The following is a 58,933-nucleotide window of genomic DNA, read 5'->3' on the forward strand; positions in this document are numbered from 1 at the left end:
ACTGTGGGATTCTGAGTCAGTGGCAATGTAGACAGAGCGTGCAGAGGTCTTCTTCACCCACAGCTTGACAGCTCTGCGTATCTCTGCCAGGTCAGGAAGGCACATGTTCATGGTGAGAGGCAAAGCTGTCTGGCGGTTGTAGCCAACACACTGAGGAGAAGCCATAAAGTGAGGCCCTGCGTCGCCACTCTTCAGCATTTTGCAGGCATTTTGCTGTAAGGGTGGATTAAAAAACAGATTTAGATGTGACCAGATGATGAAGGGGATAAGAAGCAACCTAGTACTGACTGTAAAGGTGCAAATGTCACCCAAACTCTACCATGGCTCTGAATTGTGATTAAAGGATACATTTTCTTATTGTCAACAAATATATACTATTCATCTGAACCATAGAGCTCCATTGTTTTCCAGAAACTAAAAACACATCAGCGAGCCACACTGTTGCACTGGGTGACATGTTCCCTCATCACCACTGTAGTTTTTTCTGACTCAGTCACACACATACACCACATACACTGCTTCCCCAAATACTCAACAAACAAATGCACTAATTCCTCCTGCTTGATTAACGATTCATAAAAACAAACTAGTGGTCATCTGTTTTAGGAAATTTCTGAGCCTTTTTAAAAATAGAAACAATATATTTGTGATGTGTTTTTAAATGAGTCTGGAGCTGAGAGACACATACAGGAAGTCCGAACGTATAGGGAAATGGACTGTTGCTTTAGATTTAGATGTAAAAAACCGTGGTGCTTGGTAAAATGCTGGTATACAGGCGTGAACTGAGCGGACTTCATTCGCTGGTAGAAACCGAAATGTGACTGTCCATGATATCTATGTGTGAACAAACATGTCTGTACGTGAGCACACGAGTGAAGGAGACAATGAAAAACACAAAGAGAGAGAAGACAACCCATGTTTGTCCAAACCCTCGTTCATACGTTGTGAAGCACCTCACCCAGTCAATGCCAATCCTCAGGTGAATGCTAACGTATGGCCTGGTCAGCAGGGTAGCAATGTGCTCTTCTCCCTCCTTTACCATCTTGTCTGACCACACCATGTAGCGCTGCAGGCCCACATGCTCTTCTATCACTGGGAACTGGGCAGGAGCCCCAGGCAGTGCCAGCACAGGGTGCTCTGAGGGAGGGAACCTATTCCAACAGGGGAAGCATGAGGAGAATCTGCCTGTTATCAGCTTCAGAGGAGGTACTACCTGTGCCATTAAAAATCTATGGCAAATGGAAACCTCATTAGTTATTCATAATGTTTAAGGCTAACAATGTTCCTTCTGAGGACACGGTAGTTTTTATGTCATCTTTGTTCATCCTAAATGTGTCTACGGCACAGTGAGGCTGGTCTAACATGTACCCACTTCTTCATCCACTGAGGTTGGTGGTAGGCACTGAAAGAAATGCCACCAAACAAGACAGACTTGTCGAATTCCACACCGACATTATCCCAAAATGGACCAAACGGGTTTCCATCCTGAAAGTAAATCAGAACCAGCCGTCAGTGTCAGAACAATGAAACAGTAACAGCAGCGTTATAATTCTGAGATTGTAGCTCATATTTGGAAGTTTATGGGGCGCCAGAGGGCAGCATTTCACCTTCACCCTTTCCACTCGCAGTCAACGTCATTTATTGCCGAGGTGGTCGAGCAATGTAGAGTGCTTAAACACATTTAATGCTTCTTTACTTTCACCATTACTTACTATTTCCACCGTTCCAGGAAAGAGCAATGATACATTAGTGGACTATCTGCGAGCAGCAACCAATCTAATCAGATAATCATACTTTGTTGTAGCTAGCTGACACTCATTAGTCAAATAATCTACTCCACTGGACTGCCACCTTCATAGGACAGGATTTCTTGTCTGCACTCCGCTGTGCAGCAGTCTCGAAGCAGTATGCTTTCCTCTGTCCTGAGGGCCAGTATTTGGGAGCCAGCTCCTCCATGAAGTCCTCCAAACTGACCACACGGTGATAAGCAGACAAGGCCTCCAGCTGGAAGAACTCACTGTAGGGTACATGAACCTGAAAAGAATAGAAAACCATTGAATCAAACAGCACTTCCAGGACTTTTTTCTTTCAGGATTAAAAGGGAAAGAAGGCGATTTTTATATTTTTGTTATTGTCAACAGATCTCATGAAAACACCAGTCTTATGTCTTAGACAGTCTCGATACCTTCCGACTTCTTAACCCAGTTGTTAAAGGCTTAAAATAAGTTTAAGGGTACGGAGGAGTGGCCGACAACCTCAGAAGCCTTGACACAGTCCTACATATGGCACTCATACAGGCTTATTCACAGGATTGGCTCACTGATGTTATTATTTACACCAGTGCCAGAATCAGTATATACATGGAGCCATCACTTTGTTCAAAGAGCCCCCTCTATGTGAAGACAGGGGGCTCCTATGGTCACCTGAACTTATATATACACATTATTACATTCATTCATAACATTATATTTAAATTTTTCCAATACTGTCTGTTTTGCTTTTGAACTTTTCACCCCCCCAAGAGAACCATCTGTGTGTATATATATATATATAGACTAGATACATCATTCATACATTACCAGTGTTTCCAGTGCAGTTAATTCTGTTTAATATCATCCACGAACAATCCTGAACCTCACTATACAGCTTTAGAAATTGATGTGCATGTGTTTAGATTTTGTTGTCTCAGTAGTCTGTGCAATGACAGTAAAGATGAATCTAACCTAATCTAATGGACAGTATCATTGTACTGTGTAAACTTGATACATATTTGCAGTAATATGATATTTTCATTTCATATTTTAGTTATTATTTATTTTGTAGTTTGTTTCTTACCGACCTTATTTTGTTTTAGTGACTTATGTGACTTGGCTGCAGTAACAAGTGCTCACTCTATCTTAGGAACAGTGACATTTGTGATCGCAGTCAGTCGCAGGTTGTCAGTGACAGTTGGTCACACCTCACTGACTGTACTTACATTGGTGTAAGGGGGGGTGTGGTGGCGATACACAATCCAGGGAGGGACTGCCAGGGTTCGGTTCAACATCTTTGCAAAGGCCAGAGATCCCAGGAAGTGGTCTGCCTGGTTTCCAAAACGGCCTGGGACAATAACATTGGGCACTTACACTCCCATTTTCAACAGTAACCTTTGTAATGCTGCTTGTGACAGGTAAATGGAAACTTGAATGACTGGAGGGAAATGTTGGGTACTTCCAAATATCATATATATCAAGCACTAACGTTATTATTTAATAAGTGACTTGCAAACACTAGTGAAGTAACTAGTTCGTATTCCACTACACTCAAGTTAGCTGCTAACTAGCTACTGTTTCATCTTCTCTGATGTTCTTGAGGTTGAAATGTTATTGACATAAAAGGTCATGAATTAAGAACAGTCTGTCGAACTGGTTCAACACAGGTGTGGGCTCCTATTCAGGCGACATGCGACTCTGTCGATATAAACTAAAGTTTAGGATTCGCTAGCTCTCTTCTTTTCATACAACATTATGCAAAAGCACGAGCTGCAAAGAGTGAGTTACCCATGCACGGGCAGTACAACACGTAGCCATTGTCATCCCACTTCAAATCCTCAGCAAAGGTCCGACAAGTGTGCAGCAGAAGTGATAAAAGTAAACATGTGACTGTGAGAGTATTGCATGCTCGTCGTTTCACCGCCATTGTGTTCCATTTCATATCCCAGAATGCACCGGCTTTTCCTCTGCTTCTTCTTCTTTGGGTTTATTGAAGCATCGAAAAGGTGTGCTTCCGCCTACTGTACCGGAGGTGGAAGAGTCAAGTGAGTGTGGCATGTGTTTAAGCATTAAAATGTTGTATCAAAAAACCCAGAGTACTAAAAAGTGCTTTAGCCTATTTGGTATTAATTATTCACCTTTTTTGTTCAGCTTTCTGCTCCTACTCCCTCTTACGGTAGCCTAACGTTAATGTATCTCCCTCTCCGTCTTCATTCCACAGTAGGCTATTTTTCAGGTTTTTCAGTACATAATAACGGCAGGAATAATTTCCTGAACACATGACCAGGCTTGTCTTTAAAGGCCCTGAAAACTTGTTTTCAAGCTTTATTTTCTCTCTCTACAATATTGAATATCAACCCCCAAAAAATTAGTTTCACTTTTTGTTTAACCTGACATTATGTTCATGTTATTAACTTGTTGTCAATCTCATTTTAGCTAACTATCCTGCGTACCACACTCTGATTGGTCAATTGTTTCTCGGTGGTCAGTGGGCACAGCACCAGATCTATACGAACTACTGAACAAATCAGAGATGTGGTCTGGAAGCAGGCTGATATAAGCAAACAACCCCACAACTGTCATAAATTTTTTTATTCAAATATAGCTAAATTCTGATTGTTGGAAAGAAATGTGTGACATCACCTTTTCCTTACTAAGCCAGATCCACTTTAAACAAGTGAGAGCACAGACAAAACACAAAGTGGAATATTTAAATTACCAAAACTGTTGGTCAACTCCGTTGTTCAGTGTATAAGCTTATTTAGGGTCTTAAAGCTGTCACTTAGATAAGTGAGATAGATAGTAAGATGTAGATAAGGTGTAGATAACCATAGTATGTAGATGTAGATAACCATGAACAAAACAACTGTAATAATCATACAATATAGAGACACTCTGCAAACACTGCAGCAACAGTCTGACATTTAGAGGTAATACTATGTAGGAAATAAAAAATACAAAACGTAAGGTAACTAGAAAGGCACTACTGATTAGTAAAGACAATCTAATAATAATCAAGTGTGAAAAGTTTGAATCCTAACTGAGACATTAACCGTTGAAAACTTGACACAGCTCTTGCAAAATGAGGATGTGAGAATACGCATACACAGGTTTTTTTTTCCTCCTGACATAAGGTGTTCATTTATTTTCTGCAACTGGACAGAAGAAAAACAGCGCTTTTAACCTTTCCAGTTATTAGCGTTCCTCACAATTGAGACATCTGAAAGCATTTAATTAAAGCGTTGAAAGCATTGTATATACATTAATACTCATTCAGCGGACTTGACAGCTCAAAGCCTAAAAAAATGCGCCAATGCCACCCAAACACTGGTTGAAACTAATAATTCAATCTGATGTTACAGGAACAACATTCACTTGAAATGTTAAACTAACTTTTTAAAAATGACTAATGACAGCACTTGTTGCCAGCATTTTTAAGGTTTGGAAGAAAATCACAACTTTACAGAAAGTAAAACACAATCACTGATTTAGCGAAATATCTTATTGTCTTCTTATTCTCTTCTGAACAATCACACTGCAAAAACAGAAAAAATTACATTATATCTTCCTGCTTTGCCTTGGATATTCCCTGGTGGAAATCAGACGGAGCCAATCAGTGCTATGTCCAATGATAAAGACTCAGATGAAGCAGCATTCCCAGATCTCTGTCGTTGGAGGTTTTTCATTAGATGTTCACATGTGTGCTCAACATGCCCAAACCCAGTGCATGGCAACATGTGGCCTGGGTGCGGTCTCAAACCTTTGTTACTGTCTTTTAAATCTGTGGACTCTCTGCCAACCTGCCTTGTTTGAATGAATTGACTGATAATTGCTTAAATATGTCACATTAAAGAGATCATTATCTTGCTGTTGAGAGGCTGAGTGATACAGCTGATATGATCTGCATATGGTTTGTTGTTCATTATTATGCTGAACTGAATGTATGCAATTCAAGGGGCGATGATAGATTATTATGATCTAACAAATAACACATGTGGCCAAAATACGCAAAAAGTAAATAGGGCGTTTTATAAAGGCTGTGGAAATTTTAATTTTTCTGTCTTTAAACCAAAATCCATGACTCTTTTTCTTCACAATGAGCAGTTTAAGATGTTTTCTATTCGGGCCTTTGCAGTAAAGGATACTTAATCCTTCCACATCGTCCAGTTCAGCCGGCCTAGTCGATCGTATTCTCTCTTTGTATTCAATCACTCTCGTTTTTCTTTTCTCTGATGCTCGACAGCTGGCTGTTCTTTCCCTCTTTTCCTGTGTCGTTCTCTGTGTCTGCTCCTCCCCCATCCCTTGAACACACACTGTTTTTCATTGTTAGAGATGACAGCAATGATAACAATGCGAAGAACCACAACTCACAGAGTATGAGAAAAAGACAGAGAAGGAGAGACTTCCTTCAGGTGAACAAATGTCATGGATCACAACAACCAAATGAAACATAAAGTGTACACCTTATTTTACTAAATACTTCCCATTCTTTTGGGTATTTATTGCATATACAGAGCAGGATCTAGTAATAGTAAATTATCATATAAATAAAGAACTGGTGCATTTATTTAATATATGGATTGTACATTGAGTTTGTACATTTTGTTATTTAACTATATATCTGACTCACTGTCCTGTGCTCTAACAATCTCATTTCCCGTTTTGAATATATAAGTTCCTCAGACACATTGCTTTGAGAAGCTGCAGAGGAAGAAGGTGGCGTTTGCATTTCATAATAACATACAAATGAATATATGTCCCCGCCCTCTCTAGCTTAACCTCTGCCTCTTTCTTACAGTCTGCCTGTGGCCTTTCAGAAGAGGGAAATAAGGTAGTCAACCTCAAACAACCCGCCTCCTGTTGACCTTTCTGTGTTGTTACTGACAACCTGGCTTTCAATTCAGCTGAAGGCTGTGACTGGTGTAATTTCCCAGATTCAGCATGCAGAGACCTATTTACAACTAAGTTAGTGTTAAATCCATCTAAACTTCAGTTTTTCCACCAATTAGTTCTTTAGAACAAAATAAAGATCAGTAAAGATTTTTTGTCCTGAAAGTACTAAAAACTCAATCAGACATGAAACTAACAAAAAAGTAACTTGTTTTGGTTTCAGTTTTTAAGTTTTTGTTTTCCTCTCAGCTAGGATCCCCTTTGGTTGACAGTGTGCCTTAGTGATGATACTGAATATAAAACAGAAACAGAAAAGTCACAAAACTAATTTTGGCTGAAAGTTTTTATTTAGATTTAGTGGTATAGGAAAGCTTACCAAAACTAAAAAGTTTTAGTTTTTCTAGGATCCCCCTCTGGCAGCATCATCCCTTAGTAACATGGATAAAAACTGCATTTAAAATTAAACTAACAAAACACAATTTGGCTGTGAAGATTATTTTAGATAACTCTGTTGACAAAATGTCTGTATCCTCTCAGCTCCGCCGTCTCATAGATAAAAACCTAATGTAACCTTTTGCATAACGTGTTCAAAAAAAGTAGGGGTGTTCAGAAAATAGCTGATTCTAATGCTTTTGTTATTTTTATTTTCCCTCCCAGCTAAGACCCACTGTTTGGCAGCTTTGTGCCTTAGTGAAGTGAATACAAACTAAATATGAAAAGTAACAAATAGATAACAAACTTTTAACTTTTTAATGGGGAGATTTATTTGGATTTAAACGTGTTGAGAAAACTAATCAGTACTAATAAAATTTTATTGAAAAAATCCCTATATTTAGGTTTTCTTCTCAGGTCCAATCTTTGGCAGTGACGTGCCTTAATTTGTGACATGGATAAAATTAGCAGAACAGTAAGAGTAATAACTATCGATTGTAAAGGTTGTGGCTCTGAAGATTTATTTAGTATTAGAGGTGTTTGGAAAAACAGCCAAGAGTAACAAAACTCTATTGACAGAATTCTTGTTTTTACTTTTACTTTTTCCACTCTGCTAGGATCCCCCTTTGGCAGCGACGTGCCTTCATGACGTGAACGTGTAGCTGGACAGGACACTCTGTGTTCCACCCGTCTACCTTATCAACCTGCTGCAGACTGCTGGTGCCGGCTGTCTGCGACCTGATACTCCACCTCCTCACAGAAAAGTCGGTCCCAGCTGAGATAGACTTCCCCACCTTTTTCTCCATGCTACCCAGAAATATTCACACACCAGATGCTCAGTGGTTTCATCACATGCACAGGATGTAATCGTAAGCTATCTTTCTCTGCAGCACCACTGTGCTCGACCTCATCTTGGCAGGTATTTGCATGTTGTGTAACATTTGTGTTTTGAGCAATAATCACATTGACTTTTAGGGTGTGAGAGGTGTATTTCAGTCACACCTCACATACTTGGATGTTAGCTGGATGTTAGCTGTTTCTCTGGACATTTATGGTTGAATTATGCTGGAATATGAACAAAAACCAAACTACAAAGAAGCTGGAAAATAATTACAGCCTGAGATTCTTAAACCTTTTCAGCCCATGAACCAAGGAGGATAAATTTAATCTCACCCTGAGACCCGGGGTCATTATAACATACTAGAATAACACAACTGTAATTGAAAAAATTCTGGCCAAAACAAAACTGAGTGAGAAAATAATGGATGTTCACAAAAGGCGTCAGTGCCATGTCTGTGCAGTGACGGCGGTGTCTCTCTCTTTGTGTCCCGGCGGTTTCCCCCATCCTTTCTAAGCTGTTTATCGCCCATCTCCGCTAATGTAAACCGCCCATCTGTTTTAAACAAAACACATAAAAAACACATAGTCATTTCCCACCACACCAGGACCCTGAAAGAAGTGATTGCTGGGTATTCTGGTGGCAAGGAAATACACTCCAGATGTGAACAAATTGTCCCCCTTACTAATTGCTGTTGTGTTCACTGATGCTGATTTTGGATTAGATTTTGGACTTAGGTTTGTGTGGATGGGGCTGAGAGTGCCCGCCAATAATTGATAAGTGCATGTGTGTGTATTTGTTTGGAAGCTTGCGTGTGTGTGATTATAACAAGAGCTGCGAAGTAAGGCATGTTAAAAGAAAAAGAGGTAAATTGGGATGACACCAGAGGAACAGTTGGAGATCTGACTACTGTTATACAGACGCTATAAACAGACACAGATGTTTCTGCTCATGAAGGTTTTATTTAAGGGAGCTTCTGTCATCATAACTTCTGAAAGGCTGGCTTCCTCGTCTCTTACAGTGCATCTAATCAGGACTGATTAGGTGTGTGGTAGCCAGAGACATGCAGGGGAGAGGCTGATCTGGAGGCTGCCCCTGCTTACAGGGCGGTTCTGCATGTGAGAGGTTTCCTAGACGGTCTGGAGAGATGAGAGAGACCAACAGAGAGGAATCAGAGGAAGCCAGTGCCACGGCATGATGTGGCGTTTCATAAGATAGTTAAAAATCACTCCACAGCTCTAAATAACAGACCACCACGCAACTGCAATCAACCTGACTGCGGTCGAACCAACCACACTGTAATCCAAATAAACAAACAATGGCATAATGAAAGAAGTCTCCCTCTTCATGCTGGGAAATCGCTTCACCTCATCCATCTTTAACCTTCTGTTTCTCTATCATCTATTCTTGTCCAGTTTTTGTTTGTTTTACAGCATCCTCACATGAAAAGCTGCAAGAGAAAAAAAAAACCCAAACTACTGCATCAGACAGCCAATCTAAAGAGGGAGGATTTCCTAGTAAAACATATTTTTTCCATTCTTAACATAACATTAAAACCATTCTGATCACCACAGATCATTTCAATGGCATTTGTATAACTCTGTTAATGACACTAATAATGCAATATCAGGCTGTAACAGACCAAAACTGAACAGAGTGGATTCTTTTTCAATTTTCTCATCAGGCCGATATAAAACCTTATGTACAACTTACTTCCTGTACCACATGGCCATATGGACAAAAACCAAACCTAACCAAAGTGTATCAGGTAACTGCCTTCATCTCCTTCTTTTGACATTCTCTAAATGTCTTCATTTAACACACAGTCTTTGGTTTTGTAAGATTTGGACACTTTAAAATTGTTCATTTCCTTTACAGCTAGTTTATAATGTCAGGCCTGTAAGAGTTTAAATATACTTAGTTTTCAGGGATTGTTGGATAATAAGAGAGACTTTACCAAGAATAACGTGTAATAAGTGTATAAAAGTTTAACCCTAATTCTACAACAAATGAAATGATTGCACTTGATCAAATATTTGAGTCTTTCCTGTTCTAGAGTGTGTTCATGTTTAAAGCCTTATATGGATGTAATTTATTAGAATGTGTAATGATTGATTCTTTTTTGAAAATAGCATCATACTGAAATTATTTTAACATTCTAACATGTGCCTATTATTTAATCTGAACTTTATTAGTTTAAATATTATATTCTTAACAATTATTTCATTGTCTTAATAATGCATGAATAATGAATGATTCACAACCTTAAGAATTTGCCTTTAATGTTTACTTTACATATACACATCTGATTTATTTGAATAAGCCACCATGTTTTATTAATAACATTTTTATAAAACAATGTTTATGAGAAAACATTTCATCCATTGTGGAGAAAACCCTGCCTAATTGCCTTTTTTTTAAAAACTTCTTTTAGTTAAATGTTCAGTTATTATTATTTTTTTGCGTGGGCTGCTTTAAAAAAAATAAATGCTTGCTTGAAGACAAAAACGTAATTGACTTTTTTAAGCCTAAAACTAAACAACATCGTGGTCTTAACGTGGACATGTTCTGAATTTATGTCGCTTAAATACCTACCTAAACATCTCCAGCACTCGACTAAATAAAGTTTGAAAGTAGTCCCGTTTTTCTCCCACTTATTTTGTATTTAACGGGACTTTGACTTCACAGTAGCCTACCCCTCAGATAAAAGTCCGACCTCTGGGAGATGTTGCTTCTCTTCGCGTTTTCATCTGCACTTTTGCAACATTTGAAAATAAAACCTCGTCTTCATTTCTACAAACTTTTTTTCACCACTGCAGCAACAGGTAAGCCCATTGTAGGTTTGTTTCCCCTGCACAACTGGCATTTTCTACCCCGCTCCTCTGTATTGACCATGCCAAAAGGCTTTTGATGCTTTCAAGTTCGGTCGGAAATGTCGGAATTGTCGGGGAGCGACTGATTGCCAAACAAAATATGAATAAATACAGCTGGAGTTCTCTATGATGCTGTAGTTTTTTATTTATTGATCATACAGCCGCTAAAGTAGCCATTTTTAATCATTTAATTAATTAAATTAATAATTTAATTAAAATATCGAGTAGCATACCGGCACTCCAACATAAAGCAGGCCTTCAGACATGTTTCAAATCATTTGTAAAATAAATCAACAAGCTTTTGTTAGTGTTCATTGAACTGTTATATTCAATTGAAGGCTACTTAAATACACAGACAAAAGTATTTTTCTATAAATACAATAAATGAGCAGACGGCCAGCACTTGAAAGCAGCATTATTGAAGACTCGAGCTCCCCCACCCCCCATACTCACTCTCTCTGCACAAACACATTTACCCTGCGGGCTTGGTGGGGCTGGTGGAAGCCCGTGGAGGGGCTGGGAGGAGGCGGTGGGGGGTTAGGGTGATGAGGAAACGAGTTGATGTGCCCTGGAAGTAATTCTTTCACCCTCCCAAAAAAACACAAGGTGGGAGAAACGGGACCACCACCAGTTCAACCGGTAGCCTTTAACACGTGGGGACCCGGGACAAACCCATTCCTGCTGATGGGCTTGTTTTCTTCCACCATGTTGTCACTTGTTGACTCTTTAACAGGAAAAAAAAAAGAAATATGAAATTGCAGAATGCCTGATTCAAGTATGTTCTATGTTGTGTGACCTGTTTTTTTTTTTTGTTTGTTTTTTTTTTTAAATAATTTAACGATTGACATTTAGTTTATTCCCCCTCCCCCCACTTCTTTTAGATTAATGGGCACAAGAGCAATGTTAACGTAGCCTAACCAAAATAAATTTAAGAAAACTTTTCACTTATAGTGATAAAAGATATGTAGCCTATTTTGTTGATATTATCACACTTTTCTGTTTTCTGTAAAGTCTGTAAAGTTGAGATGACTCGCAATCATTCATTGGAAAGCACTCATTCCTGATTTAAGTACACTTTACTTTTGTGCAGTTTCATTCAAAATGGGCGGTAAGAAGCTAAAAAAAATAATTAAAAAAAATAAACTTATATTGAAAAAAAAAGAAAATTCTTTGTTCATGTAGAAGCTAACATGAGATCATGTGATGACTGAAAATGATGCATAGCCTATTGGTTTCAGAGACAAGGGGTGCCAATACAAAGCCTAATAAAACAAATAAGTCCCAAATGATCAACTAAAGCAGTCCTTGGGTTTTTAAAACTTTTAGGAAATATTTAAGAACTGCACTAATCCTTAACAGTTATTTGTAACTTTTCAATATTTTTAAATAGTAGATGGTGTTAAACTTTAACTGTAGGCAACAATATGACATTCATCCAAATATTAGATGTTAATTAGTCATATGTCAAACCTGGGCTCCGTTACAGGAGATTATGAGTTTTTTTTAAATTATTTTTAAAAATATAAATGTTTTGTTATAACCCCAATATAGAGAATGTATAAGCTGCGCTGCTGTGTAATAACTGAATCAATTGCTGTTGACTGGGAGGACTGGCTGCAGGGCTGCTGAAAAACCAGTAAGCTGCCGCTGGTTGAAAAAAAAAAAAGTTTGTGAAAGTGGCCTGACGTCACACTCCCACAATGCTTACCGCCCCATAACTCCGCTGCAGCCTGAGGGGAGCCAGACGCACTCTCAGGCCCCGAATATAGAAAAATTATTGGAAAAAAATCGGAAAAAATATTAAAACAACACATCGAGGGGAGAAAGGAGCGGGGAGCGGCGGCGTGGGCTCTCCCACGGTGGTTTTCTGGTCCGGTCCGGGATGGAAGGTTACCGGGGCTCCGTGTGAAATTGACTAATGCGGTGCTGGAAACTTTTTGGTGAGTAAACTGCTCGTTTTTTCCCCCAGTAAGGCTTCATAATGTGGCTGCACGTCCTGATGTGTGCAAGTGTGCCTTTTAAACAACTTTACAGCTTTTATCAACTCACGCTGACAGACACATCGACGTGCGCGACACTTGATTTTTTTTTTAAATAAATGTGGTGTTACTTTCGCGTAATCGGACTTTTGCGTGATTTTGCTTATTTTTGCGGCAGCGTGGAAGGATCTGGGTATTTAATTTCTAATTACGCGATCGCCTGCTCTGCCTCTCGAGTCTTTCCTTTGGTCGATAAATATGTTGCAAATGCGAATCTGTGAAGTTGTTAAACGCGGTGCACTTTGTCCTGCGGCCCGTCGTTGTAGACGTTTGATGTTCTTTGCAAGTTTTCGGTGATCTGGTGAGTTTTAAGCAATTTCCGAATACTTATCAAGTGTGGCATGCCACTGCAGAGGAGAGCGAGACGCAGGGAACGTCCCGTGGTGTGTGTTAGTTTGCGAGAGGAGAAAAAAAGTTGCTGTAATGTGGAAGCTGTTTTCTGTGTGTGCATACTGTTACATTCTTTAAATCAGGAGTTTTCTACCTGGTATTCAGGCGTCCACTATAACCTTGAAGTCGTTGTTGGCCCCTTGATATACCCTAGTTATCTACTGTAGGCTACATGGCTTATGTCATGTTTGTCGCTGATCGGATGTTTTGTGTCTCCTGCCTGCATGTGTGTCAGTGTGAGAGAGTGTGTGCTTTTCCTTGGAAGCGGGTAAATAACAACCAAGACCCTACTAAAGGGGGGGTTGGGGTCAGAATGTGGGGGAACAGTTTATGCACTTGTTATTGATAGCTGACTTGGCTGCAGGCTGCTACTTTTGACACATTTATATGTCAACCAGGAGTGTTGAAATACACAAAAACTACTGTTCAAGTAACAAAAGGTTGGCCTAACTAATATTCTGTAGCTGTAGGGACTGATAATGAGTTTACAATCAGCTTATTGCATTGTGCTATTTGTGCATGCTTTCACTGTGAATCCTGGGATATTTATCATTGATTTGTTATTGTCACTGCGGTGAACGTCATGTATCACAAGATTGCTGTTGTTTCCTTTCCTTGTGAACATGTGAGCTCGCACCTAGAAAGCACGTCGTAATGTTAAGGTGTTCTCATTACATCAGCTATAAGCTCTAAGTCTATAAGTGGACATCCTGTGGTTGTAAAGGAGTTACACATGTACTGTATGTAGTTATCCACAGCCAAATACGGGAGATTTCACTAGGGCCGCAAGTGATGATGATTTCATTAACGATTAATCTGATGATTATTTTCTGGATTCGAATTGTCTGCGAAATGTCAAAGCTGTTTTCATTGCCTTAAGGCCAGGTTAATGTCTTCAAATAGCATGTTTTCTCCAATCAACAGAACAAAATAAGCTATAGATTCCACCTACTAGACTAATAGGTTTCTCATGGCACAAATATCCTCCTGCAAGAGGACATCCAACATTGACATGACTTTTTGTTCCATTAACAGTTTAACTGTGTTAACGTGAGACAGTAAGTGCAGAATATTAAAAAAAATGAAGTTCTTTGCCTAGTTTGAATGACATACATGCTCTATAAAGACACAATGATTTACTGTAATTATCTATCTTAAAAAGTGGCAATTTAGTGGTAAATAAAAAGGAGGTAAATTATAATGAGGCTGCAACATTAATGAAATGCATGAATACATACAGGGCTGAAAGCCTTAAAAGTATCTCGCTACCTCAAAAAGATTAATGTCAAAGTTGCAGATCAATAGTCTGGTGAAATAAGTTGAGGTGGGGGTTTCCCTCCACTTCAGCGCTGCAGCAGGTCTGAGACAAGCATGTTCCATCAAGGCCTCCAGCTACATAATAAGGAAATGGAAGCAAGTTTGTCACGAGACAATGCCTTTGTTGCTGCCAGTCGTCCTGCAAGTTGAGACCCATGTGTTGATGTCACTGTAACAAGCTTGTTGGCTATGGATCTGCTCCATGGGCTTTAGCAGAGACACAGCTACAACATTAAGTGAGGTGGTTGGTGTTCTGGTGCACCTGTTTTAGATGCTGTGACAGATGATTGTAGCCTGTGTAATTGGATTTATAATAGTTCTATCGAAGATCAGAGGTGAATTTGTGAACTGTCTGAACATAAATCCATATCCACATGTTTTCCTAAGTTTTGAAAAATACCATTAAAGAACATTTCAAACATTAAACAATAAATATATGAGCTAATTGAACAAAAATGTTGTAAGCAAGTGCTAAACAGTCCTGGAATCAGCTTGCAAACTTTTTTTTATCTGTTAGCGGCCCCTCCTACTTCAAAATATTTTTTTCAGAGCCATAAACTCCTGACAATTCCAGTTATTCTGGTGTTGAAGCATTCTAGCTGCTCTGCTCTCCACAATATTTTCTGCAGGGTCGATGGAGCCAGCTTCTTCTCATTAACTCCCATGCATTGCCTTACATTACTTCCATGCCCCTGTGGTTGGAGGCAGCACGTTTCATGTTTGCCTTTGTGACTGAGTGAATGTGTGAGAGCTCGCACACATGCCTGTTTTTGAGATGGTAGATGTGCTTGTGCATGTGTGTGTGTGTGTGTGTGCGCCTGAACTCAGGGTGTGAGCACAGAGAGAGAGAGAGAGAGAGAGAGAGAGAGAGAGAGAAGGAGTTGTTTTTGAGCTGGAGGGAGGTCTTCTCCTCTGAAAATCCCCCACAATTCCTTGCACCTCTGCGGGCAGCGGGCAGCAGTGGTAGTGGCAGCAGAGGCGGCGGCGGCAGCAGCAACAGCAGGCTGATTTCCATGAGAAAAGAGCATCAGTTGGGTTAATGGGAGGGACAGCCCTCTGAGGGGACAAATGGTAGTTAATAACCAGGGAAGAATCGGAAAAGCTCTGATCCCTTTCTTTGTACTTCTTCACCTTCTAGAGGCAAGGATGGGATGCGGTGGGAGGGTGGGGGTGCAAAGGAGATGGGTGAGGGAACAACGGACATTGGGTTCATGCTAGAATGGATGTTTTTTGCTGAAGGGCTGCAATAAGATTGTGATATTTGTTATTTTCTCAGGACAGCGGGAGAAAAAATAGGGCAAGCTGAGAGCCTGAGATATGGTGTTTGTGTGTGTGTGTGTGTGTGTGTGTGCGCGCTTATGTAGTCACATGTGCATGTGTTTACAAGCATGGTGTGTTCAGTGTCACTGGACAAGCAGGGAAAGATCTATTTATTTGTGATACATGAGGTTTCACACAGGAGCTGCTGGTCACTTTGAGAGAGGGCTGGCTGGAGAGGAGGAGAGAGATGCTGGATATACTGTATGTCGGGAATGAAAAGTTTTGAAGTGTCAGAGAAGTAAGCCAGAAGAAGAAGAAAGATATGAACAAAAAATATGGAGAGAGATAAAAAAAAAAAAACCCAGATCATGGTGCGAGTCAGATATCCATCCCTGCATATCTCGTGCTCAGCTGAGTGGTGAGGATGTTTCAGAATCTCACAAGCATTACCCAAGTGCAAAAATGAGCATTACCTTAGTGATTTGTCTTTCCCATTTACAGCAGGGCTATTGAACCACAATACGATTTCCATGAGTGAAGGTTCATTACTAGTTCTGTTGCTACAGTACTAGCTGTTTGACCTGCATCTCATGGTATTCATCAATGGGTGGATTTTGCTTAGCTGTCAGGTGAGGTTAAAGGCTCAATAAAAACATAGCATGAGGGTGGCGATTGTTTCTGTCAGTAATGACTCTCCTATACTTGTGCTACTGATACATTTTTAAATGAACTGCAACTCGTAATTACCACTTATGGCCACAGTGTTAAGCAAACATTCCTTGAAGTACTGAAACTGTACAGAGGGGAGATTAAAGGCAACAAAGTTTTTCTTTCCATCTTTTACATGATAGTTGGTCCCTGTACTTGATACATGAAGTGCACTTATTTTCATATCAGTCTTTCATATTAAAGTAACAGGGTTTTTATTTGTAATAAGTTCTACTGGGTGCAAAAACATGCAAAAAACCTCATACCGCTTTTACCTTATTTATAGTAAATACAGCCCAATACACATTTACTACGTTTAGTTGGCAGCCGTGACAGAGAGAAGAATGATGCTTTGCTGTGTAATAGACTGATTGGAAACAGACATTCGAATGTGCAGTGCAGCACACACACACACACACACACACACACACACACACACACACACACACACACACACACAGATATTTACAAGGCTAATTAAAGTAAAAAAAGAACCTTCACGTTTTCATTTTTATAATGCATAGGCTCAAAGTTAATAATACAAGCACACATGCGCTCATTCACTCACACTATCGCAGAGGCTTTCTGGACCAGCACACATTCTGACGGGTCCTGCAGTATGCCGGTCAGAAATAGTAAGAGGATGCTAGATGCTTGAACCGCATACTGCCACTTTTCCTTGTGGATCTTTTTCTAGGAAGAGCGGGGCAGCTGTGGCTTTTCAGAACCTAGATCCATCCATCAACCAGCACCCATGGTTTACACCACACAACACACACACACACACACACACACACACCCTTTACCCTCCCTCCCCGCCTCCCTACGCAGTCTTTACCCTCCCTCCCTCCTTTCTCCATTTCCATGTATCTTAATTTCTTTCCTTCCTCTCTTTTCTTCTCTCCTTCGTCATCTCCTTTGCTCTCTCGCACTCTGTCCATCCATCCCTTTCTGTTTTACCCTTCATCCATCCTTCTGTCCCAGACTAAGTTTACAGCCCTCAGGCTACTTCCGCCAGGCTGTCTGCAACAGATTTATTAATAGGCTTTTCTCTCTCTGCAGTAAACACAGCGTTGGTTTAGGGGGTCGTCTCTCAGACACTGATAGACTTGTACTTAACCTTAGGCTCTGGCTGACTTGGGAATAGAGGAAAGCCTGTTGGTTTCAAAGATGATCCACTGCAGGTTAAGTCACACAGGGACTGCTGGAAATAAACACAAGTAGGAAACAGAAATGACTTTCAGTAAAAGCGCCAACAGGATTTGCTAATTTGGTGATATTTTACAGCATTTAAAACTTTTCAGGTTGAGCTTGGTGAGGTGAGAAGGCAGCGTGGCAGAGGGTGGTGTCATGTCACAGAGGTCGTTTGGTGGTTTTAATTACATGTGTTGCAAACGTGCAGTTTACACCTCAGCTCGCTGATCCTCTGTAATACCTCAGCAATTGCCAAAACACTCTCACTGTCCATTTAGTAGCTGTTTTGGAGCTTTTTATCATTTCACATGATCATCAAGCGTTTGCCCAGTTGTCCTTCCGTAGATGCTGAATATTTTTTCAGCTCCATGTTGGTTTAAATTCTTGATCTGGAAACAGAAGTTGACAGTTCATGAAGCCCAGACCCCCTTTAGATACTGCTGCTAGGACTGTCAAAGGGTCCAGTCTCGCACGTCAGATATGCAGTTCACTATGACAGTGGCAGAGTCAGAAAGAGGACAAAGACAAAAGCAGGCTTCTCCCTTCTAGCTGGTCACCATTGTTTTGCTGCTCCACGAGTCAGTTGAGTTGGTTGGTTTAAAACAAGAAACTTGTGAAAGCATCTTAAATTTTCTCTTGATGGCTACATTCTTAATAGTGGGCTAAAAGACTCAGGCTAAAGCTGCATGTCACAAAAAGTCTGCACCCTCACCAGTGGATCCATGTAGTGTATTGCAGTGTAACTTGTAACTCCTAGATAGTAGGCTAATTAGCCAGACATGCTAACAACACATACAGCTTATGTTAGAGCAGATGAACACGTACTGTTTAATTCATTCCTCACATTTTGCCCTTGTGTTTTTGGTTTTGAAAAGGCAAGGACCGAGTGTGTTTCCCATGCACACGGATTCAACAAGGTGAGAAATCCGAAACCTGTCGGGCATAGTTAAATCTCACTAAGCAATAATTGGACAATCTTTAATTGGGGAGGGGTTTAGCGATGTCAATTCCATGACAAAGTGGGCAAACTCCATCTGTTGATGAAGATTGTGTGATTAGATCGAAAGTTCCAGAACCACAGCTAAATGGACTGTGGTGTCAATAATGGTGCCACTGTCGAGAACTGGCGTTTAATCTCTGCCAGTAATAGTTATAAATTAAAGAACGCAGGCAAAGGAGGAGCAATTTTCAGACTTTTATGTTTGCATATGTAGCTATAAATCCTAATTTACTATATCGGGATATGACCTCCCCTTGTCCACATAAATCATTCAGGTTCTTTCAGGTCCAGGTCCAAGGGAAAATTAAGACATTTTAAAATGGAACATCTGTTCGAACTGACTAATAGAGCTGTTTGGCATGTTGAATTTGCCTAAGCTATTTAAAAAGTAGTAGAACAATACTGGACCAACTGCTTAGGTGTCTGCAGACCCACCAAATTAAACATTCGCTGGTCTGTCATCATGCTGGACTGAATCTTAGAAAAAAGTCAGGATTTTGAACAATTTACTCTGACGATGACTCTTCATGGTTCTTACAAATCTAGGCTTTAAAGGGTATTCATATCACCACGTATTGCTTGCATGGTGGATCTGTCCAGAGAAGTGGCATGGGCTTTTTGTTTTCTTGAGGTTGGAGAGACTGATGTCTGTTAAACTAAAGGTTTTTCGTTACAGTATTTGGTTTGTCTTTCTGCAACAACTGTGTAGCAGACTGTTGGATTTTTCTGTTTCAGAATGAACAGATGTTTTATAGGATACTTCTAAGGTAGCTTCTGCTGAATTATAAAAATAGAAAACAGGATTCGGGTTTATTTTCCATTTTGTGTAAAAAATAAATACATTTGAAAGTATTTTTATGCTTTTGTAAGTTACAGCTTCATTACTTTATGTGTGTTTTAGGGCTGCGATTGACTATTATTTTCATTATTGATTGATCCGTCAATAAAATGTGGAAAAACACCATTCACTAGTTACCTGAGCACGCCACAGTGACGTTCAGATTGCTTGTTTTGTCTGACCAACGGTCCAAAAGCCAAAGATATTTGATGTTATCTTACATTTGAAAAGCAGCAAAACATTTGGGATTTTTGCTTAAAAAATTACTTAAATCATTTATTAATTGTCCAAATGTTGAGGATTTATTTTTTTATCATTTGATTAATTGACTAACTGTTTCAGCACTCTTTCGATGCTTTTTGTTAGAGCCAGATTATCAGGCAGCCAGTGAGGGGCCTGTGTCACTGACTGATGGTCAAAGCATAGCAAAGCACTATGTGATGGCTAAGGCTGCAACTAATGACAGTTTTCGTTATCGATAAATCTGCTGATTATTTTCTTGATTCATTGATGAATAATTTTTGTTTATAAAATATCAAAAATATGTAAAAAAAAAAACAAAAAACCATCATTATCAAGTTTCCTAAAGTTTAAATATAAAATCTTTTGGTCTGAACAACAGTCCAAAAGATATTCAGTTTACAATCACAAAAAACAAACAAACATAAAAAAAAAAAAACAAGTAAGAAGCTGCAACCAGTGAAGTTCTGACATTTTATAACGAATGATTTGTTTATTTTTAAAATTGCTGCTGATTAATTTTCTGACGACAAACAAAGGGATTCATGATTTCAGCTGTAATGTATGTTTGTAACAGAGATATTTAATTATTTTAGGGCTAAAAAAGAAGCAGTTAATTTATTGGCCAATCCCTAGAAAATTAATTGCTTTAGATTTTGATCCATTAACTGTTGAATTCAGTCATCAAAATACCAAATGTGGTGGTTGTAGCTTCTCAGACAGGATGATTTGCATTTCCAACATTTGCTAATTTAATACTGTAAAACATAATTTCAAGGTTGAAAAAAACAGTTGTTGCAGAACTTCAGACTATTCATTTGGATACAGCATGTGTCATTATTTCTAACATTTCATATACTAAAAAAAATATTTATAAAAAGAAAAGCACCTGCAGGTGAGTCTGTAATGAAAATAGTCATTAATCATTAATTATTTCCATCAAAAATGGTTGTCTGACCGGGCGGTAGATGGCCTTTACGGATTCTTTCCACTGTAAATTAATCTTACTAGCATTTGGAGCTAAGCAGGGGACAGTTTCGAACTTGTCTTCTATTGATAGCGAATTATTACCAAGAACTGGGTTTCCTAAAAGCATCTGTACTCTAAAGTCGCTCATTCAAAACAGTGGCCACAGATGTATTTATCAAATAGGCAGAACCTCAACTATCAAGTTTACCTGTTGCTTTAATCCAAATCTTTTCAGCCTCTTCTGCATCTACTAAATTGTATCCAGATTTTGATCGTCAAGCCGGTGTGTTGTGATTTCCTGTTTGGGAAAGATTTGCATAAAGTGAGCAGGAAAAGAGCTAAAGGCAGACACAAACTAAAATTCCTATTATTATCTGTTCATATGGTAAGCTGTGATATGAGCCAAAGTGGAAGTATTGTGGTGCGCTGGTATCATGCGCTGTAGCTGAGAAATGCACCACTGCTAGACAGTCCAGTGTGCACATGCAGGGAAAGGAGTGATGCATGCCAAAGTGTTGTTGAGATTCAACACGTGACTCAGTACAGAGATATGTGTGTGTGTGTGTGTGTGTGTTAGTGACACAGTAATATCTGGAATATGGAACCGGTCTGTCCAACCCAGTCTAGAGATGCCGATTAGTGAGTCAGCGAATGGGAAGAAACCGGATCCATACAGCGAGAGAGAGATAGACAGAATAGCTCCTGACTCACTCTCTCTCTCTTTCTCGCTCTCTCTCTCTCTCACACACACACACACACACACAGCTACATTAGTAGTGACAGATGATTGCTCTGCTCCTGATTCATACTCAGGAGTGAGGAAGACGGGAGGAGGGAAAAAGTAGGAGAAAGCAGAATGCAGCCGCGGTGTCTGATGACACATTCCCTCGTCCTCCCTCTGAAGTGATTTTTAATAACGCCTCCGCCACCCCGCCCTGCTCAACAATCCCCTACTCACTAAATAATGCCAAGCAAAACTTCCAACTCCCTTGGTAGACAAAAGAAATTTCTCCACAGCTCATGCGAGTGTTCACTGACTGAGAGTTACTCGTAGTGTATGAGCAGGAATAAATAAATGATTGACTGGCTGCGACCTGAGATTTGTCCTAAGTAATGTGAGAATAGAGAAAAAGCAGGATCAGGATCTGTGTGCCTTCAAGTTTAAATATAGAGAACAGAACCATCACACTGATAATTAAAAGGAGTTAGTCTCTAGATGCAAAAAGATGTAAATGTAGATGTTTTGGTAAACGTGTCTGCCATTACTGTGTGTATGGTTGGTTTCTTGTTACAGTCCAGCTACAACGTGTAGTTTAAACCAATGGCCTGTCTTTAATGTATGCAGGGGTGGAAGAATATTTCAGATGCTTTAATTAATTAAAAGTAGAAATGCTGCAGTAAAAAGTCCTGCATTCCTGTACTCATGATAAAGTATAAAGTATGATAAAGTCAATTATTATATATCGTTTATTTGCTACACGCAGTATTTTAATGTTGATGCTGGCCAAGGCGTAGCTAATTTAAAGTACTTATTTGGTGGTTTAATCAACAATAATAATATATCAAAGTAGTTGTGTGGTGCAGTAAAAAGTACAATATTTCCCTTTAAAATGTAGTGAAGTAGAGAAGTTGCAGGAAATGGGTAAGTACCTTGAAACTGTACTTAATGACAGTACTTCTTGAGTAGATGGACTTACATTCCATACTACATGGACGTAAGATGGCGGCTCATTACTGCAAAGTCAGCCTTGCAGTGAACACTTCGTGAGAAAAGTGACATTTTGTTCATTTTTAGTAATTATTGTTTGGTGAAGTTGGGAGTGTGAGACAGTGTAGGGTCCAGTGTCAGAAAATTAACTGTGATATGAGACACTTCAGCCTGTCCAGAAATATTACAACATACAGTACCACCACTACTCACAGTCACTATTAACAATCATGACTTTTGCACTTAATTGTATGATTGCTGCAAGCCTCTTGCATTTTAACCTGTGGTCGTGAGAATCAAACACTTTGGGTGTCTAAATTGAGGCTGTGTGTCTTTTCAAGTTTTCATTTACAAAAAAGGCATAAATGTGCCATGAAGAACTTTCTCCACACAGATTTGGATTGAGAGATGTTCTCATTTACCTTCATGACCTGTCCTAGTGTCTTTTAGATACATTGAATTATCATTCTGACAAGTAAAAATGTAGTTGTAGATATGAAAAGGGTCAATGTATTAAGTTACAAATAGAAATTAAGTTACAAATACAGTTACTGCTGTTAATTATTATCTAGTATGTGTTATGACTTGATTGACAAGACTTGTGACATTACTATAGATGTCTTAAAAGGTTCATTGACTGCTGCAGATGCGTGCTGTCATTATGACAATAGAAATTCGTAAATATCTAAATTATGGATAGTAGATTAAAAAAATAATTTTCCTCAAAACTTGCCCTACCTAATAATCCTCAAATATATATTGTATATTTCTGTAAACATCTGTTTACCTCAACCCTGGTGTTTAGCATTTATAAACAGAATATAAACAACTAAATCAAGCTTCTTGTGAAGCACCAGGAATGTGTTTATATGTTGAATGAATATTTCACTGGTGAGTTTAAAAATTTATATAAAATGTGAAAATATGTAGGAGGGCTCTGTTAGCTTATTGGATAAGGCCTATACCAGGACCTGTGGTGGAGTTGGCGTTGATTAGTTGCCATGAGAGGAAAGACATATTTAAAATTAGTAGATATTAACTAATAATTAAAATTCTTATATTTACTTTTTAAAATAGATAACAAAATATATACATATACATACATATATAATATATATGTAATAGTTACATGATAAATTACAATTATGCTATATAATGTCAATAATTCATTATCTGTTTAGCAGTTATAGATGCTTCACAGTTCTGGTTGTTGACAAATACATTAATGAACACTTTCAAAAGTCCTAATATCTGCAAATACCTACAGTAAATTGCATTATTAACTAATGTTTATATACTGTTTATGATTGCTAAGTAGGAGGGATACATTTTGATGTCAGAAATCTTTACCCAGTTTCTGTTTTTCTTCTTCTCTGTTTCCAGGAAGTTTTTGCATGCATCACTTCTGTTCTAACCAAACTAACTACCGGCAGGATGCTCGCACTCTTCTTCTATCCTTCATCACCTGTTAGCTTCCCTGGTTTTCTTCCTCCCTAACTTGTTTTTATCAACCTGCTTACTCCATTCCTCTCCTCCTTTGGCTCTCACTCTTAATGTTGTGTTTTGATCAGTTCCTGAGCCCCCCCACACAGCCCCCCCACCCCCCTTTCTCAAGCATACTTCTCCTTCTCATTATTTCCTCAAGTATACTCCTCTGTGCCATTCTCTTCTCGGAGCTTTGAATTTTCCCCCTTCTCTTCACTCGCTCTCGCTTTCTTTCCTCCACGACCACTTACCAAATTAAACCCCTCACCCACTCAAATGCATTCCATCAGCTTCATAAACACACCGAACATGTAATGGTACTCATAGGGACTTCCTCCTCTCTCCTCCTCTTTCCTCACATCACCCAATCTATTCTCTCCCTCTCTCTCTCTCTCTGTCTCTCGCTCTCTCGTTCTCCATCTCTCCGCTCAAAGTCTCGCTGAACAACAACAACAAGTTGGAAAAATTAAAGTGGGGTGACAACTGCGAGTCCCCTTTTTGCATCCCCTCCAGGGCCAGTGTGAAGTTTTCAGTTTGATTGAAGGCCTCTTTTCTGTGGTGTGCGGTGTGAAAGCTGTCCTAATTGAATGATAAAGTGCCCCGAGATGGAGTCCAGTGAATAGCCAACAATGGCCAGCCTGTGTGTGGTAGAGGGATTTTGGTTCACATCCAGCCTCTGCCTCTCTACTCCGAGAGGGGGCCTATTATAACACTCTCTGCTGGACTCGGTCACGTGACGCTGCTTCGCTCCCTGCTACTCACCCCCCTCTCCTCCCCTACCCTCCCTATTCGTCCTCCCGTCTCCCCCGCCCCAGTGTGGCCTAGCCAATCCGATCACATCATCGGCCTCCTGTTCACTCTGCTGGTTTGGTTGGATGGTCTCATTTGGCCGAAGAGTGACTTTCAGTAGCAGCTATCTGTGTGCATGTGTGTGTCTGTACATATCTATTAAGTCAAAGTGCCCTCAGCTCTGTGGGTCCACCCACTGCTCCCAGGACACTGGGGCGACATGGGAAGACATGTAAGAAACTGGCAGACAAAACTGTAAAATAATTAAGTTTTCTAAAGTTTCAAAATTGAGAAAGATCACCAGATACCAAATCAAATTTCACTTTCCTGGTTACTCAATTAAAACCAAGCAATATTTAACCCCTCACACATTTGTGTGAACATGGGTTTTCAGCAGTTCGACCAAAGAGCTTTCTCAGATTATTTGAACAATTTTTGAGGTCTGAAGAAGTGAAAAAAGACAAGAAAAAAAAAAAGACGAACAAATTTTAATAAAAAACATGATTGGATTTTGGGTGCCTTTTAGAGGCGTTAAACAATCAGTTATCATTTGTCCTTATTAACTGAAGGACAGCACAGAAGAAATTCATACCAGTACCTGCTGCACCCGATTTATTACCAGGGGAAACTGTAAAAAGCAGGTGTGAAATGTGCAACACTGTTTTAACTGACACATACTGAAGGAGAGAGACAGTGAGTGAGAGAGACAGACTGAGAGAGGGAGAGAAACGTAAATTGAAAGATCCGTTATAAAGTTACTTTACAGCCGAGTTCAGCACCAGTGGGAAACAGAGCCGCAACGCTACAACCTGCTATTTTTCACACAAGGCACAATACAGTGTGATATGATTGAAGCAGCCAGTAATATTTATTAAGTGGGCCATTCATTTAAAATAATTAATTATTAAGTTTAAAAGTGTTACTAGAAATCTCCCAATCTCCCAACTCATTCAATCACTGATCCTTTTGTTGAGCTGACAACCTCAGGGTATTTAACTAATAGATCGATTTTATTGTCCCCAAAAGGGAAATTTGTTTCCACAGAGTGTGCATTATGTTTAATATATCCTCACATACAGCCTTTCTCATGTGCATACACACTACATTTCTTTTCAACCGAAACTTCCAAGATCAGCAGTAAAATGTTTTATTTATCTTTATCACCATGGGGTGGTGATGGAGCAGTGGATAAGACACATGCCTTTGGTGTGAGAGACCGGGGTTGAACTCCCCACTGTAACGTCCACCAATGTGTCCCTGAGCAAGACACTTAACCCCTAGTTGCTTCAGAGACATGCGACCTCTGACATAAATATCAATTGTAAGGGGCTTTGGATGAAAGCGTCAGCTAAATGAGTTAATGTACCATCATACTACTATATTTTAATATTAGATCTTATGTAGCAGCACGCTAATCAGATGAACTTACTGGGTTCATCTGAATTCTCAGCAAACACCCCACCAAAATAAAAATATGCAGCAAAATTTTGGGCTCCTGACAGTAATTTGCGACAGACTTAGTAAAGCCTCTGTAATAACTTGGGACCCCTTATCTTGGGAACCCTTGAGGGGGCCTGACCCCTAGGTTGAGAACCTCTGTATTATAGACATGATTCTGCATATTTAGACATTTATCTACAAAGTTTAATGCAAAACACAAATTAGCATGACATGAAGTTGTTCACCTGCTGCTTAGCTGAGGACGTGAAGCTGGCCGGTTGATCTCCCTTCATTCTCAGCTAGATGGCAGCATGGCCACCGAGACCTCAATCAGTACATGTACTAATTTATCAGTGGTTAATCTGATATTTAGTGCTACTGTGGTTTGCAGGGTAATACTCCCTGCATGTGGAGTAGTTAAGTTGGTAGGTTTTGTCCTGACAAGGAGCGGTATCAGTAGGCACAGAGGGGCCGAGGATGGGCGTGCAGTAAGGAGCTGTGGTACACATGCTGGGCAATCTGTTAACTATTTTACCCTCCAACTGAAACCTAAACCTTTCTCAGAGGAAGACAGAGCTTCTAACAGAGCTCCTTACATTCCCCCACCCGCACACAACCATGCACAGACCAACGCTCAACCACACTCTCATGTCACACACACATTTTAAGTGTTGGAAAGGTAGTGAGGTGGAAGACCACCCTCTGGCATCCCAGTCATTCAAATGAGTGTGTGTTTTTATCTCTGGGGGCTGGAAGAAAGGAGAAGGAAAGTGCTGTGTTAAAATGTGTTAATGAATAACTCCTGAGCTCAACACTCTTTCTGCATGGACTCCCTGTCAGCTCCCAACAACACCCATCTTTCTTTCTTTCTTACTTCAGTAGATGTGTTACACCTGTCAAGGTTTGTCTTAGCTTGCAATTGCTGTTTATATTGGACTGTAGAATATTCTATGTCAGATTGATAATATTGGAGAATGCAAATTGCTTGGTGCTATCAGTTTCACAAAAATGTTTTACCAACTTATAACTGCATAAAACATGGATTTGACACATCCAATTGAAACTGGCATGATGGTGATTGAAATGATTATTTAAGATATGCCCTGGTATTACTGACTAGCAGTCAAAAAGTATTAAAACTAGTTAAAAAAAACTAGTTTTAAAAAATGTGCTGACTTGAAATATCAAGAAAAATCATGGCATTTTTGTGATTTGGAATGGTTGTCGTAGAGCACTTGTTTGTCTGCTCTGTGAGGCTGTGAGTGGTGCTTTGAGCTAAATGCTAACATTAACGTGCTAACAAAGGAAATGCTAACACACTGAAGTCCGTCAGGTGTAGCGTTTTCGATATTCATCATCTTAGTTTAGCGCGTTAACATGCTTACATTTGCTAATTAACACAAATACAATGTACAGCTGAGGCTGATGGGGGTGTCATTAGTTTGCAGGTATTTGGTCATAAACCAAAGTCTTGGACACGTCAGGGGATCACTGAATTGGATTTATTTTCTGGGGACCATAAATAAATAATAAAAAAACCCATGCAATAGTTGTTGAGATATTTCAGTCTGTACCAAAGTGGTGGATCGACAGATAGACCATCATTGCCCTTCTTAGAGTAATACTGCTTGCATAGCTGCGTGCAGTACTATCCAAATATTAGCAGAGTGAAACATTTTTCATTGTGTTGACTCTGCAACGCTCTAAGTTTTGAAATATACCAATAACTACTACTGGTTCAAGCCATTTTAGCTTAGCTTAGCTTTATTTATTAGTCACAATTATATTATATTGTAATTATATACAACTTATGACACAAATCAGATGTTTACAAAATATATTTTTATTGTCTCAGACTTTGATGTTGATTTATAGAGGTCTACGACTCATCAATAGATACTATAATTACTACTACTCCGATACCTCAACTGTGAGCAGCTTCAGATACAAATTGCTCCCACATGTAAAATCTGTACGCCACACTATGTGGAACTCATTTGGATCATTTTTTATGTAAGGTAACATGAGGCCAGGGCTGCTGAGGCGCTAAACACTGAGTTGGCAGCTCACTGACACTTAATGTAGCAGAAAGCTGAAACACAGAATTTTACAATGACATTGACATAGAAAGTGGATTTAATGTGGATCACTGGTCACATCATCCGACTGGTGCATCCATAGCTGAAACAGTCAGTTCAGTCATTTATTAGTTGACTAATAGAAAATTAACCATTTTGACCATCAGTCAATAATTTCAGTCTTTTTTAAGCAGACATGCTGAACATTAGCATGTCACAAGTGTGGACAGTAATTGACACATGATGAAAACATCATGCTATAGTCATTAGTTAAAGCCCTAATAGATGCCTGTACAATTGCTTCACCAATTTGTATTATACACCTACTGTAGGAAGTAATTTTGAAGCTTCCCCTTCTCTTGTGTCCCAGACTGAACGGGCCACCTCTGATCTGTCACCCAATACGCACTGTTCTGCTTCAATACAAAGACTCATCTGTGAGCTCAGACACCGGAGAGAAGAGACTCTCTCCTTGTCACTGCAGAACCAGAACAGGTTAAGGTAAAATGGGCGAAGCTGTGCTTGTTTTAATATGATTCAGTCAGGCTGGTGAATCTGTGGCCTTGAAGTTAAAGTCATTTTTTTGCTGTATATTGTAAGTTTTTCTTTCAGAAGTAACAAAAAAAGACTGAGGCAAGAGCTGATTTTTCTCCTTAATGCACACTGCTGTTTCCAACTGAAATACCCAGCATGTACATCGAACATCTGTGTTATCTGCCCTTCTCTATCTTTTTCTATCTCTGTTCCTGTCAGCTGGTTGCTTTCTCTTCTCTTTTCATCTAAATCTTGCTATGTTGTTATGCCGCCCCCCCTCCCCCTGCGCTTCCTCGTCGTATGGCTGTCATCTGCCTGAAGGTGCCTACAGCCTCCGATTCTCAGAACGTGATCAAGTTTCAAAAAAATTCAAGGAATGCATGCTGCCCACTGCCTATTTTTCAAGGCCCTGTTTATGCAAGAATGTTATTTTTACAAGTCTCTACCTTTAACCCATCCTCCCCGCACCCCCCCCCCCACACACACACTGCTTTCCTCCTTTTCCCTTCCATTACCCAGAACATCCTTTAAAAATACACATGGAGAATGGATAAAGAGGGAGTTGGGTTGGAGTTGGGGGCACTCAGCAAACAAGAAGCAAAACAGGAAAATTAGCAGTAGAATGAGCAGGGTAAGGAAAGAAAAAAACTGTAAAAGGCTGTGGGATCTATTGAAACATGTAGATTTCTGTAAACAAAAGCCTGTTTAACAATGCCTGTTGTTTTAAGCTGAGCTGACGTTGCCAAACTTAGAGATTGTTTGTTGCTGACCCCATCTGAATCAGAGAGAGCCAGTGGCAGCCCAGGGAAACAAAAGTGTTAGAGTCCCGGCGGCTGGATGGACGGGCTCAGACCGTAGGCTGCATGTATTTTACTCAGAGCAACTAAATAATCACTGTGTGCCTGTCTGTGTGTGTGTGTGTGTGTGTTTTGTATGAGTCTTTCGTAGATACGTTGATTTTATAGCTGTAAAACACTCACTGAATAGTACATAGTACATCATTTTGTTACTGTTCAGCAGTCTAATGACCTTAGAAAATAACATAGACCCTTTCAGACAATCACCTCGTCATGTAAATGTGATTTCATGTCTGTTAATCTCATAATGAGCACACTGGTCACTTTTACATAAAAGTCACAACAAAATAAAACTAGGCTCTGTCTCTGTAATCTGCCTTGCACACTGTCAGATTAACAGAAAGGCCACATATGCACAAGAGAGAAATTAAATGCACTCTTGTTCCACCTGCGACGATCACATTATCATCATCTCTTATACTCAAAGAAAATAAAACCAGTTTAATAAGCTACAATTCTTTTCCGTCTATATAAATATAAGACCCCCTGCTTTACAGACAACACGTGAACAACAATCAAAATGACGTCCACAAAAAGTGCTTCTTTTTGCCACCGACAGGCTTAGAAGTTCTTATCCTTCTATGCACGTATACTGTCAGACATTATTAAATACACAGTGTTACACTCATAAATTATTAAACTTGTAAAACACTGAAAATATCAGGGGATTCACTATTCAAAGGAAGGGACAAGCGTCCCTCGCTTTACTTTAAGAGATAAAGATAAAGTCAAAGGTATTTAAGGTTGTCTGGAAGGGACTTCTGGACTTCAGACCTCTCTTTAGGTATAAATTAGCCCAAATATGAAAACTTATGGCATTAAATAGAGCCTCAACAGCAACAGAATGCAGACTGACTGAATCATATCTTATTAATCACCTATAATCAGGCTGGATTATCATTTTGTGTCACTTTATTGTCTCGTGGCACTTACCTTTTTTACAGTAATCACTGAAAAAGTGTGGGCTGCGATTAGACAGGCTATAGATGTAATTACAGTTTAATAACACCAAAGAAGTGCACCTAGTATAACCCTAGAACAATTACGATAAACTGCGGCTCAATCTTCAACCTGGACTTGACCACTTATGATGGCACCACAAAAGAGTGGATTTCTTTTTCGGAATACCCTGAAATGAATGATAACTTCATTAAAAGGTCTTCAATTGCAAGTGAAGTGAATTAACTTCACTTGACAACACTTTAGTTTGACTTGCTGTGACTTTTCCATAATTATTTTGGAAAAAGGGCGATAACTCCACTATAGTATCAAGATAATGAGGGACTTTGCGTCTTGGGGGCCTGTTGCATCTAAAGGAGCCATCATGCAGCTGACATCTGGGAAATTTCTTGAATACTAAAGTATTGCAGTTCCATATTTAGATAAGCCACTGTTTGCTAACACATATCGTATAATATCCTTTTTGCACATTGGTAAGTTGATGAAACTATGTAAATACTAATAGTTAATATTATTTAGGTGCTGTCATCAGTTTTCTGGTGAATCGATGTTCTTAAGAAATTATTTTCTGACTTTGGACTCATATAATGCATATTTAATACCGTAAATATCATATGCTTGTGTATTTGTATAGGTGAGGAGGCCAGTAGTTGTAAAAGTGTGCATGCTTGCTGTGTCCGCAAAGACTCTGCTCTTTATACATGGTGGAGAGAGAGAGAGTGAGAGCGAGGGGGAGGGCGATTGGCGTGACGCCCACTGGCACTGTGCCCACATCTCCGGCTGCTGTGGAGCTCCGTGTCATGGCCAGGACTCCCTGCCAGAAGGGCTTCCCCCAGAATCACCTCTGCACACGCACGCACAAACACATGCATACACACACACTGACTCCTTCACACACAAAAAACACATGCACACACACGCCGTACACTTGGTGTTTAGTGTCAACATTTGGATAAAGCTCTGCCATGCAAATGTGTATATCCTGTACTAATACTCTGACTTAGCAGTTTTGTTTTTAAGTGCTTACCAATAACGAGAATGAAGTGAACTGTAACTGGTGTTACTGTAAGCATCATACAGATACTCTGTTATTATTATGTACATGAAAACAAGGCCTACAGGTTTTCTAAAGAACATTCATAAAGTGAAGTTCTGTACTTAAGTACACTTCTGAGGTACTAGCACTTTAATTGAGTAGTTCTATTAGACGCTAATTTATACTTCTACTACACAGCAATTGTACTTTTTACTCCTCAAAATGTATCTGAAAGTTATTGTAATTAGTTACTTTACAGATTCAAATTTTACATATTAAACATGATTAGTTCATAAAATACAATGCATTGTTATAGATTAAACAACCCAGCAGTATATAAGATGCTGATAATAATACTAATAATGTACTTTGCTTTTTACTTTTGTACCTTACTTATTTTAGTATTTAATACATGTTGTATTGCTACTTCAACTTAAGAAAAGCATCTCAGTTCTACCCAGTAACATTCACCCTTAAAAAGATAACTGTACACATGGAAAGAAACTTTTCACATGTGACCAAAGTTACACATTTGGATGTGAACTTGTGATAGACGACAGATTTGTTTTAAATGTTATGTTTTGGTAAATCACATTAGAAACTTTAAATTCATATGTGACAACATGTTTCCAGGTTTACATATGACTTGGCAAGAGCTTTGGAAATAATGTGAATTATTGACTTATTACTGCATAGACAAGACCACATGTTAAATAAGCATAAGTGTAAAATCAATGTCAATGTGTCAAATAAGAGTCCAAAATAACATGAATTTATAAAGAGAACTTTCATATGTGAGGAATATGTCACATGTAACTGTTTCAATGTGATAACTGTGTCCAATACCTTTAAGCCTTTATTAAATAGTGTTTGTGTAGAAGAATCAGTGCAACATGACAAAGAGGATGTATTTTTTAAATTTGGCCTGAAGAAATGGTGAATGAGATGAGAGCAGGAACTCCAATTGAGTATATCTGTTTTGATTACTTTGACACCTGCATGCTCATCCATCCTCCTATCATGTTTCAGACAATAACCAGGCCAGTGTGCTGATGAGAGGTGGTCGCTGAAAGAGACTAAGTACAACCACCCCCAACTGCTTCCTTCACAAATTAGCGTAGAGAGAGAGAGAGAGATGGTGTTTGTTTGTGGAGCCAGTTAATTTTCAAATTAGTCTCCCTCAAACCCCAACCGTCGTTAAAGGAAGGATGTGTGTTACCCAGATGTCTCTCTCTCTCTGTCAGGTGGCACTAGCTTGGGCTCTGAGCGAGACAACAGAAAGACAGAGAACATGGAGCGGGAGAAGCACAGATGATAATGATGATAATGAAGACAGTCGTGGCTGTGATGATAACGATCATCATGCTAGTTTGCTGCTAACCTGACATTACACTTTGATGTAGTTTATGTTTGTGGGAGATGTATTGCAGTGTGCGCCAGCTTTAAACGCAGATGTACACACTGGAAGACTTGAAACTAGGCTGCTTATTTTGATAGGTGCCTCCCAAACGCGCCTGTGGTGCCACTAGCAGGAGACGAAGAAGAGAAAAGATGAGGCTCCTAATGAGCGCAGGCTGATTTCTGGTTGTTTGAATTGGCATACAGGTCAGAAAGAAGAGAAGGAGTGAGAGATGGAGGGTTGAAAAGATGAAGGAGGAGAAACAGAAGCACTGGCAAGGAGGAGGTCAAAAGAAATGCAAGATGGGGGACAATGTAGTGTTGAAGTCAAGGCCGCCCAAACCGAGACCATGTCAAGTTTATCGACACCGAGACAAGACCAAGACTTTTAGGGGCTGAGACCAAGTCAAGACCAAGACCAGGGGTAGAAGTCAAGACCAACACCAGTTCTCCACATTACATGACACAATAAAATGTGGAACGAGATCATAGGTACTTCTCGAAGTGATCTCAAAGATCCACATTCCCATTAAAACACCCACATACAAACACTAAGAGTTGAAATCAACGTAAGCAGGGAGGGGTGACAGTCGTTAACGGTAACAACACATTTTAATTAGTGTTATTTGTTGCATTTGAAGTAGTAAGTTTTACATCCAATCAAAGTTTGGATGTCAACAAATAAATAAGACGATGCAAAATCAATTTATTGATATTCCCAAAGTTATGGTCTTGACTGGTCTTGAAATAAAATCCCGAGTCATCAATGTCCGAGACCGAGACAAGACTGAGTACAAATGCGGTCGAGTCCGAGACGAGACCAAGACCATCAAAAAGTGGTCTTAAGACCAAGTACTACAACACAAGGACACTGAGTAGGTAAAGCAATAGGAAGTTGGTGCGTGTACTTTCGGGGAGTTCCTTTTTTACTTATGTGATGAATATTTGGCCAATTGTCAACAGCAGGAATTAAAGAGTTGAGATAATTTGTCAATATTTCCTCTTTAAAGAGTTTATCATCTTTTAAAGTCAAATCGAAATTCAAATGATCCTGACTTTTTGTGAAAACCGAAGTTATTGTGCACAATTTTCTACCTTTCAAAAAAGGATAAAACCAGACATATTTGTGGAAACGGCGTCTAAGCTTAAAGGGTCTGGAGGAGTTGATAGACATTTGAGATATGAATGTAATTCCCAGTAGACGTTACTTTTCATTTTATTTATTTAAATACCTGCTTAATCACCGTCAGCTCCTGCACACTCGTGGTGTTGTTAGACACTATGGAAAGTAGATGCTCTAGCTAGAGTGAATCGAATCATGACACAGACTAACAGAGTAGTGCAGGTAGTGCTCAGATGAAGAGCAACAGGCAACAGCTGGTTAAATGGTTGCCTAGCCTTTTGAATAGAAGTGACATTATGAAATATTTATTAACCACATATAATAATACACACATGTATTATTGCCACGACGACAGAGGTCCCGCACACCTGCCGCTGGTACTCGCCAACGGTTATATAAGTTGTTTTGGGATACATTGGCAAACAACCTATTTTGTCGTTCAGATGTGAGAATGTGTTGCTTTTAATTTGGTTTAAGTTTCCCTGTGTGTGTATTTTAGTATATGCATGCTTTTCCACGTGTGCATGTTTTCAAATGTTTGATTTGATTGGAGCTTTGCATTTAATTGGGAAGTATAGACAAGAACTTGTTTATGCAAGTGTGTGTGTGTCCGTGTGCATGCCAGAGTGTGTGGCCTGCGGTCTCACTGACACATTCCCAGTGTCAAATAGGCAGCGTGGACTCAGTGTCACCCCCAACAACCTGGCTGACCCCTGCATCCTCCTCAGCAGTTCAACACAGCAGACATAGCATGCACAGACACACACACGCATGCACACGCACACACACACGCTAACACATATACACACTGGATGGGTATATTAGTAGAAGTTTAACAAGTAGTGCTAGTTAATGTGTCTCTAATAAATCTATATCTATAACATATCTGAAGTCGTGCTACCGTCATACTGTGCTTTTGTATCGTCCTCTGTTGACGTGTTTGTGTCTAACAGTATAAACATTTGTTTGTCGAGACTTTAACAGATAGATTAGGGCTGGACGATATGGCCAAAAAATGTTATCATGATAAAAAGTTTCATATCTTTCGATATCGACAATTATCACGACAAGTATCAAATCGTTACTTCTTTTGAGCTTGAAGGCTGAATTTTGCTCCCGAGTGAAAGTTGAAGAAACCTGATGGTTAATTGTGGTTTAAACTCTTCTTCATGGTCAACACTTGAGGCCAAACGGTGGATCATTTCACAAATCTGAGGTAGAACATTCAAAACAATTATGATAAAATCTTTGTCAACAAATATGCATGAGTAAAATAAAGTGAAAAGCTTTTTCCTCAATAAAATAAACATCTTAATAAAAAAGTCCCAATTCGTTTATGATTCCGTGAATAAAATCAAACATTTATTGAATTTGTTATATTGTTATTGAAAAAAATTATAATAATAATAATAATCCTTATTTGTAGAGCACTTTTCAAAAACAAGTTACAAAGTGCTTTAACAAGTGTAAAGAATAATACAAAAAAACAAGATAAGAGCATGAAAAATTAATATAAAATTAGTAAAATACAATAAAATAAAAGGGATAAAATAAAGTCAAATAAGATCGGGAAAGGCTCTCCTATAAAAGTATGTTTTAAGAAGGGACTTAAAAGAGTTCACTGACTCAGCCGACCTGATTTCCTCGGGCAGGCTGTTCCAGAGCCTCGGGGCCCTGACAGCAAACGCTCTGTCCCCTTTAGTTTTCAGTCGAGACTCTGGAACAGACAACAGACCTCTGCCCGAGGATCTCAAGGTACGTGCTGGTGCGTATGGGACTAAAAGGTCAGAAATATAACAAGGCGAGAGGCCATGAAGAGCTTTAAAAGTGATCAATAGAATTTTAAAGTCAATTCTAAAACATACTGGGAGCCAGTGTAGTGAAGCTAAAATAGGAGTAATGTGGTCATATTTCTTTGTTTTAGTTAAAAGCCTGGAAGCTGAGTTCTGGACAGTCTGGAGTCGATCAAAAGATTTTTGGGTTAAACAGGTGAAAAGGCTGTTGCAATAATCCAGGCGTGATGAGACGAAGGCGTGTAAAATGGTCTATTGCGCTAATTATTGTTATTGTTTTATTGTCCAGCCCTAAGACAGATTAACAAGTGATATCCTCTCATCAACATGTTCCTCTGTTGTGCCACAGATAGACGGTCGATGCTAATTACCTCGGATTGTACAATCTTGGTAGATCATCATTGCTTTGGAGATACGAAGAAGTGTTTGCAGTTCACCCTGAAGCATATTCAGGAAGTGTGTCTCCTTCATTCTTTTTGTTGTAACTGTTGTGTCTTAACTTAATTTTAATATACTTGTATGAGGTCTTTGGTTAAGCACCCACTGAGGTTTTTGTGGTGCACTTCACAGAGACATCTTGCTATAATGGAGTAGCATGGAGTCCTTTTCACCAGATTTTCTGTTGGTTACATATTCTAGGTGAATATTGTTCGGATTTATAAATATATAGAGGCCTATATATAAATTATTAAATATATTATTATTAATTCTATAAGCCTCACGGTCACGGTTAAAAATATGATACAGTATTTCTATGAGCACCATATATTGTTCTATGTTAAAGAACTGAAAATGCTTTAAGAAAGGATTATTTGTACAATAAGAAAACATGCAATGCAATGTATTCATAGAAGAAACAAATTGTCCAAAAAAGTAACTTAAGCTAAAAGAACAAGCTACTGATTACTGCATTATATTTTTTTTATTTTGAATCACCACCTGCCAGCATGTTGTGTTTCCTTTTATATAAATAAAGATATTTCCACCATAAATTGGTGCAGAATAATTCTCCAGAAGTCAGGAAATTAAGTGTTTAATGCTCAAAAACGTCTGGGGAAGACCTCCAGACTCCCCACTCAGATATTTCAGCATTGAAAATTACTTCAAAATAGTGTTAAAATATTGTTCTCGTCTTGTTCTCATGAACACAGAATTGTGTATCATCACATCTTGTGAGTCAAGTGTATCGTTACACCCGTAATCTAAGCCCTTATGTCCCCACCACTTTTCAACACAGTTTTTCTATAGGCCTACATAGGTAACTTATAGATATCGAAATACAATAAAAGGAGATACATTTTGTTGTGAATTGAATAATTACAATTGAAATGAATTGATATTATGTTGATTAGGCAATGGTTGTAATTAATACATTTGGTGAGTGGCATATTAACTTCCACTGCTCACTTTTAATGTGTGACATTAACGTTGGTAACATTATAATTTTGACAGTTTCAGTTAAGAGCGGTGATATGTTTAGCTAGTTACTTTATCAGTCGGTCCTCTATTGTTTGCCACGCTTTTTTTCACTGTTTTAATACTGCGCCCTTGTTACTTTATTTTATTTTTTTAATAGTATGTTTTTTCATCGTAAACCTTCTTCATTCGCCGTCGCCCACTGTGTGTAAAGTATGCTGCACACGTCTTTTCCATTTCAGCATCAATGAATCTGTGATCGACCGTGTGGTCTCGTGAAGAAAGCTGTTGACGTGCATTTATCTGAATTACTTACACCTGGCTTGACATAGCCGCTCCTCCTGAGCCTGGTTTGGCCTTTGTGAAACAAAGAAATCCAGGATGCACCAGACCACGCAAACCTGGTAAACAGGAACAAAACATCAGCATGTGAGCATTGTCGCTCTGAACATATAAGCATGCTGAAGTTCGCATTTAGCCTTCTTTATAGTCATTCAGGCAGAAGAACTAATCAGAAATTTACGTTGTGTAGCCCTTAAGTCATCAAATAATGAACAATAACACATGAAATGGACGCTAATTTCAAACTCACATAAACAAACAAAGCATTCTTCTCTTCAGGCAAACTCTTACATTGGCCTGTTTCTGTAGGTAAAGGTAATGTTCCTAAACTTAAATGCAACTTTTGTTTAAATTCTGCTTCACACAAGGCTCTTCTCTGTTCCTTTGTTTCAAGAGACAATATGTTAATAATTTATTTTCTACCAAACATCAACAGACACTCCACAGAGTGTCATGACCCATAGGAAAGCAAAATCCAAGATGACACAAATGAGCTGCTTTTAATACCAAGGTGAGACCAAAGGCCTTTTCTCCCACTTCTCAAATTCATCTCATGAGAAACAACCGTATAAAATCTCATTTATGTCTGACTCTGATCAAAACAAGAGATCTCTAACTGATCTTAAATAAGTCTAATTTAAGTCTCCTGAACATTTGACCATGAGATCAGAGAAAGAGCTCAAGGAAAACTCCTGGGATCTCATGATTCTTCGCAAATATGTCTCAGTTTTCTCATATTGGCCTCAGGAGGAAATAACTCATCTCTGTCTTACTCTAATCAAAGGATGAGATCTACAGTATCTTAAATAACTGTAATTTCAGTCCAGAATGTGGATCAGAAAAAAGCTCCAAGATATTTCTCAGTTTTGTGTTAGTGACCCCACTTAGGGGTTGTTTTACTCAAGTACTTTACTTACATCAAATGTTGAGGTAGAGTATTTTCTTTTTATGGGGGTTTGTACTTTTACTCCCCTTAATTTCAAATCCTTATTGTATTCAAGAACTGAGATACAACATGTATCTGTCATACAGACTAAGCACTTTTACTTTTGATACTTTACATTACAGTACATTCACTATGGAATACTTTTATACCTTTTACTTGAGTAGAATTTTGTGGACTTTAATTGTGAATATGATATTTCTCCTCTTATAAATAAAGGAAAATTGTGCTCTATTTAAAGACAATCAGTCCTTTGCTACTAATTTTAGCTGGGCAGTGTTGTTGCCCTTTGAACAGCAGGAGCGGGATTCGAATCCAGCTCAGGGCCTCCAGCACAGTTCTCGAAGCATAGATAAGCAATGTAATACAATCAAGCTCACAGACATCTCCCCAGAGCTCCCAACTGCTTTTTAGGAGCAATAAGAAAAACATTAATGATCTCAAAAAAATACAATGATGAGATCTCATCTGTTACTTTCATTTATCCTATTGTAATGTCAATTCAGTATCCATTTGTCTTACTTAAGTCTCAAAACCTCAATCTCTCTTCATCTCATCCTTTTCTTCTAAGAGGTTTAAGGAGCAACAATTCAGATTGGAGCGATCTCAAAAAGATATACTATTGAGATGTTAGTGTTTTCTCAAGAGTTAAAGAAAAGACTATTCTGAGCAAAAGATTTTTTCTCTGGGGAATATTACACTGTAACCTATTTTGGACAATAAAAATAAATCAGTGTTACAAAACAAAGATTTAACCTTAGTAATCCAGGGATGTCCATGATATAGTGTTCAGGCATACTCACAGGTCTGTCTGATCTTTAGAGTTTCTCATCTTAGATCGCCACTGACCGCCAAAACTGGTTTGTAAACTGCCAGAATAGCTTGGGAATGAGCTGTGTTACAATCTACATGTTCACAGAACCATGCAGCAGCATATCTCATTCTTTTATTTTATTTTTCCAAACAACACACAGTTTTTTCTTCTAGAAATCTAGCTAGCTAGGTGTTTAGATCAGTAAATGTTTTGTTAGCTGGTTGTAGGTTGACTATTGTGTTAAATCAGCAGGAAACTGTACACTCCAATGTCAGATAATTACTTAAATGCGGCTTTTAAATGAGTGCAAAAACCGACAGTTGAGGAAAATTTCCGTCTTTTTTCACTGGCTGATAACAGCAGGGTGAAATCAGGAGAAGTTGACAGTGCAGTAGTGAAGGTGTTCCTTGGTGACAGTTAGATGGGCCCTGCCTTCTTCCCCCACTGCCAGACCACAGCCCGGGCTATCTTTAGCCAGGACACCAGGGTAGTGGTGCTGGTTTTATGGCCACATCCCGGCCCGACGTGGCTGGGACTAACTGTCGGGATGGGTGAGGGTTTAGCGTGGCAGAGCAGAGCTCTGGTTGGCGGGGGGACTCTTCCTCTCACCCTCCACCCCTCTTTCTCCCCTCCATGTGTAGAGCTTCACCCTGGGTTAGAAAACACAAGCAGGAGAGGAACTGAAACCTGGGGGAGGAGGTGGGGGAGGGGGGAGGAGGTGGGGGAGGAGGGAGGAAGGATGGCGAGATTAGGGAACACTGTTGAAATAGATGAGGGGTTTGAGTTGTTACTGCTACAGACGTCTCACTCTGCCCTCTTGTCTGCTGTCTGATAATTCTCTGTCATGTAATTTTAAAATGTTAAATCATGAAATCACAGAATAATAACAGACCGTGCAGGAATCCACTCTATTATTCCTGTTTACATTGGAAACTTATTAGTTGATTAATTCGACAGAAAATTAATCATCAGCAACAACGTGAAGCACTGTTGCTGATGATTAATTTTCTGTCACATGTGAGGACTTTCTCTGTTTTGTATCACAGTAGATTAAATATATTTGGATTTTGGACTGCTGATAGAACAAAACAAGCAGTAGGAAGAGGTCGCCTGAGGCGTTGAGAAATTGCGATGGTCATTTTCCCCCCCTGACATTTCAGACTAAATCAGTAATCAATTTACTGTGAAAATATCTACAAATGAATTGATATTGAAAATAATGTAATCATTGCAAATCAGTTGCATCCATATTGTAACTGTAAATGATAACAACAAGCAATCTATTAAAATGCTTTGATCTCTTTATAGAAAAGCCTGTATCTTTAACTTGGAGGTTGGTCTTTTGGGGTGGCTGTGGCTCAGGAGGTAGAGCGGGTTGGCTGTTAATCGGAAGGTCGGCGGTTCAATCCCTGGCTCGTGTCGAAGTGTCCTTGGGCAAGATACTGAACCCCGATTTGCCCCTGGCGGCTGTTCCGCCAGTGTATGAATGTGTGTAAATGTTAGTTTCCGTTTGAGCACTTAGGCTCAGTGTATGACTGGTGAATGCAGATGTAGTGTAAAAGTGCTTTGAGTGGTCAAAAAGACTAGAAAGGCGCTATACAAGTACAGAGCATTTACATGCATTTACATTCTTTCCCCAAGTCGCAGCTGTGACTTGGGGTTCAAATCATTTCCCTTTGATGCACCAGAACTGTCACCTAAATTACAGCTGCAGTTAACAATTATTCTCATTAGCAATTAATCTGCTTTTTTTTTTAGAATTTTTAGATGATTTGATTAATCAGTCAGTCTATAAAACTGAACTAACATATGATATAAAACAGAGAGAAGTAGCAAATCCTCGCATTTGAGAAGTTGGAAGCAACAAAGTTTTGATGTTCGGTTGGTAATTGATCTAAACGATAAATAGCTTATCAAAATTGTTATTGTTGTAACTGTTATGGATAAAAATCATTTTTGCTCTTCACTAAACGCTTTACACCCATTGAAGTTTTTAATTGGTACAAAAAAAGTACAAAATTGTGATCACAATTAATAAACAATTCATTATTCAGCCCTACACACACATGCAGGTTATTTAAAATCAACTGTGTTTTTGTACCGGCTTAATGTAAAAATGTTATAAAATGAAACAGTAACAGAACCTGTACTGTAACCCTGATGTTGTGAGTAGTTAACAATTCACTACAGCTGCAACAATTAATCGGTGAATCGATCAAAAGGAGATGACTCGTGTACTATTTTGATCCATTATTTGTTATTTTGCATCACAAATGTAAAACATTTGATGCTGTGGTTCCAGGACCTCAAATGTGAGAATTTGCTGCTTTCCTATCTCTCACATTACAGTAGATTGAATATTTTGGGGGGGCTGGAAATTTGGTCAATTATCTGGTTGATTATGAAAAGAACTTTCAGTTGCAGCCCTGCAATGCACGCTTATTTATTTCATTTGCAAATTTACAAGGAATATATTTGCTTCATTATTTACATTGTGTTTGGCTGAGTAGTTGTGTAATCCTCATCTATCTCTTCTTTCTGTTGTATGTCCCAACTTTTCCCTGAATACTCCAAAAAAGAAATTAGCTGGAAATGTTTTTTGACACCGCCGAAGTGAGCTGATCTCGGCCATGCCGCATTTGTCCTCTCTGGCTTCCAGTCCAGTTCAATGTGGTTAGTAAAGCGTGACCTGCCCCCCCCTCCCTCCTCCACCACCAGCCCTCATCTCTCTCTGGAGTCACTTGACTGGTGCAAAGACCCCTTACTCCACTGCTGCAAATGACTCCCGTTTTCCCTCCTTTTTTCATCATCCTTTATCCCTCTCTCGTTTACCTCACTTCTGACCCCCTTGCTTCACTCTCCGTCACTTTCAGCCTGACTCTGCTGCTTCCAGTGGTGGAAAAAATATTCAGACCTTTGACTTAGAAGAAAAGAACAAATACCACACTAAAAATACTCACCATTACAAGTCGCAGTCCTGTATTAAAAAGAATGTAAGCATTATCAGCTAAACCTACTTAAAGAATAAAATGTAAAAGTACTCATTATACAGTAAAATGTTTCCTGTCAGTGTTTGGCTATTATTACTTGTTTTTCTGGATTAATTTCAATGAACTCCTTTATATTCTGTTAGGTGGTTCAGTCTACAACAATGCATCATATTCTGTAAGATCAACATTTGTACCATCGCTGTCCTGTGAGAACTTCTGAGAACATCTGAGAACCTATCTCTAAAAAGTCATGAGCTCACAAAGAAGAAATAACCGCCACACGTGAAAGCACTAGTCATTTTTCTTTATAACAACATGTGTAACATTCGTAGTTACATGTTTACTGTTCAAATTAAGCAACAAAGTCTGCATTTTAGCATTTACTTGCGGACAACTTGCCTGCTTTTCATACAGTAGATGACATTTATTGTGTCATCAATAATCACTTTTTATTTTTTACTTCAAATGTTTGTGCGACATGTTCACCTCCCCAGAGCACTTCAAAACCCCCCCCCCCCCCCCCCCCCCCCCCCCCCCCCCCCCCCCCCCCCCCCCTCCTTCTCCTCTCCCCACAAGTACGGCTGTTGTCACCTAAGCTCCGGATGGTGAACTCACTCTCTATATTTAGTTTGTTCGTGTAGTTTTGTAAAGCAGCTTGTGTAGCCGCAGCGTCCTAATATGTGGACCACAGGACTGCAGAGGCTACCAGCCTGCTCTGGTCTGGCCTGGTTTGGCCCTGCATCGTGCCATCAGCACCACAAAGAATCTGACAAACCCTGAAACCTTTCTCACGTGTTACTCAGTATGGCTGCGGCTGGCAGCGAAGGGGTTAATACCAGTCACTCAGCATGCGGGAGCCATGGCGGGCGGGCAGGCAGGCAGCGCAGAGGATGACCTCTGACCCCTCAGGAAAGGAATGTGGAAGCTCTTTCATCCAGGACAGAAACTAAAGACACCCGGGCGGTTGGAAAGTGGCGGTTCAATTCTGCTTTCAACGTTTTTGATTAGGGGAAGTAAGCAGAGGTTCTATGTGAATGTGTTGTGCAGTGTTTGTCGTAGCGGCATCTGCCATTTTGGAATGAAGTTCCATCCTGCAGCATTGCAGTTTGTTACTTTGTGATCACCGCACTGATGGTGAAGTGTGATTAGTGGTTGGAAATGGCTGCAGTTGGGCTGTTTGTGCTGGCGGAAAACCCAGCTTAAGAAGCAGTGTGTGCACTGACCTAATACCTGTATAGTGCATTTGTAGTTATCGTTAACTATTACTAACATGTAGCGTTGCAACCAATGATTATATTCATTATTGATCTGTAAATTTATTTCCTAAAAACTAGAGGAATTAAGAACATAGTCGAAAATGCTCATCAAAAGTTTGCGTTGATATCTTAAAATGTGCTTGGTTTGACAAACTGTCCAAAGACCCGTAGAGTTAGACTATAATAAAGTAACATTACTGGTACTTCTTCTCCCAATCTTAATCTCTCTGAAACTCTGTGTTTTAGTTCTTTTTTTCTGTAATCTAGAAATGAAGCATTGTCACTTTGTATGTTGTTTATTGTCTGGGGATGCCCAATACAAAAGTAGTGGCCTGTAATTTAAAAGGATATGCTACTACTTTGCTGATTTTGAATAGTGAAATGACTTCCATGCATAGATGGTAGTTTACACAGATGTCATATTTCCTGTACACAGAAAATGTATTCTGTCCCATCCCTGGAACTTGGAGTAGTTAGACAGATTTAATTATTCATACAATTGAGCAAAACATCACTGAAACAAAAAGCAGGTATTTGTCACGTATCACCTGAGTGTGTGTCGTGTCTGTGGTCAATCTGTCTTCTTCCTCTCTTCATAGGGGTGAGGAGAAGAACGCGCCTACTTCTACTTGTTATGCAGAAAGTTGAGAAAGGGTTTGAATCACACAGAGCTTCAATAATTAACTTCCATTCTTGTAACTACAACAATGGCTATCTAATTCCAAATTTAAGATTTAGTAGAATTTGTACACGATTTATAAGAACAAAGATTTTTCTAGCTAAACCTAATGAAAACTGTGAAACAACAAATGGCCTTTGAAACAAAAATGGACAACAGCATGAATCATTTTATTATTTTCCCCATTCTACACTATATTAATCTTTATTAGCAGGGAAAAATGCCAAGAAACCGTTCATCATAAGGGGAAATACACCCCTATTATGCCCGTGTGAAAGGAAAATACAAAAAAACATGTAAAATAGTATACATATGTATGTGCATTAGTTATTATATTACCAGTGACCAGTATTGTTTCTGTGAGACCAGTGAACAGGAGTGCATCTGGAGCTCACAATGGATCGTAGCCGCAGACTGATGGTGATGGATTTACTGTACAAACACAACAGTGAGGACAAACAGTGAGCGAACTGAGGAGTTTTATACATGTGGAGTGGGAACATATGAGAGAAACCTCAGCTGGATATTCATTGGTTGATTGATACATAATAAGGAACTTGTAGCAGCGTGTGTAGCACTGCAGAGAGACATGCGGGAAAGATCCTAATGCTTCTCCTTTGGCAAAAAGAGTTTGTTGAGAAACACAAGAAAATGTGTTGATTAATGGCTGATCCATCCATCCATCCATCGTTAACCGCTTATCCTGCATACAGGGTCGCGGGGTAGTAAATCAATATCTACAATTTAATACATTGTGATATTTGATTTAAAAGAAAGGGTTGTTACTGTTTCTCTGCTACGCTAAGCTAACGTTAACTTTTAGCAGGACAAGTTCAGTAACTTTCTTCATCATGATTGGATTTGTACTGCAGCTACAAGATTTTGGGAGAGGAAATAGCGGTTTAAAGCAGGTGTGGGAGATATAGAGGAAAAATTAAAATTGCAGTGATCATAAGAAAGTACGTAAAATGATGTTTGTATTCAGGTTGAAGAAAAAACTAGAAAAAAATCACATTGATGTCTGTTGCACTGAAGTGTAGCCTACAGATCTTTTTCACAGAAACCATTTTGATACGTCACAGTAGAAAAGTACAGGTGTAAATAATATAATTAATGATGGCTGAATTCCATTTAGCTGCTTCAGTTTCAGGGTCTTGGTACTGTGCATGTTGGCTCACTTTCACAATGTCATGACCTACTGGGACACTTAGAACAGAGCCATCGTTAATGTTCTTAGTTAAGCAGGTGCTGTTACTACAAGTCGAAACATCTGCTGTGAAAAAAGTCACATTTTTAGTAAACATGGACATTTCCTCTTAATTTAGCAAATAATGCTCACCAAATTGGTCAGAGATTCGATCATGCTTGCTTCTTATCAAATTAAGCACAGAATTATATAGTGATATGTCAGTATTTCACCAGAATAAAATTAAAATGAAAAATGATATATGTTACTGTACCACGACAAAAGTTGCTTTGGACTTACGTGGAGTGTTTCAGTAATCAACATTACTCTCAAGCATAAAACATAAGTTTGTATATGAAGCAGAGCATCCCTGCTTGATGAATGGTGGTCAAATTGAATCATTGGTAATAGGGTGGTAACAGTCAGAAATGTAGAATGACATTTTAATTGAAAAGAGTTTTAATGTAATGTATACATAATGCAAGCATGATTATATTGCATTGGTCAGTATGAGTCACCTGGGCTTGTTCAGGCCTGAGGGAGACCATGTTTGAAGTTACTGCTCTACATGGTCTGTCATGGTGTGTCCTTTGAGTTCAAGCTCTATTTGGTTTATTTCTATAACTTGATGGTGTGGATTCTCTTCATTGTACTGTATCTGCCTGTCTATGTGCGCGCCTTTGTGAGTTTGTTTGAGCATGCTGGCTTGGGGGGAGGGTGTGTACATGATGTTGCATTCGGTGTGACCAGAACCCTGTGTGTTGTATGTGCTGTTGTGTGCGGAGGAGAGAGGCAGGGCGACACGGCATGGTTCAGGCCAGGAATGTGCGATGTGGGTAGGCTGTACAATAGAGTCGGGCTCCCTGAGGGTGGTCAATGGGACGGGTGTCACCCCCCTGCACCCTCCCTGCTGGGTGATGACCACCACACAACGCTACAGCTGTCAGGTCCTCTTAACCACCGCCGTAAACACACATACATTATGAGAACAAACACACATGTATGCACATGTACACAGTAAGACATACGTGAGCACACAGGCACGCATGTGCTAATGTGTGTCTTCTGTAGAAGAAATTACATGAACAAACACACAACTCTCATATGTACGTGGTTTCGCCACATGTACCAACCTGTGGATACACGTTTGGGCATTTCTGTGTAATCATGTAAATGTAAAAACACTCAGAGCTGATTGTAGCATGCTTGCTGTCTTTCTTAACTCATTGACCTCTCACACAGAAAGGATGCCATTACATTTGGAGTTGTGTATGTATGTGCAGACCTGTGTGTGTGTGTGTGTGTGTGTATTCCCAAGTCACATATGCCCACATGTGTTTACGGGACTTATATGCACTCTCGGTTCACGTGACTGACACTCGGTGGATGGCTAACATTGTGATCAGTGTTTTGTCCGCTCAACCTTGGACTTGGCTGGTGTGTTAGCCCGCTGGGGTCACGCAGGTCACTGAGGGTAAATAAGGGAATTCAGAGATGACAGGGAGAGAGAGTTCAGCAGTCTCTCTGGAATATTTTTTAACTGCAGGTCAGTAGCTGTTTCAGTGCAGTTGTGCTGCCTCTTTTTTCACAACTTTTTACACTGTTGACAAGAAGTTGTTGAGTTCAGGTTGACTGACAGTACTAGGAAGCCTGAGTTTGTGTTGTAAACACTGCCCTCCCCCTGTCGTCCCTCACCCGCCACAACCCTCTCTCTACCCTGGGGGTTGTGTGTGTTTCTGTGTTTTTCCAAGGATTACAGGAGCCTTATCCAGTTTCATAACAAGTACATACATGTATACACATTAACACACACAAAGCACTGTGCTGTCATCTGACATGATGAGGATGTGTAATTACATTCAGTCTTCACGTATGGTTATACAATAATGTGCTGTGACTGACTGCGAATCATCATTCACAAAACAATATTTTGGTAATCCTTTGTAGTTTCTGTCATGTCAGTCAGACTTGTCATTCAGCTCCCCCTAGTGAGCTCAGAGGAACTAGCAAAGGACTGATTTTATGATTCAGCCTGTTGAATTATAGGCTGGAAAGGTTTCCTTTTTCCATTTGCTTGGATTCTGAGTTGTTGTCTACATTAATGCATTTTGTTACAATTTTGTCAAAGCTTTAAAATACAAGGACTCTGGGGTCACTTTTGTAATGTTTGCTCTCTCTTTGCAGGACAGCAAAAATGCAGAGCAGTGTTTCCCACTCACCGCCAACCATAGCTGTTGGGACTGGGTGAGGAGGAGACAACAAGTGAAGAAGAGGAGCGACTGAAGCAGAGAGTGAGAGAAGGAAAGTGAGACGAAAGAAGGACAAGTAGGATTTTACAGGTAAAAATCAGGGTTTATAAGAAAACATCTTCAATGTTGCCACAAACTTGGGAACAGTTAGCTTCAAAGCATGTACCTTCTATCTCACCACAGATTTTGGCTTACCTTGATGTTTCTCCTGGATCATTGGCCCTTCCTGTGAGCTGTTGGTCACCTTCTTTTTTGACAAACCCCCCTGTAACTTCCCACGTTGAGCCTGCGAGGCAGGGGAGCCGCAAGTAAATTTTCATGGCAGCGGCAATCTAGGGCTGCCATGGCAGCTGCTGCCGCCGATGCCTCACACACACATATTACTGCACTGACGCTGGAGGAAGAGGGACGACGGACTGCCGCCAAGCTGTTTGGGAGCGCCGCCCCGCTGCCAAGGACAGAAAGAGAAAGAGAGAGAGAGAGGGGGAAAGAGAGGGAGAGGGAAGAAGAAGGAGAAGAGGGAGGGAGAGGGAGTGGGAACGAGTGTTTGGTGTGCGGGGCCCTGTTCGCCTCACAGGAGAAGCTCCGGCTCCACGCCTTGAGTCATACAGGAGAGAAACCCTTCCGCTGCTCACAGCCACACTGTCCCAAGTCCTTCAGCTCCAAATACAAACTCTTCAGGTACTGAGCATTAATCACACTGCTCAATTCACCTCCTTTTAATTACAGTATGATACATGGCTTCCCTAGCTTTCTCAGAATCCCCAGGGAAAGGATATAAAACGAAGACCTTTATCATCTTTTAGCTCATTGTTTGTGTTGGTTTTGCGACCTGCAACAGCAGTTCACAGTGAAGAAGCTCTGATAAACCCACTACTTGCCCAGGTGGACACTCATAACAGCGCTAAAAGGAGAGTGGATCGGATTTATTTTCATCCATCCATCTGTACTTTCTGATGATCATTGCATTTTCAAGCCAAGAAGCCGAATGAATGCTATGTTGCTCTGTAACTGATGGATGTGTCAATAAGCAACTGTTTGATAACATGTTCACATTATCAGCTTTATACTGTAAGGTGATAAAATGTCAATGTTGTGTTTACAGCAGTGGCCAAAAAATCAGTCAATGCAGGTTTAAGTGACCTCGTCTCAGACTCATCAACATACTAGGATGTTTGGAATCCAGTGAATCACAGGAAGTGGTTACAAAACCCATTTTGGGTCCTCACTGTAAACCACAGTGACTCACTTATTTAAATATGGACACAAGGGGTTTGACTGAAAGGAATTCAGGCCTCACTTTAGCATGCACCCGACTGACAGACTGTATAATAAACATGACTATATGACAAGGACTGTGTAACTTCTCCCAAACCACCCGCTAACATTTACAATCTGTCGTTTTCTTGCAGGCATATGGCCACACACTCTCCACAGAAGACCCATCAGTGCTCGTTCTGTGAGAAAATGTTCCATCGCAAAGACCACCTGAAGAACCACCTGCAGACCCATGACCCTAACAAGGAGGCCTTCAAGTGTGAGGAGTGTGGGAAGCACTACAACACCAAGCTGGGATATAAGCGCCATGTGGCCATGCACTCTGCCACAGCAGGGGATCTCACCTGTAAAGTTTGCATGCAGACCTACGAGAGCACACCCATACTCCTGGAGCACCTCAAGAGCCACTCTGGGAAGTCTTCTGGTGGCGCCAAGGAGAAAAAACACCCGTGCGACCACTGTGACCGGCGTTTCTATACGCGGAAGGATGTGAGACGGCACATGGTGGTCCACACAGGCCGAAAGGACTTCCTGTGCCAGTACTGTGCCCAGCGTTTTGGCAGGAAGGACCATCTGACACGCCACGTGAAGAAGAGCCACTCGCAGGAGCTGCTGAAGATCAAGACGGAGCCTCCTGATATGTTAGGTCTTTTAGCCTCAGGGTCACCGCCTTGCTCTGTGAAGGAGGAGCTCAGCCCCATGATGTGTGGAATGGGTCCCAATAAAGACCCAATGATGGGCAAACCATTCCCCAGTGGGGCGCCTTTTCCGATGGGCATGTACAACCCCCATCATCTCCAGGCCATGTCTAATTCTGGGGTGGGTCACCCACACCCGTCCCTGATGCCCAGTTCCTTGTCTGCAGCTATGGGCATGGGCTGTCACATGGAATCCCCTGGACCTCTTCATCCACACTCCCATCACCACCACCATCACCACCACCATCACCACCACCATCATTCCCCTCCGCTGCCCCCACACCACCAGCCTCCGGCTCCCCAGCAGCAGCACCAGCCCCAGCAAGCCCCCAAATACCAGCTGGGATCTACCTCATACCTGCTGGACAAGCCCTTGAAAGTGGAGATGGAGAGCTTCCTCATGGATCTGCAGAGTGGCTCGCCAGGCCCGGTTCCCTCTGCGGAGCCCCACGCTGCTGCCTCGTCCCCCAAGGACGGACTGGAGCCCACCTCGGGCCTGGCGGATGAGCTTTGCGGGGATCCCCTCCTGTCCAAGAGCCCTGCGGTGATCGCTGAGTCTCTGTGTGCTGCTAACATGGACTTCTCCCACCTGCTGGGGTTCCTGCCCCTCAACCTGCCTCCCTATAGCGCCCCCATGAGCACGGGAGGGCTGGTGATGGGCTACACCTCATCTGCGACCTCTTCGTCTTCCATCTCCTCTTCCTCATCTCTGCACGCTGCCGAGGCGCATTCTGCAGCAGTCGGCACGGCACATCTTACCTCTTTGCAACCGCAACCTCAGGAGCAGCAGAGCGCCAGTGGTGGTCTAGGCCTCGGACCCCTGCACCCCCTCCCATCAGTGTTCAGCTCCAGCCTTAGTACCACCACACTGCCTCGCTTCCACCAGGCCTTCCAGTGAGAGAGCCAGCCCTCGGCCCAGCCCCGCCCAGTCAAGATGGCCTCCACGTCAGCCTCAGCTCAGCTCATCATGGATATTTTGGGCTGGGGTTCATTACAGGGCCTGATCGGAGAAGTTTGAGAATTTGAATAAATAAATACACAAATGAACACTTAGAAGCCTTAAATGAAAGTGCACAAAAGCCTTTGATTGAGCCTTAAAAGGAAGTTAAACCCCTTTGAGCAAAAAGGAAAAGGTGAGAAAAGAAGTTGAAGCAGCTTTTATTTGGGCTTTTCCCCCCTATCCTATAGTTATAACAATGTATTAACTCTTATCTTTTTATTTTTATTTACTTCCCCTGTTATCCTCCTTCCATCCCCTATTTAGTAGTATAGAGGGCAGGATCAGTAGGCCAAAAGGCATGGTACTGCATACTTTCTAAAGTAATAATATTAAAAAAAAAAATCAAAGATAATTTTTAGTGAAGATTATCTGTCTTGTTGTGACCCAGAAAAAAAATATAGTTTGAAGTGGATATTTTGTTTTATTTTTTTTTTTTCCAAATGTAAGAACATGGTAGAAGTCTTGAGTTTTGAAACACCTACTCTAATAACCTGAACTGTCATGATCAGTACGGAGAGGAGAGAGATCAGTGAAGGAATGAAAGAAATAGAGACAATGAGTCAACAATTGAACCTTAACTCTAAAATCCTCCTCTAGATGGCTAGGCTAGAGCCACAAAAGCGACCCCCTGCCTCTAAAAAAAAGTGCTCTTCAAACAAGAAAAAAAAATAAATGGATGTCCCTATTATTATTTTAACTGTAACTGATGTGCTCCTAGAGTCGGGTCAGTTTTAATGAATATAGCGCACTAAATGAAAAACAGACTCTTGTCATATAACTGATAAGATATCTGTTTGCTGCCAAACACAAAGACCAGTCACACACATTTTTTAAAAGAAAACAAAAAAAAGGAAAGAAATGTGAAAGTGTGTGAGTTGGTTGAAAATGATGTAATATCATGCTTGCGTTTTTACTGTTCCTCAAGAGAAGCACTTTTTTTCAGCAGAAGGCACTTCACCTTTAGGAATCTCTTTGGGAAACCTTTTGTCTCCTTCCTCGTGACTTCTAGAGGTTTTCACTGCCTGAGACAGAGACTTTCTTCTCACTCTCCTTCCTTCACCTGTCTTCCTCCTAACAGTTATCTTTAAAAGTTCCCATGATATATACATATTTGCAGCTGTTTCTTGGCTGCCCAACAAACCTAAAATATCTATTTTTGGAATAAAATACAAACACATCTTTAGGCAGTCTTTTAAAAAGATGCATCATCATGGTAATGATGAACCCTGACATATGTGAATGGCAAAAAATAAGAATTACAGTGACAGATGAGGAAAAATGTGTTAAAGAATGTTATTGCAGTGTACGAAATATCTCAAAAATGAATATTATCGTTGCTTTTATCTCAGTAAGGTGTATTTTAGGTAAACTAAGTGATGATGTTTTGTGTCTGGCAGGTTTACATTTGTGTGTATCTTGCATTTTTGATCAAACAAATGGATGAAGTATTAGCTTTTTCCCTTAAGCTTTCTCTGTCATATCCAGTCTTTACCTTTACATGTACCTGAGTTAGTATAGTGGAATCAGAACTGTGGATGGGAAATATATATAGAAGGCTGTTAGTGGCTTAATTATCAATTCAAATTTGAGCTAGATAGATTGTGTCATAGGGATGCTGACATGGATGGCCTATGAAGTCATGCCTAGGTCTTTATCCAGTGGAATATGTAACCCCTGTGCTGTGAAGAAATCCCAGCTGAAGATCCACCTGAGCTCCCAGTACCTTAGTGGTTTTGGATGTCTTGGAGTTTAGATTATTTCTAACCATTCACCACCAGCCGATAAAAACCTGAGCCCAAAGTTAACCTAAGCCTCAAAGTGAAATAGGTGCTCATTTTCTAAAGCTCTGTCAGCGGCATGACCAACACAACCGTCACATCCTTAACTTCACACAGGGCTGAGCTCCTGCATCATCTGTGACATTTTGTGCTTAAATGTCGTTCCAGTCATAGAAGAAGACCCGTTCACTTTACTTATAGCAGTCGTCGTGCCATAGGCGAGCCCCAACCACCATTAATAGTTGAGTAAAAACAAAGAAAAAAAGAAAAAACATAGCACGTAAAAATAAAAAATATAATACATATTGCTGCTTTTAGCTATGGTTGCTGACGGATGACAACTGTAGACCACTAGAACATTTCAATTGTTTGCAAGATGGACAGCGAGCTGAAAACATGCACAAACCGAACCGACAAAGTGTTCATCATCCTCGGGCCCCATCCCCTCTGTACTCCTCCTCCTCCTCTCTCAGCTGCTTTGTAGAGTTAAAGGAAAAGGGTCTGAAAATACGGCGATATCCAGAAGAATGCAGCCACCGAATCCCCGGGCTTTGACATTCAAAGCACAGCGGGACACATGACTGACTGCACAACTTGGGATATTGCTAATAGTCGTTTATTTGTTTTGTTTGTTATCATATGATATATTATTTTCTGTTTGTATAAAACAGGACCTCGAAAAACAACACAACACATCACCTCAATTTTATTTGTTTTATTTTTCTTACCAAAACCTGGGGAGAAGAAACTACATTTTTGCACAATTGCTTGTTACAAAATGCTACAAGTGTTAGGAGCGATTTTTGATACTGTAGGGTATGAAACCCTGACGATGAGCAGCTGATGGCTCCTGTGTGTTCGACAGGTGAATATTCTTCTTGGAAAGTAGCAGCAGCTGCATTTCAGAATCAGCAAGCACTGATGTAGAAAAAGCTTCCCCGCAGTCTGACTGTTTAATTGCAACTTCATTGCTAAAATTGTAGATTTTTACAATCCAAGTTTGGAACTATTTTACACTTATTAGTCCCGCCCATCCCCCTCATGGAAAGTCAGTGTTTTGATGACTAAAATGATTAAACTTTTTATTGATTCTAAAAAAAATCAGCTGTCGGCACCTTTCTGAGAATTTACATGAAATACTGAAAAAAAGACAAGATTCAAATAAAAAGGTAATTTTTAAGAAAAACCCTCTTGGCTTAAGCCAGATTTGTAGCAATCAAATTGAGCATTTATAAGGAAAAAGGCTTATAAGGAATAAGGTTTTAAGGAAAAGCTTTTGGCATGTATTAAGTTTGTCCTCCCTGGGTTTCTGTGAGCTAATCTGAATTCTAGCACTTTCAACCTTTAAAAAGAAGAGTATTTTTTTCTTTAAAAATTTCAGCTTATATGTTCATGTTTTTAATTTTGTATTGATCCTGTATATGTATGTGCCATTAGTTTGATGTGTAGACTTTATCAACCTTTGTGTATTTCTTTTCTCCAAAAGAATAACAGTATTTTTGATAGACTTTTCACTAATATCCTTCTACATAAGAGCCCCCCTGCCCCTTCTCGTTTGAAACCTTTTTGTTTTTTGGGTAACCTGCTTTGCCTTCTCTCTCATACATGTATCTAATCAAACTCTATAGCCAAGTGCTTGAAAAGAACAGCGACAACATGTCTGTTATTCAGAGGCAGTGAGAAACAAGACCGTTGTCAGTAGAGTGTGAAAGCCACAACCTGACCACAACCTGCCATTGAAACTCTGTTGCAACAGAGATCCATCTGCAGGCCATTTTTAGCCCACGTAACTGAACAAGAAGTGAACATGAAGTGAGGAGTGACCCCAAAATATAGCACTTAAAGCTTACAACCATGGTCACTAAACCTGTTGTCCCTGCCAAAAGGAACATCTTGATGCTGATAATGACTCACTCTATGAATAGTACCATAGTGTGTACAAATTACAGGTGGCAATTGGCTATCACTGACTTTTAAATTAATTGTATTAAACATAAACTCATCAAGTTGTTGAAAAAGAGAACAACTTTTAGATATTTAGACAGAAGTGAAACCATCTTTTTGAATGCAGAAGTGTGGCTAACTGTACTTATAGCTGTAAAACACTGACAACAACAGATCTCACGCCTGTTCTATGACCTGAGCTCATAGGGGCCGTTTTTTAGAGCGATTTACCCAGGACTGGGTCAGTCATGCTTCATAGTGTCATTCTGGGAAAAATGGGCCCTGTTTCTGAACTCTGTACCCTGATGTGTATGAAAGTCCAATGCGGCCAAGAAAAGAAAAAACAGGAAAAGTTAGGCAAGAAATACTCATGGTTAATTAAAACATTTGACTTACTTTTAATTATCAGATACTGTCAAAATTATTACTTACTAAGTCAACATGTTTAAGTCAGAATAGACTTGGTCTCGCAAGGCTAGACCCATCTCTACATTTGAACACTGAACCCATTGTGATTCTGCCATAGGGGGGAAAACGCTGGCTTGTTTGTATTTCTTGAAAAAGCCTACTTCCAGACTAGAATAAAGTGATTTTTTACATTTACTTAGTATATCATAAATTTTACTTACTACAGTATCTCACACTTTTAATTTACCGTTGCACAACTTTCCAGCAGCACTTTTTCTGTCAGGAATGGGCTTCTGTAGTCTGAGTGGAAACAAAAAGCTAATATCAAACCAGCACGACTCTGAAACACTTGACATAAAATTGATCCTCTCTGACCTCTGACAGTGATGTTGTTCTGTTCTTTGGCTTGGCTGTGGCTCCATTACCTCGACCTGCACCTACTAGGGATGCACTTATCCTCACCTTTTCCTCTTTACTACTAGGTGCAGAACACAAACATTTTAAGGGAATTTGTTCATCAGTTTAAAAGAAAAACTGACTTGATTTTAATAATGCTCTCTCTTTCTCTCCCTCTCTTTTTTTGTTGCTTTTAGTAAGAAACTGGGTTCTGTCTCATGCAGGCAAAACCCACATGTAGTTTTATATATTTCTAGCTTAATGTAAGTCTTGCATTCCAACCTCTTTGTGTATCTCGTTTAGTGACATAGCGCATTGTCATCACTTGCTATTACAGCCACTTCTGGAATAAAGAAGGTGAACGAAAATAGAATACTTGCATTCACTTACACTATTTTATATAGCATGGAGTTTATCAACTACAGGGAGAATTATATAAACGATGTGCTTTGGAGAAAGAAAGAAAATGAGAAGTCTTGCTTTTTTTGTTACATATCTCACATGCAATCAGTTGCTGCAATGTAAAAGTGACAGATTTGTATATTGGTTGATCCAAAGAGATGATGAACACAACAACAGAACTATTGACTTATTGTACAGTACAGTGTATCTTTGAGTTGTCATGTGTTATGTTGAAATGATTAAAAGACAAACCAGCGGTTTCATACCCTCTTTGAATTCATTTTTTTTATTTAAAAATATTTTTTGCTCATTCTTTGCTTTGCTTCTTTGTGTAAATGTAAACATCTACAACAGAAGAATAGTATAAAAGCAATTAATCAAACTGTTAAATGGATTAAGCCATTTGGCTATGGAGGCCACTGTGATCATGTTCTCTGTTCTCTGGGAATTTGGGGCCTTTAGAAATGTGGTGGACATTTTCTACAAGTAATTAATTAGTGGCCCGTTGAAATTGTATTCTTGGCAGCATGGAGAGGGATTTGAAATGACATTCTGACCTTTGACCTTCATCGACCTCAGTTGAGAAATAGCACAGTAGCAAGTTCCTGTTAGAGAACAATGCCATCTGGTAGTTATTATGGAGAAAATACAGACAATGTTCTGAAACCGTTATTTTAGTCGGAGCTTAGTTAGTTGTTGATTTTCAGATGAATTCTTCCTCCAATTAGGGAAGAGCGATGTGAGTTGAACCAGTTTTTACTTGAGATGACTTTAAAATGAGGACATGACTGTAAGGTCTACAACTAAAATATGTATATATATTCCAGCCTTTGGTGCATCCCTGGGAATAATCAATTTGGTCTAAATAAACTGTTTTCTATATATGGCTTTCCAAAAAAAGTGGATTCTTGGCTCAACTTGCCCTATATGAGGGGTAAGCCTGTAAGTCCTGTGTCACCTGATGTAGGGACTTCCGATTTTTGTACCTCTCCCACTACTCTGTCCAAACCCACAATAGGAGTTGAAGCCTGTTTTCCATTTATAGAAGCATGGCATGATGGTTTATGGTCTAAAATGCATAATGTCACATAATGCATCTGAATTCAATGTAAAATTACAGTAAAATAGTTGACTCAATTTCCCCCAGGTCTTTTGGCTCAAATTACTCCATTCCTGTCATTTTAACAAACTTGTGTCATCCAGCCTCTCTCCATCACTGGGTGAGTAAAATGGATGACTCTTCAAACATGTATTCACATGACCAATTTGGTCTATGGTTGCAGAGAAACAAGGGGCGGCTCAACTTCCCCACAGGCTTAAATCACCTCAGTCTCCCCTACTGCCTAATTGAAACAACACTTGCAAAGAATCTGATTCTGTCTACCAAAGACTTGCAACAACATAGACATAGATTGACTCTTTGTCAGACACAGAACAAGACTTACAGTCTACAGCAGCCATGCTAGCTGCCCTTTGAGCTAAATATCAACAACGTCAACATCCTAACATGCTCACAGTAAGCAGGTATGCTGTTTGGAAACCATCTTAATTTAGCGTGTTAGCATGCTATCTAATAAACTATTACTATTAGCACTAAACCCACCATGTTGAGGCTGATGGGAACGTCATTGGTTCTGCAGGTATTTTGTCATAAACCAAAGTACTGGACACTTTAAAATGTTGACTTGATGATGGTGCTAGACGAAATGTAGAGGGTCACCAAAGTTAGTTCATCCTAAGGGGGGGGACTCCTGGCTGTGGCCCTGCGTACACATTAGTGATATTAGTCCACTGTGTTTTTAAAATACTGAACAAACTTTTTTTTCGTTTTTATCGGAAACAGCTTTACATCAACTGTTTGGGGAGTGATATGTGAGCTGCCATGAACATCCTGTGTCATTTTTTTTTCATTCCTCAAGTCCATATTCAGTTTAGGAAATGTGTCTGTCTTGACTCATTTGAGTGCTTAAAACAGAGCCAGAATGGTTTGACCAGACTACACAGCTGAAGCTTTATTCTCATTCTCCCATAGGCAGTCACCACACGACAGGACACATGATTACAAGCATGCTCAGAATGTGTAGTAAGATGTGTAGCTTAATTAATTAATTAATTACTTTTATACTATATGTCAATAGTGGATTTGATTATTATGTGTAAAAGACCAAATCTCTATGATTCTGAGAATATTTAGATTTGATTTTAATGAATATAGAAAGTAAATAAATTTCAGTGAATCACCGTACATTGAAATGCCATCCTGGTGGGTTGTGTCTCACTGTGTGTCTAACTCTCTTAGTGGACCAGGGTCTGGATTATGTCTCAGAGAGCTGCGTCAGTAAGCCTGCATGCATAGCTGAGTGTCAGGACTGCCCTAATTATAGTACTATGGAGCTAACCTATACTTACATCAACTGAGCTGACTCTCACACATACACTTAAGGGATGCCAACTGTGCCATAACTCAAGAATAGAAACTCTTTTTAGTTTTGTAAGAGGAACCTGGAAAACTTTTAAATAGGTCTTTGTGATTTGATCATAACCTTCCAGACACTGAACATTTCAGGAACACAGAGGGACAAAGCAGGAATTAACACCTTGAGTGGAACACACATACACAACAGACATCTCATTTACAGAGGTACTCCAGCACTGTAGCACTGTGCGAGAGACATTAACAAAAGACTGGTCAAAATTGATGCGGCAGACTCTGTGTTATAGGTCAACTTTTAGTCCCTTTTGTAGGTCAAGCCACCCAAATTGCTGGATCTTACACTTCCCACAATGCAACTATACAATCACCTACAATGCCTGGTAAATGCCCCAGTTTGTAACACAAGCTTCCTGTTAACAGAGCTGAAGGTGCCAACATCAACTCAGATCTCGGGCAAGGCTACAAGAATGTTCTTTATTCCATCAACACGTTTTGGCACAGCCCTTCATCAGGATGGTTTAGAATGTGTAAAAAACAAAGCCTATACAGTTTACTTTACAAGATGGCGGAATCTTGATCAGTTATAAAATCAGAGCAAGACACCTTGATGGCCAGCCTCCAAAGGATGCTGTACATCCAGCACAGAAACATTTAAATAAAGGTACACACAGTTCAGCAAGTTCAGAGTCTACAGCTACGCTAGCATCTCTGCGAGGCTCTACTGAGGCACAATAGTGCTTTGCGCTAAATGCTAATATCAGCATGATGACATGCCCACAT

General features: G+C 39.8%; 2 protein-coding genes across 3 annotated transcripts in view; one reads left to right on the forward strand and one right to left on the reverse strand.

Annotated features, from left to right (window-relative positions):
- Positions 1-3,701, reverse strand: part of pofut1 (protein O-fucosyltransferase 1) — a 5,130-nt gene extending 1,429 nt beyond the window's left edge. Inside the window, exons 1-6 of the mRNA XM_046055444.1 lie at positions 3,540-3,701; positions 2,978-3,099; positions 1,852-2,034; positions 1,373-1,485; positions 959-1,151; positions 1-213 (exon numbers count right to left, since the gene is read on the reverse strand). The exon at positions 1-213 is cut by the window's left edge and continues 30 nt beyond it. Coding sequence (XP_045911400.1) covers positions 1-213; positions 959-1,151; positions 1,373-1,485; positions 1,852-2,034; positions 2,978-3,099; positions 3,540-3,693 — 978 coding nt within the window. The 5' untranslated portion in view covers positions 3,694-3,701. The remainder of the gene's footprint in view (positions 214-958; positions 1,152-1,372; positions 1,486-1,851; positions 2,035-2,977; positions 3,100-3,539) is intronic.
- An 8,837-nt stretch (positions 3,702-12,538) lies between these two features.
- Positions 12,539-51,084, forward strand: plagl2 (pleiomorphic adenoma gene-like 2). Of its 2 annotated transcripts, none has more exons than XM_046055441.1 (4): positions 12,539-12,724; positions 47,751-47,905; positions 47,999-48,496; positions 49,228-51,084. In XM_046055441.1, exons 3-4 carry the CDS (start codon positions 48,159-48,161, stop codon positions 50,687-50,689), a joined length of 1,800 nt encoding a protein of 599 aa, XP_045911397.1. In that variant the 5' UTR covers positions 12,539-12,724; positions 47,751-47,905; positions 47,999-48,158; the 3' UTR covers positions 50,690-51,084. The 2 variants fall into 2 exon arrangements, with proteins under 2 accessions (XP_045911397.1, XP_045911399.1); XM_046055443.1 differs by lacking the exon at positions 12,539-12,724 and adding an exon at positions 28,618-28,740.
- Positions 51,085-58,933: the final 7,849 nt, after the last annotated feature.

Source organism: Micropterus dolomieu, linkage group LG08 (genome assembly GCF_021292245.1).
Source record: "Micropterus dolomieu isolate WLL.071019.BEF.003 ecotype Adirondacks linkage group LG08, ASM2129224v1, whole genome shotgun sequence".
Classification (NCBI taxonomy): domain Eukaryota; kingdom Metazoa; phylum Chordata; class Actinopteri; order Centrarchiformes; family Centrarchidae; genus Micropterus; species Micropterus dolomieu.

Coding starts and splice junctions, on each gene's coding strand:
- plagl2 (XM_046055441.1), top strand. CDS start 48,159: ATGGCAGCTGCTGCCGCCGATGCCTCACACACACATATTACTGCACTG. Junction 48,497..49,227: donor TCCAAATACAAACTCTTCAG/GTACTGAGCATT, acceptor GTTTTCTTGCAG/GCATATGGCCACACACTCTC.